This window comes from Helianthus annuus, chromosome 14 (genome assembly GCF_002127325.2).
Source record: "Helianthus annuus cultivar XRQ/B chromosome 14, HanXRQr2.0-SUNRISE, whole genome shotgun sequence".
NCBI lineage: Eukaryota > Viridiplantae > Streptophyta > Magnoliopsida > Asterales > Asteraceae > Helianthus > Helianthus annuus.
In genome coordinates, this window is record NC_035446.2 from 31050745 (window position 1) to 31122833 (window position 72089).

At 37.9% G+C, this 72089-nt stretch overlaps 2 protein-coding genes and 1 pseudogene across 3 annotated transcripts; 2 read left to right on the plus strand and 1 right to left on the minus strand.

Annotated features, from left to right (window-relative positions):
• Nucleotides 1–24140: 24140 nt before the first annotated feature.
• Nucleotides 24141–33236, plus strand: LOC110943510. 2 transcript variants are annotated; one of them, XM_022185260.2, is made up of 12 exons: nucleotides 24141–24402; nucleotides 24479–24557; nucleotides 25689–25776; nucleotides 26080–26229; nucleotides 26652–26783; nucleotides 28370–28493; nucleotides 29622–29660; nucleotides 29746–29820; nucleotides 30078–30137; nucleotides 30948–31012; nucleotides 31278–31368; nucleotides 33104–33236. In XM_022185260.2, exons 1-12 carry the CDS (start codon nucleotides 24313–24315, stop codon nucleotides 33134–33136), a joined length of 1026 nt encoding a protein of 341 aa, XP_022040952.1. In that variant the 5' UTR covers nucleotides 24141–24312; the 3' UTR covers nucleotides 33137–33236. The 2 variants fall into 2 exon arrangements, with proteins under 2 accessions (XP_022040952.1, XP_022040948.1); XM_022185256.2 differs by lacking the exon at nucleotides 33104–33236 and adding an exon at nucleotides 32845–33028.
• Nucleotides 33237–34650: 1414 nt separating this feature from the next.
• LOC110943503 (protein C2-DOMAIN ABA-RELATED 3) lies at nucleotides 34651–39200 on the minus strand. The gene is made up of 3 exons (XM_022185250.2): nucleotides 38860–39200; nucleotides 35591–35686; nucleotides 34651–35150 (listed from the first exon to the last, which is right to left on the minus strand). The coding sequence occupies exons 1-3, from the start codon at nucleotides 38977–38979 to the stop codon at nucleotides 34854–34856; spliced, it is 513 nt and encodes a 170-aa protein (XP_022040942.1). The 5' UTR covers nucleotides 38980–39200; the 3' UTR covers nucleotides 34651–34853.
• An 8343-nt stretch (nucleotides 39201–47543) lies between these two features.
• LOC118486827 lies at nucleotides 47544–47687 on the plus strand (annotated as a pseudogene).
• The last annotated feature ends 24402 nt before the right edge of the window (nucleotides 47688–72089 follow it).

A 72089-nucleotide genomic window follows, 5' to 3' on the forward strand; every position in this document is an offset into this window, starting at 1 on the left:
GTTTCTCCTGGTGGTAAAATTGATTGAGCGGGATTTGCTGGTAACATTCCTGGAGTAACAGGATCATTTGCTCGATTGGATTGAACCTCATTATCGTCTAAGGCCTCTTCTATAATCCCTTATACTATTAAATTGTTTCCGACGTTTGGTCGAGGACCAGGTTGCCGGTGAGATGACGAATTTTCTGCCATGTGCAAAAACAGAAAAATGAAATGAACTGAATCGAAACGAGGTAGAAACTAGAAAACTGAGAAAACGGTGGGCGCCAATGAAGAAACACTAGATAAATGGTCGGAACCGAAATATCTAGGGGGTTTGAATCCGCATAAAAGGGTTAGCTCTCTCTCGGTTGATTCAGTTGCTACCGAACTTCTTCTCCGGTGATTCTGCAAAAAAGAGCACCGTTAGCCTCGCCAAGGGGAGAAGAGGGTTCTCTCCTTGACCCGACTCCGGTGTGAGAATAAGTATTGGTAATGGAGAAGAGATAGTATTTGAGAAGTGAGTGTGATCTGAGTTTATACCTGAACAGTTCTCGTATTTATAACCGGGAGTTTGGGAGGGAAAACCTGTTATTGAAAAGATGACGGAAGATGCTAACGCCGTAGCGGTTATATTTTCTTCCGTTAAGTTCTTTGATCCCCTGTTAAGTTGTCTCGATCCGATGTGAATGCACACGGATCGTGGTTTGATCTATGGCTGGGGAATTGCCACGTGGAAAGTGATTAATTGGAGATCATTCTCCAATTGCATGCTTTCGTTGTGGTTTCAGGGATGCTTGTGGTAATGACACGTGTCCAGACGGTTATAACCATCTGGGTGGTGCACGATCATATTCTTTCTAGAAGATTACTGCTGTAATCTAGTGTGACACCTTACTGTGTGTACACAGATGAATAAATCCCAAGTCTGGGTAAAATGATATCCAAGTTTGGATATTTGGGCGGAAGTATTGATCTCAGGATTTTAATGGAAGAAGGCGCAAGGATTTTATGCTTTCCTTTGAGCGCGCGACTATAATTTGTTGATTACTTTCTCCCTTTTGTAAGACCAATGCGCGGCCGCGCAAGGTTAAAAGGTTGAAAGGCCAGTTTGTGGTATGGTCTCAAATCCTTTTTATGAGGTTTTTGGGACCTTACCCCTTCAGTCATAAAATTTCCCTCAACAACAAGGTGGACGAGAAAGGCTTGAAGATACTATATCTCGCCTCATCTCCGACACTGAAAAGAAAAACTCGGATCGGTTTCAACAATTGGAATCAAATTTTAGAAATCAACAAGCTAGTATACAAAACATTGAAAAACAACTAAGTCAACTAGCTCAAAATTTCTCCGAGAGGCCACAAGGCGCGTTACCAAGTAATACCGAAACAAACCCAAAAGCTCAAGTTCATCTCATAACATTAAGAAACCGTACCGTGGGTCCCGTGGAAGCTCCGCCGCCACCAACTGAGGAAAGCACAACACCGCCCCAACAAGATAAGACTTCTCCTCTATTTCAAGAGCCCACCAAGGCTCCTCCGGTTCCATACCCCGGTAAGTTAATTCGTCAAAAGACCAATGAGCAATTCGCAAAATTCGAAAGTCTACTAAAACAATTGCATGCTAATATTCCTTTCATAGAAGTCCTAACTAAATGCCTAAATACTCAAAATTCATGAGGGACTTCCTCACTCATAAAAGGAAAATTGAATCATTGCAATTAGTTAACCTAGGCGAAGAATGCTCCGCCCTCGTACTCAACAAACTTCCCCAAAAGAAGATTGATCCCGGAAGCTTCACAATTCCTTGCTCAATCGGGGAATCCCCCACTCGTAATGCACTAGCCGACCTTGGGGCTAGCATTAACCTCATGCCCGCATCAATGTTCAAACGACTCGGCCTAGGAAAAACAAGCCCTACCAAGATGAGTATACAACTTGCCGATAGGTCGTTCAAATTCCCGCAAGGTGTCGCTGAAAATATTTTGGTCAAAGTCGACAATTTCGTCTATCCGGCCGACTTTGTTATACTAGATATGGAAGAAGACACCGAAGTCCCCCTAATACTAGGGAGGCCATTTTTAGCCACCGCACAAGCAATGGTAGACATGAATGACGGAACACTCACTTTGAAATATGGGGATAAGGAAGTGAAGTTCGGGGTTGGGAAGAGAATAGAGGACGATGACCTGGTCAATTACATGAAGGTTATTGATTCGAGTTTGGATGATGCTCTCCGACGGTTCAACATGGGATGTAAAACATCCCACTCGGAAGGCATATAACCTCACTTTGGGTCTAGCCAAGGACCCTTATAAACGTGGCGCACCACGGAGGCATTCCGCGGAACTATCCTTAGTTTAGTTTAATCTTTTAGTTTAATTTTAATTTGCAGGAATAAAACACACTCGTGATGGTGAAGGATAGCAAGGGAAACGAGAAACATAGCCCCATGCATGAAAACAGGGCCATCCGACAACAATTTCTTCATTACAGTAAGTTCAGCACGGGTCTTGCCCACCCAACATGTCCCCGTGTTGCACACTCTGCAGAAAATTGCCCATTTCAGGTAACCGAACACGGTCCGTGTTCACTGAACACGCCCCCGTGTCCAGGCTTCTGTTTCTTTTCTTTAATTTTTGTCGCTGGCACCTGAACACGGGGCCATGCCCGGTCCCCACGGGGTCGTGTCCAGGCTGCCAGTAACATAAAATTTTGCTTTAACACCATTTTACACATTCAATCAACCTAAAAACTTATTTTTGGGACACATTGAGGACAATGTGTAATTTAAGTGTGGGGGGGGGGATGCTAAAACCTTGAATCTTGCAAGTCCTAATAACAAGCCTTACACAAAACTCTATTGGAACCGCTAATCACCCCAATTTTTTTCAAAAATTTTCATTTTTTTTACTTGTCTAAGTTTAAGTTGGAAATTCAAGTTCTAACAAGGTTATATTTTTACAAATTTACAACCGATAGCGTCGTGATAAAAAGAACCAACATAAGAAAATTACGAAAAGGCATGACAAACTTAGTTAAAATTTGATTATATATACTTGATCACATAAAAACCCTTTCCCACAAAAGTGAGTTTTGAGCCTTTAACGAGCATACAAATATATATCTTTACACTAAATGCTCATTTTTGGTTTCTTGTGTGAATAGCCACTTGCTTCGTACGACTCTAGAACTTGCCACAACAATACATTCCCGGTCCTTACCAACTTAAACCCGAGTAAGTAAATGATGGAGGCATTAGGACTAACCCTTTTTCTTTCTACACCATTATTTTTCATTTTTTTACCACCTACCCAAAAATCCCCCTAGTTAACCCCTTTGAGCCTAAACCTTTTCATTTCTTAACCCAAAACCATCACCCTTTTTACCCACCTAAACTTTTTTTATTTTTTAACCCTTTCTTTTAGTAACAATGTTCGGTTTTCTTATGACTTATGTTGAAAAAAAAAACTTTATATGTTGATGAAACCAAACAAACAAACAAGTTCATCAAAAATAACTTTGTTTGAAACAAGTGGTTCATCAAAATAAGATAAAAATGTGGAAAATAAAAAGTCTTTCAAAAACCGACGTTTGTTACGCTTTTCGCCCTTTTACTAACCACTAACCCAACCACCCACCTTTAGCCGAAGCCTAACCCTTCACCCAAAAAGTCCTCTTGATATTTACAAAGGTATATAGTTAAAAAGGAGGAGGATTGATTGCTTGGCAAGCTTATGGTAGGAGTAAGTTCCATGCCGCTCTCGAGTGATTCACTAAAAGTACACCTTCGGCCGAGTGTTGAGTGATTCCCCGTGAGGTATGTGAACTTATATATAAATGAAATTTTAAAGAGGTATGTTATGCCCTAAATAATTTACCTTATGAAATGTTTTTAATAAATCATGACGAATAGGATTGTAAATAAATAAAAATAAAACCTAAATAATCTTGGAAATCCCGACACTCTATGACAAGCCCAAAATGCAACATATAAATTATATCAATTGTGGCTTAAAACTAACCCTTTTTAGTACTAATGTTGGAAAAAGTGTGCTTTTGTCTTCCTTTTGTATTTTCAGGATTAAATGAGCTCAAAAGAATAAAAGAAGCAAAAAGACAGCAAAATCTAACATAAATACAAGAAAAAGAACAAAAATGATATGCCCGAACCCCCGACAGCATCTTCCCAAGCAAAACTGAGAAGACAAAAGACGAAACACGCCCCGTGCGTGAGCACGGGGCCGTGCCCAAGTAGCAGCAGAAAAGACAAACCTATAGAAGCTTCTACTGCCCACCACGGGGCCGTGCCCAGCGGATACGGGGGCGTGGTCAACTTCCTGCAGGCGCATTTATTGTAATTGCAAATTACAATTAATGAAAAAAGAGAGTGTCAGATGGACACGGGGTCGTGCCCAGCGGGCACGGGGCCGTGCCCGTGCTTCTGTTCAGCCTATTAATAGGAGTGTTTGGAGCTCTTGCAACTCATCCCTTGGCACACCACCTCTCTCACACTTCACCCACTACCACCATACACCATCATCCACCACCATCATCCACCACCATCATCCATTATCCATCATAGAGTGTGTGAGTCGTCTCGGAATCCAAGATTGATCGTAAGAGTTCTTGACAATCAAAGGCCATGTTTGCATAAGTCTCTTACATCACTTGGTGAAGACAAGTGTTTAGTGTAATACTTTTTATTTTTAATCTTTTGCACTTTTTAATTGGTTTTGTATTAATGACTTTAATTACTAGTTTCTTATGTTGAAGGTGATTCTTCCTTATCGTTTGTCTGTGGTGTCTTGACATTATTTTACTGTCTATATAAAATAAAAGATTTTCACCATTCATATCTCCACGGTCTATATGGAGGTATGTTGGCTACCTGGTCGGGGGTTAAGGGAACGGTTAGTCTTGCCATTGTTCAGTGTATAGATCCTGCAAAGGACCTGGGTCAAATTTAGTAGGACCTCCTTCAATACCCAAAGATATTGGATGGAGGGGGTCCAAACTCTTTGATCCCCTCATAAGTTAAACTACTATTAAAACTTTAACCCAGCTACTTAGGACTGTATCCCTGCTGACTCAGACTACTTAGCTGAGGGTGACGTCGCCTTCAAAAGAGGGGCCTACCACATTATGCATTAATAACTTAATTAATTATCTTTCAATAATCCAACCCTTTAGAATTGTATCCTTGCTGACTCAAACTACTGGGTTAAGGGTAACGTCGCCTTCAAAAGAGGGGCTTACTACAATAACTAAGATAATCTCTTAAACAAGTGCAAAAGTGCGAAAATAATCAAAGGTTACACTGCACACGAGTCAGATCCAAGTGATTCATCTTGTCTATCTGTTTTTACTTTTATTTTATTTTTCAGCATTTTAGTTAGTTTTATTTTCTTTGTTTAAAACCTTTTTCTAACATTTTGATTTGATTAGACGTTGAGGATAAACAGGTACTAAAAGCTCTTGTGTCCTTGGACGACCTCGGTATCTTACCAACACTATACTACGTCCACGATGGGTGCACTTGCCCATATGTGTGTTTAGTGTTAGTAAATATCGTGTTTTATAAATTTAAAACTTGGCTAAAAAGTGTAAAAAGGGCATAAAATATATACCTAAAATATAACACACTTCACGCACATCAGCATGCGTCTGTCGACTTCGTCTTGTATCGAGTCTTGTACTTAGATAGTTTGAACAGGGCACGTAGTTCGAGGTTTAATGTAATTTCGCTTGAAGGTAATTCCGCTTGAAATAGACATGAATGTAATTTCGCACAAAATTAGATTCTGCATGGAATCTATTCTCGTTTGAAAGCATTTCACGCGGAATTAAACGCCTATATATAGGCCTGTTCATGCGATATTAGGGTAAGAGTTCCGGCTTGTGCAACGAAGTGCTGCCGAAGTGTCGTCTCGCTGTAATTTGTCATCAAATCAATCATACAACAGTTTAAAGTGTATATCTTGCTGAATTGCCCTAAGTACGACTGTTTCCGCCTTTCGTACTGAGCAAAAACTCTTTTGATCGACCCGTTTGGGTCCGACAACGATCCTACAAGTGGTATCAGATCTCAGGAGGAAGAGTTCTTACCAATTCAGTTGCAATTTCTGTTTTCTACTCCTTCTTTTTCAAATTGAACTTGATTTCACGGTCAAAATGCCTTGATTTTTACACATTATGTGCGCTTTTGTGTTTTAACAAACCTTAGAAAGTTTCAGAACTAAAATCGGCCTAGAACTAGATCAATTTGACAAATTTCGCATTGAGATGATGACGTCAGCGTAATTCCGCACGAAACTAAGGGGTAATCTCGCTTGAAAGGTAATTCCATTTGAGTGTTCACACGGAATTAGCTAATTCTGCTTCAAAGTTGTATTTCCGCTTGAAAAGTTGATTCCATTTGATAATCTCGCACGGAATTGTAATTCCGTTTGAAAGGAATCTCGTTTGGACTGGTATTCCGTTTGAAAGTCATAATTCCGCTTCAAGTGATCTCGTTTGAAAGTAATTTCGTTTGAATTGACTGTTTTGTGAACTTTGAAATACCAAAACATGGAAGAGGAATTTTATAACGCCTTTGCTACCCCGATTACTGTAACTCAACAGACAATATTGGAAAACGAAATGGGGACTATGCAGAAACCGCCTAAACTCATGAACATTGAGGAGTATAAAGGTTGGGAAGGACGTTTTGAAAACTGGGTTCAAGCAAATTATTTGGATGCTTGAGAATGTGTTGAGACAAAATACATTAGACCGACGAATAACGATGAAGAGGAGATTGCAATTAAAGATATGAGTGCTGATGACAAAAAGAAATACAAAAATGAAAAAATGATGCTAAATCTTCTACAACAAGCTGTGAAAGAAGACATCATGGTCTTATTGCAACATAATGGAAGTGCTTATTCGATTTGGAAAGCTTTAAGATCGAAGTTTTTTGGTAGTCAAGAAATGATCAAGAACAAGAAATCGCTTCTGGAGAAAGAGTTTGATCTATTTCGAGGTTTGAAGAATGAGAGCACAAAGCAGATAATCGAAAGATACTGCAATTTGTTGGTGAACATGAGGAGAGTGAGCATCAACAAAGACAATGAAGAGTTGAAAGAGAAGCTGGCTGATGCGTTGCCACACGAGACTTGGGGCACATATCTCATGATGCTAAGGAATAAGAAAGGGTTTAGTAGTCTGACTCTGAGCAAGTTCATTGAAAAGATTGAGGCTCAAGAGATGGAACAGAGAAAGATCTCAAGAATGAAAGATTTCGATGGTGAACAAGACATTGGACTTTATTACAAAGCATGGTTGAATGACAAAACCACCAACTTATCTCCAAAGGTTGAAACTTCTTTTAATGCAAAGAGTTCATCAGGAAGTTCTTCAAAAGGATCAAGCAACAAGACAAGTTTCTCATCATATCCATCATTTGATCCAAACTTGACAGTAACAAAGAGTGGTAGGAAGCTACAATGCAATCTTGTACTGAATCTTGAGGATGATCAAGATTACACGGAAGAAGTTGCAAAGGGCCACATGTCTTTGTTGGGAACTATTTTAGAATCTTATGGAAGTTTAGTCGCAGGAAAGATCAGGAATCCAATGCTGACAAAAGAGGATTACGATCAGATAGATGCTGAAGAGATGGAATTGATGGATATAAAATGGTGTTTCACGAGCGTGTTGAGGAGAGCTGAGAAATTCAAACAAATCACGGGACGAGATGATTTCCGTGATGCATGTGTTTCTACTTTAGGTTTTGATAAGTCTAAAGTCACTTGTTTTCGTTGCAGGGAAAAAGGACACTTCAAGAGGGAGTGCATAAACCGCACAGCAAGTGGAGCTTAGAAACCGTTTAACAACAACGACTACTATCGGAAAGCAATCTACCATCAAGTTGCTCAATCATCACATCAACAAGAACTGCAGGTGGCTCATGGCAAGAAGATAATCGAGGATTCAAAGAGAGCATGTATGGTGAATCATGATGAAAAGAAATCGGCAACAGGTTTCAGTTGGGACAAATATGTTTCAACTGATGGTAAAGCTTGTTTGATAGATCAGGATGATGAAAAGTTACCTGAGGACTTTAGTTGGGAAGGTTTTAGCTGGGATGATTATGATCCTAACAAAACTTCAAGTCACAAAGCTTTTGTTGCTCGAATTGAAGAAGATAGTTATGATGATAGAGAGTATTATGCAAAGAGAAGGGCACAACATTTGAAAATGATGGCTGAAAGTGACAGTGAAGATGAGAAAGCGAAGAAGAAAAAGAAAAAGGTAAAAACACCGGTCAGCCATGATGATGAAGATGTTCCAGTGGTCAGAAGAAAAGTGAAAGAAGTTCCAGCTTTCAAAGTTGATGAAGAAGCTGATGCTAGAGAAATGAAAGTGAATTGTGAAACCTGTGAAATCATGAAGAAGAAAAACAATGAACTGATTACAACATGAACAGGTTGAAGGAATCTTATGATGTGCTGAACAAAGCCATGAATATGTACAATGATACAAGTGAAGAACAGGCAACAGCAATGAAGAAACTTCAAGGAGCGTTCATGATAAAGCAGAAAATTGTGAACAATTACATCGAGAAGTGTGCTGCTCTAGAACAAAAGCTGGAAACTCAAAGGATTGAGACAGAAAGAGTAAATAAATTGTTGAAAAGTTATTCATGTTCTTCTTATGTCATTGACAGGATTTATCCGACTGTTGAAGGCATTTGAGGATGATGAAGTAACTGAAGAACATAATGTTTCTGAAGAAAAGACTCCTGAAAAGAAGAAAAAAAAGAAGAAGGATACTAAAGTAAAGACATCTGGTAAGAAACAACGTGTCAGTTACAACAAGTGTCCACCTCCGCTGGAAAATGGATATTTGCCCAGAAATCCAAATTCTGAAAGAGTTAAAAAGGAAACAAACTTATAGTGGGAGTCAGAGTCATCAGTTAACCTGCCAGAAAATATTGATGTCACGTTTACATCGTCTGACACTGATCAACAATCTCAATTGATGAAGAAAGTGGTGGATCATGTGTTAGATAACGATGAAACTGAGGAGTCAAAGTCGGAGTCAAAACCAGAGTCAACGTCTGAATCCGACACATCATGTTCAAAAGTCAAACAGGGCAAAAGAGTTTACAACAATGAATTCTTGTTATCAAAATCTAATTTGAATGATGAAACGTTCAAAGTTGCATATACTTTGAATGATTCTGACAAATTATATTCTGATGAGGAATTTCCAATAAGAGGTGCCAAATCTGACATGATCAAAAAGGTTTTCAAACTAACAGAAATTAATATTTCTGAAATAAAAGATGTAAATCTTACTTGTAAACCTAAAAAATACACCTCAAGAGTACAACAAAGAGAAAATAAGAAAAAAGGTTACAGTTCTGGTTCTGGTTATCGAAAGAAACCAAACCCTAACGGTAATTTCAAAAAGAAAGGTTTAGGTTTTGTACCACCGGAAAATCATAAAAATGAAAAATATGTTCGAGATTTTAAATAAAAAATGGTATTTGTTTCAGGGACAAGTGCTGAAGAAGAACAAAAGAGTCCTTTCTGGAAGCAATCAAACAAAGAATTCCTTGCCAAGAAGCAAGAAGAAATGAAGAAGATGGTTTTTCAAAAGAAGAAGGAGACTCGAACCTGTTTCAACTGTGGTAGAATTGGACATCTTGCTGTGAAATGTTCACAATCAATTCAAACCAAACAGGGAGTTTCTAAACTGAAAGAAAAAGTGATTGAGTTTGAACCACCAATTGAAAGAACTAAACTTTTCAAAAATACAAAATTTAAATTTGGTGAATGTTCAAACAAGTTTTACAAGAGAAGATCTAATTCTGACAACTAGATATGGGTTGTTAAGAAATCTGACAAGAATTCCAGCAATGATACTGATTCATCAAAATCAGAGGAGCTAACTTCAGGCGATGAATCTGATCCCACAAAGTCAGAGGAGCCACAGATTGAGGAAAAAGATGAAAAATCAGTGCCGACTGTGAATGATGTGAATTTTCCACCATTTCGGGCTGAAAATTTTAAGAAGAAAATTGGTAAAGTTGAAATTTCAAACCAATTTTATTCTGAGAAAAAGGTTTTTGATGTTGAAAAGGCCTTTAACCCCAAGGTGAAACACATATTTGGAAAAATGGTTGACAGAAAAGTCAAAGGGGTTAAAGAGTTCTATGAGAAGAAGATGGAAATGAAAGAATTGAGGACGCAGCTAGATGATCTGCTAGCCAAAGGTTTTGTTAGACCAAGTTCATCTCCTTGGGGAGCACCGATTCTGTTCTTCAAAAAGAAAGATGGTTCGATGCGTCTATGCATCGATTACCGTGAGCTGAATAAAGTTACAATCAAGAATAGGTATCCTTTGCCAGGATCGACGATCTGTTCGATCAGTTGCAAGGAGCGAGCTACTTTTCCAAAATCGATCTAAGGTCAGGCTACTATCAATTGAAAGTTAAAGACGAAGATGTGCACAAGACCGCATTCAGGACTCGATATGGCCATTTCGAGTTCCTAGTGATGCCTTTTGGGCTCACTAATGCACCTGCCGCATTCATGGATCTCATGAATCGCGTTTGTAAGCCTTATTTGGATAAATTTGTCCTTGTCTTCATCGATGACATCCTCATCTACTCAAAGATTCAAGCTGACCACGAGAAGCATCTTCGATGTATTCTTAAATTGCTTCATCAAGAAAAGCTTTATGCCAAGTTCTCTAAATGCGAATTTTGGCTACGAGAAGTCCAATTCCTTGGACATGTAGTCAGCAAGCGTGGTATCCAAGTGGGTCCCGCTAAAGTTGAAGCCGTCATGAATTGGCAGGAGCCGAAGACACCTATGGAGATTCGCAGTTTCCTAGCTCTAGCAGGATACTACAGACGCTTCATCGAAAATTTTTCAAGAATTGCTGCACCCCTAACTTCCTTAACTAGAAAGAGTATAAAGTTTAATTGGGGCCCTAAGCAGCAAGAAGCTTTTGATATTCTCAAACAAAAGCTGAGCAATGCTCCAGTGTTGACATTGCCGGAAGGAATGGAAGAATTTGTCGTATATTGTGATGCATCGCACACCGGTATGGGTTGTGTGCTTATGCAGAGGGGCAAGGTGATTGCCTATGCTTCACGACAATTAAAAGTGCATGAAAAGAATTACACCACTCATGACTTGGAGTTGGGTGCGGTTGTATTTGCACTAAACCTTTAGAGGCATTACTTGTATGGCATTAAATTTGTGATCTATTCTGATCACAAAAGCCTTCAGCATCTGTTCAATCAGAAAGATCTGAATATGAGGCAGGGACGTTGGATGGAAACTCTGAACGACTATGACTGTGAAATAAGATACCATCCAGGCAAGGCCAACGTAGTCGCAGATGCATTGAGCAGAAAAGAAAGAGTGAAACCAATTAGGATCAATGCCAAGAGCACTGAAATCAAGAACAGTCTGAATGAGAGATTGTTAGCTGCAGAGAGGGAAGCTGTGTTAGAAGCTAACTATCCAAACGAGAGGCTAGGAGTAACTGAAGAGCAGTTATCCTATGGAAAAGACGGAATTCTGAGATTGAATGGAAGGATGTGGGTTCCTGTTTATGGAGGTCTTCGTGACGTTATCCTTCAGGAAGCCCACAGTTCCCGATATTCCGTCCATCCTGGAGCTGATAAAATGTACTAGGACTTGAAGGCAAACTTTTGGTGGATAGGCTTGAAGAAGTCTATAGCCACCTACGTAGCAAAATGCTTGACTTGTGCGCAAGTGAAAGCTGAACATCAAAAGCCGTCAGGCTTGCTACAACAGACTGAACTTCCCGAGTGGAAGTGGGAAATGGTGACGATGGATTTCATCACCAAATTGCCAAAAACAAAGAAAGGAAACGATACAATATGGGTGATAGTTGATAGACTGACTAAGTCAGCACATTTCCTACCCATAAAGGAGACTCATAGCTCCGATATACTAGCCCAGTTGTTTGTAGATAAGATTGTAGCCCTTCATGGCGTGCCTGTATCTATCATCTCTGATAGAGATACCAGATACACATCACACTTTTGGAAAAGTTTCCAACAATCCTTGGGCACGCGTTTGAACTTCAGTACAGCTTACCACCCTCAGACAGATGGACAGAGTGAGCGTACAATCCAAACGTTGGAAGACATGCTTCGTGCATGTGCGATCGACTTAGGTGGTAGTTGGGATAACCACCTACCATTAGTCGAATTCTCCTATAACAACAGCTACCATACAAGCATTAAGGCTGCACCTTTTGAAGCTCTATATGGTAGAAAGTGTAGAACGCCCGTTTGTTGGGCAGAAGTGGGAGATGTCCAGATGACAGGACCTGATAAAATATTTAAAACAACGGACAAGATTGTCCAAATTCGTGATCGATTGAAAGCTGCCCGAGATAGGCAGAAAAGCTACGCAGATTTGAAGCGTAAGCCTTTCAATTTCGAAGTAGGCGACAAGGTTTTGCTTAAGGTATCACCCTGGAGGGGGGTGATGCTATTTGGTAAGAAGGGCAAGCTAAGCTCGAGATATATTGGACCCTTCGAGGTAACCGAACGTGTCGGATCGGTTGCCTACAAATTAAACTTACCAGAGGAGCTCAGTGGTATCCACAATGTGTTTCACATCTGTAACTTGAAGAAGTGTTTCGCTGATGAATCACTGGTTATACCGCATACAGATGTACACATCGATGAGAGCTTAACGTTCGTTGAAAAACCTGTGTCAATCGAGGATCGACAGGTTAAGAAACTTCGCAGGAAGTATATACCGATTGTGAAGGTAAAATGGGATGCCCGTAGAGGTCCCGAGTACACATGCGAGGTAGAATCCACAATGAAAGAAAAGTACCCTCATTTATTCCAGTAAATCTCGAGGTCGAGATTTCTTTTAAAGGGGTGAGGATGTAACACCTCGAAAATTTGTGTCCAATAAATAAACGACACGTGTCACATATGACAAAAAGTATGGTAAACCCGGATTTAATTAAAAGATGTGTGGTAGGATTTTTAGACATGTCGACATGTTAACTTATACCTCTGATCGACTTCTTCATAAATCCCAAGACCCTAGCATGATTAATAAACATCTAGTATACCTTAATCCGATAATAACTAATAATAAAGGATGTCCAAGTTTACTAATTTGGATCCAAAGAAAATGATGCCATTTAAACCTTTGTTCATGAATCTCATCTTTATGCAAGCCAATAATCTTCATGATGGGTTGGCACACCTGATCAAGCATGGGTTAAAAGGGCCTCTGTAGGATCGGTTTTGACGCCATTCGATTGCGTAACGAACGTTCGACGTGCGGAATCCATGAACGTGCGTGACCGAACACACAATAACGTACTAGAAACGTGAATCCATTGCAAGATATGACAAGTTCGGTACAAGAATCACGTGTACAAAGACTTTCTCTCTCTAGACTTTCTCTCTCTAAACTTGGATCACCAAAACACCAAATGAGAGCTAAGTCTTCTAAAAGTCTTCCAAAACCTTTACAACTTATGACATAATCTCCTATTTATATGCCTTGGAATTAATGAGACTTCTCATTAATTACCAAAATGACACCTTGCTAATTTTATCTACTTGTGACATTATGAGCTTGATTTCTTCCGGCTTTTCACCACGACACGAATTGACGAAGGCGATAGACAATAAATGCATCAACAAACTCCCCCTTGGATATTGTCGCAGTCAATTCGTAGTTAAACTCATAGTGGCTTGTCTTTCTTTAACTAAGACTCGAACGAGGATGTAGTCGACAGACAACTGCACCAACAGCCTCATACTGTCATTTTCCAGACTCAAAATCATGCATTGCAAGTTGTCCGTTCAAATCATGAAAGGTTATTTTTTTTTGCTTCTGACAAAGGCTTACGGACCGCAAGGGTCCTGCCTTACGGTTTATAAGGGGCGAAAGGTTAAAATTTTTCTCTGCCAAAGGCTTACGGACCGCAAGGGCCTTGCCTTACGGTCCGTAAGGGGTGCCCAGCGACAGCAGCTTGGCTGTTGGCTGTTGTAAACGGTAAAACAGCTTGGTAAGATATTTTCAGGGACATGGGCGACCCCTAACCCATCATAGACATTAGGAGACACTTGTAAATGATCTGGATCACCCCATAGACCTACTTGTCACCATCTTGGAGGATTTAGAACACTATAAAAGGCCAATGCGTTGCAACCAAGCTCTTCACACCTTCATTCTGCTTTTTGATCATCTCTGAGGCTCTAGCATTCTCTCTAAGCTTCACAAGTCGTGCATAGGACTCTTGTAAGTATGTTTAACCCTTTGTGGTTTAGTTTTTGCTTAGTTATAGCTTAAAAGTCAATCCGTCGTAATTAACGATTGACTTAACGGTTAATCACAAATGATCCAGCGATTAATCGAAATAAAGGTAGTTATATGTTGATAATCATGTGGGCTTTAAACCCTTAAAAGGGCACCCTCTGATTCCCACTCTAACTAGTCCGAATGTCGAGTCAAACTTGCTTAGAAAAAGTCAACAGAATGTTAACTTTCGATTTTATGCATAATCAGTAATGTAGATGGCGTGCAACCTATTTTAACACTCATACAACATGATAATAAGTATTATAAATGGTCTAAGCTTGTTTGATCCGACCATTTGCTGTATTGACCCGGTTCGGAACCGAAAGTCGCAAAACTTTGACTTTTGCTTTGACTTCAGTTCTGACCCGTTATGGTATGATTTAGATATGCCTTAGGACTCTCTTAGGACCAGGTTACATGATGGTATAACCTCTGTGACCGGTTCGTTGTTTGTCCAAGTCTTTCACACATTTCCGTTAAAAGCTCAAAAGTTGACCATACCACCCTTTTTACTTTAAAACAAGAATTTTGGACATGTGAAAGGACAATAACCTTAGTTACTGATATCTAGCATGTCCCTAAAATTTCACGTCAATCCGAGGTCTAGAATAGGAGTTATGCTAAATAGCGCAATTACGGAAACTTTAGTAATTAAACGGCGCAATTAGCATAAAGCCTATCTAAACCCAAATTTCGACACCAAACCTTTTACACACTGATGTAAAATAATATTTTGAGATTTTTAAAGATTTTTAATTATTTTTAACCTGCTCATAACGTGTGGTTATGGCATCGATTCGGTAAAATACCGAATATACCCTTTTCGAACATAACTTGAATTCTACATGGTATTTTGACCCGATTCCAGTTGCTACTGATTTTAAATAATAAATAAAGTATTTTGAACTTTTTAAGCTGTTCGGAAAACTCAGATTTCCTGTAGAACTCGGAAACCTCTTTTATAATCTTTAAAAAGACCGAAATACCCCTACGGGGCGTATATTGGGATTAAACTCGTTACGGGCATTATGGAAGGTATCCTACTGATACCACAACCTCTTTAGAGCATATTAACTTAGGAAACCTGCGTAGGACTCTTACGGTTACCCATTACGCCTTTTGCGCTCACGGTTCGGTTTATGTAAATAGTTTACATAAACTAGCCGAAACGGGTCAAACCTTATCATTTATACCTCAAAATCCAGAAGGTGTTTATATTACCCATATAAAACAATTCTTCAAACTTGTTGGGTCTAAGCCACATTCCATTCCCGGTTTTCGCCTTTCACGCGATTAAACCGTAATTATCCTTTGAAACTGACCGGTCTAAGCTAGGCTAAATTAAAGACCCGTTAGGATTCTAATAGGTTGTTATAAACCTTCGTTCCAGAATAGGAGACCAATAAAAGATACTTGCATTTGTTTATTGAGGTTATTACTTGCTCAGGTAAATACTTTTAACTTATTTTCCGTTATACGGGCTTGGGTTACGGTATCTAAAATACCGCTTGGTCGGGCAATTGACCCCAACTCATTAGTAGTTGGGTATTATCAATGTGACCCGTTTGAAAATTGGTTTTGTTGGTTTTACGCCTTTGGGAGCTTAATGACCATGTCCCGGATATCCTTGGCATCATTTTACGAAATGGCTACGACCTCGACACGCGGGTGTAGGCGTACACCCGACAATGTGTCTATAATTATAAAGGTATAACCGTTGGTTTTCCCGCCACGGCTTTATGCTTTGTGGCGTGTCTATTAACCTTAAACCCGGCACGACCCGGGCGACTGAACGCATAGTAAACATGTAATTCTTTTACAAGATTTAATTGATAAATTATCCCAAGTTATAAAGAGTTTGTGCCTTGTGCATTCAAATCAATTTTTATTAAACCTTTTACAAAAGTGTCGATTGAATGTATTTACTAGTGTAAACTGACGTATTTTCCTCAAAAAGATTAAATGCAGGTTCTGTACGAAATAGGCTGGCCACTCCTTAGCATCGTTAGAGTCTCGCAAGCTTGGGATGCCAATATCTGTTGAACAATATTTTATTTTTATTTTGATCCCCTGTGGATTTATTTCGACTATTCGTGATACTTGGATATTACAACCGATGGTTGAAATATAATCTATCTTTATGCTTCCGCTGTGCATTTAAATATTGTGTGGTTTGACTATATTGTTGCCAACTACGTCACGGTAATCCCCCACCGGGCCCACCGGTGAAACACGTGGAAATCGGGTGTGACAACAGCATGCGAGGGTCCATAAAGTAGCAGCGATTTGTTAGCGTGGTGTCGTGAGTTGTGTGTGTTTTGCAGAGCAAGAAGCGTAAAATCGAAACCATCAGTATCTCAAAACGCTAACAAAATAAATATATAACCACATAAAACACATGAAGTCACACATAAAAATGAAGAATCAGCGGTTGCGGCTCAGAATCGGAACACATAAACACATAAAATCAGCGATTGGAGCGTCTGGGTGCGTGACATCGACTACCCAAAGTGATTCGACTATTTTCAAGGACTTCGAGTACAAGCTTTGGCCTATTAAACTATGCTCTCTCACCGACATACGGTGAATGGCACGCATCCTTTCGGCTATTCACGCAACTCGAGTCATTGGAATCCATCGAGACTTTGGTGGGAGTTTTGTAAAGCTGAAGTAGGGAGTGGAATCTGTCATCAGGATTTGGGTTTCACCCCTAACTCAACGACTTCATTCCTGTTTGTGTGACAGAATCACGAGAGAGATAGGGAGATTTGCGTCGAAGTATGGATTTCACTCTTGATTCAACGCAAATTCTCGTGTTTATAGTAAAAATGTGCGTCGAACAAGCAATTTAATCAAGAGTTTGCGGTTTTCACACCTAATCTCGATCCAATCACTTGTTTGTTTTCGAAAATTGTGCGTGTCGTGTACGCCTTAGGGAAGGTGTTACTGTGTTAGTGCGTTTCCAGTCTTAGTAAAGACCGGCGTTGCACGAAGCTGTAGTATGCGGTGTTCACGCAAAGATGAGTTTGAGGAAGCATAACATAAATAGGCTTGTGCAGAACCCCTATCGGGTTCGCACAAGGCGGTCTGTTGGTACTTAGACTATAGACTAGGTCATTTCTAAGACATCGACCCAGACTAGGTCCAGTCTTGCCTAATTCCCTATAGTTATGGCTCTGATACCAATCTGTCACACCCCAACCGATGGCAGAAACATCGGGGTGAGGCACTGAGTGAAACAGATTGTCCAAGAGATTCCATAACAACTATAATTACCAAATATTCAATCGTTACGTCCCATACCATAACATATAAAGTAACACAGTTATTACAGACAAATTGTTCTAAAAGACAGATAAAAACTGTTTCGAAAACTCATAAATTATTTCGTGGGTTTCTAGACCACCTAAGCTTGATTCCATGACATCCACCAAATAGAAGCATCCTAAACACCTGTCACATATGTTAAAATAGGACAATACACATTGTGTAAAGGTGAGCATACAAGTTTAATAGTATAATAGTAGCGAAAGCGATTTACGCATAACCAGCATGTAACACGTTGAAATGTGAAGCTAGCAGGTTATCGACAATGAAATATGCACAGACATGACTGCGAGTTGTAGAATGCGCAACACATATTACCACCGTGACACGTGAGAAATACACTTAACAACCCCTGTCCACGACAGGTGCTGAGTCCAAACTATAGTACTATCGTTGCTAAGGTGTCAGGCAACAATCATTGTGTAAACATAACGTACAAGCATTCATCAAATAACACGTATAACATGCAGAGCAGTTAGCGTATAGAAAGTGTTTGCGTTGTGTGATAGATGTGATTTGATATAAGTAACGTATGTAACCCCCAAAAGTGCGTTAAGCAAAAAAAGGGATCGAGTATACTCACAGATCGTGTTTAATGAATAATCACAACCTTGGATTGAAGGGAGCGCTGGAGAGTTAGCCTGATTACAGAACGATAGTATAAGCGATGAACAGTGCGTGAAATAGCGTGTCAGTGGAATAAGTGACGAAGGGTGATCCGATCGGATGACCATACGGTCGGAGGGTCATTCGTTTGGGAAGGATGTGTTTGTGTATGAACTTTGAAGTTTTCGTTGTAGCATTTTAAAAAATAGGAAGTATCTCTATTTGTCCAGGCATCCGGTCGGATGGTCATCCGGACGGATGGCCATTCGATCGGATGGTGATTCGTTTGAATGGAACTTACAAAGATTCCAGCCCCCTGGTGGGATAGTCATTCGATCGGATGGTCGTCCAATCGGATAACTATTCGTTTGGAACTGATATTCTTCAAAGTTTTGGAAAATGTTTAAGTGTTGAAAATCACAAGTCACCTGGTCGGATCGTCGTTCGATCGGATGTTGATCCGATCGGACGGCGATTCGTTCGGGTAACCTGTTTGTTTTGAGGACGTGTAAACTCCTTTAAGTTTAGAAAGTTTTGCGATTGAACCGAGACGGTATGACAACGCGTCGAACAACGGAAACCCCATCAGGTCCCACTCATCTGGTCGGACGGGAACCACCCCGTTCGATCCGAATCAGCTGTTCATGGCGGTGTTTCATGTTCAACCCGTGAATCGGTTATCTCTCTGATAGTAATCCGTTTTCAGACCGACACTTCACTAGAGAATGAGTAGAAGGCCTGAACGAGCTCAGATTCTATCGGTTTTAAGTGAAAAGTTGAGAATGTTTGAGGAAATTTTGTAACACTTTGTTTATGCTTAAATTTGGTAAAACTTGTATGAAAATCATGTAGAAATCTTTTAGATTCAGACCATTCTTGCTGGAATGAAGTCATTCTCCGAAGTTCATACAGACCCGTGATGACGTCATCATTGAACAGCCCGAAATCAGGTGATTTCATGGTTAAAAGTCGTAACACCCCGAAAATGGGTTTGGCAATCAAACCACGTTAGCAATAAAAGACGGATAAAGTACCGTTAGCGGTAAAATTTACCCGGTAAATATTAGGATTTAAATAAATAAACCTAATATTAGATAAAAAGTGAACAAATCATTTTGAGGAAATTAAAGTGGATAAAAGGCCCGAGTTAACGGGACTTAAAATAGACCTAGTTATAAACTTCCCCAAACCCACTAAGTTCACTAGGAATGTTTAACCTAGTTAATAAGAAGAAATATGGGTTTAAGATAAGTAGGTTGTAACCTACTTAATAATTAACCAAACATGAGGGACCAAGTTAGATACTTGGGAAAAGCTTATTAATAAAACAAAAAAAAAACACACACACACACACACATGTGTGTACGTATGAACGACCAGGAGACAAGCTCCATGGGAGCTAACCCTAAACTCAACAAAACCTTCAAATTGGAAGATCAATCGAAGGCCAAATTCGGAATTCAATACATAGAAACGATCACCAAGTCAAGGGATCGTAAGGTATGTCGAATTTCTAACATTTATGAAGTTGTGAAAATTAGTTAACTTTGCATGATGCGATCTATGCATGAATCGTAGAGGCTATGGCCGAATTAATGAAGTATGATTTGAAGTAAAATTGCTATGATTTGAATAATTTGAGGATTTACCACACTTAAACAAGTGGGTATTGATTATGTAGTGAAGATGATGATAAGTTTGTGTTTAAAATCATCATAGTTGATAGTAGAAACAAGGTACTTGAACAAATTACATGATTAGGTATTTGTTCATACATGATTGAAATGGGTTTTTATGATATGATGTTGTTAGTGTTAAACTTGCGATTAGAATCATCATGTTAGTTAGTAAAGACAAGGTACTTGAACAAATTAGGTGTTTGAGTACGTGAATCATAATTACCATGAATTGGGTTTAGTATAAAAAGGATGGAAATTATGATAAATTCATGTTAAAAATGATGTTTGATATCATCATGTGTTAAGAAAGATTAATGTTGTGTTAATTCAAGGGATTATGGTTATAAAACTTGGTTAATAAAGCGGATAAACGGTAGCCTAAGAATGATGCTACCGGGTAATTGACCAAGTAATAAAACAAGTAGCTGAATTACATTGTGTACCTACTTTCGTCAATAGGCACTTTGACTTTTAAAAAGTCAAAATGACGAAAGATATGATCAAATGATAAATTCGACATAAAACCCGTAGGATGGAATAGTCGTAAATGATTATGACTAATCTAACCATCTTGCGAATTATGATGATAGTTTGACACTTGACGAGCTAGGTGAAAGCTTGGGAAGAAAATGGGTCAAACGAATCAAGAATGAAGAAAAAGCATGATCCGGGTGCAAGGTAAGTATATCTTACACTACTCTTGAATTATAGAATATTCTCTCATCGTATTAACTACGAATAAGATAAGTTAACAATCGTGATATAATGTTCCGACGTGTAGTCGTACGGAACAAGATAAGCGAAGATGATAATAAACCCTGTTTAATGGTTAAAAAGGACTAATATGGTTACTTAGTCAAGCAATGACTAATAAATAAAGAATTCTTGATGGATACCTTATATGGTAAACCAAAACAAACGATAAGGGTAAAACGGTAATTTTGGTCATACGTTGACCGTAACCGTTAGTTTTTGAAAGACACTTATGATGTAAGCCATAATAGGCCAAAAGTGTTAAGAAATGAATTATAAGTAAAATGACCGCACGGTGTAAACCAGAGCGAGTCATATAGATGAGATGGTAATAAATGTCATCTCACCAATACAATCGGTCACCTAGACCAAACGGGTCAAAAGGTCAAGATACCACCTTTTGACAATATCGACTAATGACTACCGTCGAGTTATATGATTTCAGGAGTAAATATCGAATGGATATTAGCATCGCCATGACTTAGCGGAAATTAAAGCAAGATATTAAACGGGTCAATATATTGATCCGAGCTAGGTATGTGTAATAGAATAAACACTCAATTAGAACGTATGGTTCAATGGGTGTTAAACGAAGTCTAAGATAGACAATGGGTTAATTTAATGAGTAAACCGAATGTATTAAATGATGGTCGTCGTGTTTTGGAAAGCACAATGACTTTTCAAACAAGATCATAACTAGAACGAAGGATTATGGGTCAAACATGCTTTCAAAAGACTTCATCGTAAATGAAAGGAAAAAAGGGACCAAAACGCCCTTGCAAGCTAAATTGAGCTAACGACCTTTAAAGGTTGTTTGGAAACGAGTTTTATCATAAAATGAATACTTAGAATAAGTATAAGAAGCAAAAGATGTAAATCTTTGGTCGAATGACTCTATATGAGCCTTTACCGTAAAAAACAATCCGAGGAGTAAGACTCGGATTATATAGATCACCACATTAAATCCACCATAGATATAGTTGTGGTGGAAGATCATTTGATAAGAAATGTGGAAATATGAATCTAGAAACGAATGAAAGCAATCCGTGCTTAAAATATGCTTAAACACCCTTAACGGGTCAAAATAAGCATATGAGCGAAAATGGGTTTAAGAAGGTATATAAACCCGTGATTGGAACCTAATATGTTAGACAATAATGAATTTAATAGGTCATGAGAAATAGGGGTCAAACAAACTGGTTTGTTTAATAAATACATGAACGGGTCAAAAATTTAGTGATTTTATTTTAAGCCGAAAGCTTAAAAGTCTAAAATTTTGTTAATCCGGATGTCAGATTTTAACTCCATGTGATGGAGAATTAAATTACGATCACGTAGGAAAAAGAATCGTGTAAATCGGACCAATAATGAAAGAGTTATGCTCGTTTTTGTAAAATCAAGTTTGGCTGGGAATATGCAGCACCAGCATCACACATTCTATCAAATTAAGTCCGTGGCGTCGCGCCACGGCAAAAGACTTTTGCCGTCACGCGCGACGATGGGTTGAAATATTGAAATTTTTGATTCTTTTATTTATTTCGATTATTTGACCCAATTACCTTGTTGTACTTGTTATTTAACTATCAAAACTGACTTCAAATTTGGTTTTGATCATAGGTGAATGTCAAGAGTCCCGGATGAAGATCAAGCGACAAGCAAGAACCGAACACACGTTAAATGAAGCTTTCGCGTCAAATCTTGATTTGTGTTGTTATAAGTGAATTATGTAAACACTTATAAATTTGTTTTTGAAATGTTGTAAACATTTGGGAATGTTGGTATAACAAGTTTTTGCAAAGTCACATTTTAGCATTAAAATGTGTACTTTATTATTAAAATCTTGATTTATAAGACGGGTGTTACAAAAGTTGTGATTTGTGGGTGAAATCAATGAGAAAGTGTGTGTAGATCAAGGAAGTACAAGGTTTGAGATGAAAACTTACAAGAATCGCGAGGAATCGAGAGAAAAATGGCCTGAGAGTGCGTGGGTCGGAGGAGAGCTGTCACATCATGAACAGTGATGTGACAGGTGAGGTATTTATAGGTGGTGAGAAGAAGAGGCGGTGTGGAGTGGTTCGGTCGGAGGGCCTTTCGATCGGATGGTCATCCAGTCGGATGTCCATTCGATCGAATGGTCCTTCGATCAGAGGGCTTTTGTGAGTTGGTTTTCCGACTTTTATTTCGTACGTTGCGCGTTGTGTTGCGTTGCGTTTAAGAGAGTGTCGAATAAGCGATGCGATAGTTTTAAATAATAGTTACACAAATAACATAACTAACATACAACAACATAAATAACCTTGCGTTTCCAGTTCGCCATGAGTTGCGTTGCGATAGAGTTGCGATTGCGTTTGCGAGTAACACCTTTAACATAACATTAGCACACACAAGTAAAGCACATAATTACACACACACGTAAAATAATATCCATAACTGCGATTCGAGTTGCGATGCGATAGCGATGAGATATCGTTAAGCAGATTAGCGTTTAATTGCGTTTATCGCATTGTTACTTCATCCATTACAAATCGTAAACAAATATAGTGTAACTAACATACATCGATTATCGGGGTCAAAGAGTACAAGTACTAATCAAACAAGAAATGATAGATCTAATTAGCAATCTTTTCTTACTTTGACTTTGACTTCAAAAAGTCGGGTTGTTACATGTTTTTCCATAAAACATAACATATCATTCAAAAATCAAATTTTTCACGAAAATATACTTTTAGATAATTCAAAGGCATATTTTATACAAAAACGTATATTTATCCTTTTAAAGGCGTATTCTTCCCCAAAAACAATATATATAACAGTAAAAGAGGGGTTCTTGTGACACTCACTAAAACACATTTATTCAAAGACATGTTTTATATTGAAACATTTAATTATCCCTTTTAAAGACGTGTTATTCTCTCAAAACAATATATAAAACAATAAAAGATGGGTCTTGTGACACTCACTAAAACACATTTATTCAAAGACACGTTTCATACTAAATTATTTAATTATCCTTTTAAAGACGTGTTCTTCCCCCAAAACATTATATAAAACAATAAAAGAGGGGTTCTTGTGAACCGTTCAGACATCTGCTCGCGAAACAAACAGTCTGAACCATTGAGTGTTGAACCAGTAAGAGGGCTAAACCATTAAGAGCCCCATTAGTAGCTAAACAAACATCCCCTAACTACTAAAAACCTTTCGGAATCTTTGAAAAATTGGGTCTCGGGCGACGGTACGGGTTGACCGGCCCTGCCACCATCTCTGGTTTCGAGGAAAACCCGTCACCCAGTTGAGATCAAAGTCAAACTTGAGACTTGTGACCTTTAGCTCCAGTTGAATGGTTGTAAAAATCCGGACTAGACGCTGATTAATCTTGATTAATTCCAATTAATCACTAATTCTCACCTCACCGCCGAGTAGTGATTACTCCAACACTCCATACCTCATTCGCATTTAAACAAGACTTGATTTGAGTTTTCCAGTTTTGACGTTTGCCACAAGAAGTACTAAAAGTGCAACTAAAATCACAAATCACTGAGAAAGAGAGCTCCCTATTTATATCGATAATTTGTAGGGGGGAGATATTCTCTCTAAAATCATGTCTATTTCAGCGACATCAACAACCTTCAATCCACTCTCCTCACTCTACACCCTTTCCCCAATCACCACCAATCTCCCCCATTCTTCAGTAACTGCTCCCCTGATTTCTGTTTTGTATCGACAGTTTTGATTCATATACTTAATGGGTTTTGTTGTTATTGCAGGTATCCACACCCCCTTTGCGCTATAATGGTGCTCGTCTTCTTGGTTTTGTTCCTCGTGCTGTTTCGTCACAAGACCAAGGTATCATTAAATTAGGCGATTGTAATGTTGTTTATGTGGGAGTTGGAGGTTGTTGATTGGTGGTTTAGTGGATATTGTTGTGTGTAAGTTTGTTTCTAGTGGTTCATACAGAGTCTGAATGGTTAAGACATCTAATCTGAATTGGTACATTTACCTCTTAACGGTTAAGCATTATACAGATGCTTAATGGTTCAGCACTTAATGGTTCAGACCTCTTACTGGTTCAGCACTTAACCATTCAGATGTTGCCAAGCAGCCCCTTAGACTTGTAACATGTTGAATTTGAAGTGGATATAGTGTAGTTTTTTTTTTATGATTGTTAGGGTGTGGACATCTGTTGTAGATTGAAATGTTTTGATGCTACTTATAGAAAGTTTGATCGGATAATTCATAGAGTAACAAAAATGAATATGCAAGTTCTGTTACGAAAACCAGTACCGAAATTAAACCAGTGTTTCAACTGGCGATTGACGGTTAGCAGTTAGGCTTTTGAGAAGTTAGGAAGTTACATTAGTAAGAAAACTATTAGAAACTCTATCAACAGTAACTCAGTTATTGCTGATGTCCAAGTTACTAGTGACACTTGCATTAGTAGTTAGGGGCTGTTTTTTAGGCTCTTAACGGGGCCCTTAATGGTTTAGAGCTCTTACTGGTTCAACACTTAATGGTTCAGATTGTTTGTTTCACAAGCAGATGTCTGAATGGTTCAGACATTTGCCTCGGAACGCTTAAGTATTATATTGCCTCTTAATGGTTCAAACCTCTTACTGGTTCGCACTTAACCATCCAGAAGTTGCCAAACAGCCCCTAACTTACCACTTACAACTAAGTTGTTGCTGGCCACCGTCACCACTGATTGTAAGTGGCAACTTACTACAGTACTGATAATCACGCGACCCCGCCAGGGGCTCTGCCCTTTGGACCCTGCTTGGGTGCTGCCGAACGAGCATCTACACCACACCTCCTAACTTGAATCAATGTTTATTTAAATTTCTTATTTGGTCACTAGTAATCCAGTTATATAATTGTTATCTTGATTTTTTTCTCTTTATATCAGTAAAATGCAGTAATTAGTTGTTTGTACATGAAGCAAATGATATGAGATATTTGGGTTATTGGTTTAATTTACAGGTGTTTTCGATTCTGAATTACATTCTGTACTTCAGTTGGCTACAGGCTCTGAATTGTATGAGGTGGAAAGAATTCTTTTTGGCACCAGGTGTAATCTATTCACCCTTGTCTGTAAGGCAGATAGATTAGAAATTATTTGTGGATATATGTTTATGTTACGATCTGATTTACATTTAGTTATTACTTTTTTGATCGACATCTCCGTACACTAAAACCTCAATAAATGAATGCCTAAAAAGTATCTGTGTAGTGAGGTAGTTATATATCGATAATGGTAACAATTTGGGACCAATGAAGTTTCTCATTTAGCGAATTTATTTATTTATCGAGGTTATGCTGTATATCGTGCTAAAAGTTCCTAATATTGAAATTTAAATCCTGTTCAATCCAGTTACTTTAGTCCATTGTTGAAGTCCATAGCAAAACCTTCCAATGTCGATTATGTGATGATCGAGGAAGACCCGGAAGAGAGAGAGGAGTTTATAAGCATTTTGGAAGCTAGATTCTTCTTCCTTGCAGCCGATGCTCGATCCTCACTGAGGTTAAAAATATGTCACTATTCATGTCTAGTTACCGACAACTCTAAAAGTAGGGAACACAATATAAATATACTTCAACCATGCATTTGGGGTGTTTGGATGTGTGTTTTAACTTATAAGTTGGTTTTTGTGACTTGAAGAACCAGAATCCGATAATCTAATTTTTTTTTTTTTTTTTGAATCCAACTGCTATTTTCATTCCAATCATCAGGGCAAATTACATAAGGATAGCAGGTAGACGAGCAACAAACTACGCTGCCATCCCTTTCTGAATAGAAAACCCTAATCTACTAATCTAATATGATTGCAAATTCAAATTGCAATAATTAGTTTGAAAACATATCCAAACGGCCCCATATCATGACTGCTAATAAAAATTGTCCACCAAACACATCATTTGATTGGATTCATAAAATTTTATCAGGGGTTGGCGGCCAACTTACAGGAATGTTTTGCTTGGTGTGAGAAAAGAATTAAAAATACCCTGTTCAACAAAACTATCAACCGAAGATTTGGAAATAGAGATTTTCCTTCATTTGTTGCAGGAGTACTCAAGGTAAAATATATTAAAAGTATTTAGTTTCTTCATTGTTTCCAAGAGTAAGTTTCATACTTCAAAAGAGTTTAGGATTAGACATGACAATGTAGCACATTGGTGACATGATATGTACAAAAGGAACAAAAAGTCATCTTTTTTACTTTGCTTGCAATTCATAGTTAAAGTTATTTTTAATTTGTTATTGGAATGGTAAATTATAAATACAGGGTTAAGTTATTCTACAAGACTCCTAATTTTAAGAAGTGTAAGAAGGATTTATAGAGTGACAAGTGTCCAATAACCTAAAACCTAAACCCACTACATCACCACCCAAAACCTAAACACCCACCACCACCCAAAAACCTAACCCCCCCCCCCCCCAAAAAAAAAAAAAAAAAAAACCTAAAAAAATCCTAAACACCCACCACCACCCAAAAACCTAAAACCCCCCACCCCCCTCTCGACAAAAAAAAAAAAAAATTGGGGTGGGTGATGGGGGGCTTTAGGTTTTTGGGTGGTGGTGGGTGTTTAGGTTTTTTTTTGTGTAGTGGGTTTTTTTTAGAAGCCTTTGTACCCTTCCTACAATTAGGACCCTTTGTATTTGATCCTAATCCTATAAATACAAGTTTTCTTTTGATATAAGGGGCTAATTGCTAAGTGTTGATTGATTGAAAGTACTAATTGCATTATGTGCAGAAAGACTGAATATTTACCCCTTTTCTAGTTAGGAGTCCACTTTGACCTTACTTGTAGTTATAAGACAGTAAAACAATCCATTATCAATTTGTGTTTTTACATTCCTTCCTTTAAAAAGGCGCGTTGAAGGTGCGAAGTGCTTAGGAAAAAGCATATCAAAACTAGGGTGTGTAGGAGGTTTATATGTAAAAACAACCTATTGGATGAAGAAACTATGAAAGGCTTGCTTGATAAATACAGATTAGGGTAAAAAAGGCACGTCTCATGTAGTTGTGGGTCAAAATTGGTCAAAACTAGGGTGTGTAGGAATATGAAAAAACAACCTATGGGACATAGACGCACGCCTCATGTACGTGATCCTCGTGCCTTGCGCCTTGGCTTTTGGTACCAAAACACCTTGGAGTGTCGCACACTTTTTTTAAACCAAGTTTCTTAAATATTGGAGCCCATTGTTGCATTAGTAAGCATAATTTCACATTTTAAAGGGGAATAAGATATGATTAGTTGCTCACACAGTTCAACTAAAACACTGGATGGCTTTATGCTCACCAAATTTTCTGCATACCAACTGCTTTACTTTTACTATTACTGAAGTTATATTACAGTTTGAACTTTTAACCAAAATACTTTAATAAAAGTTAAGGAGAATAAGTGGTTTGGCTAAAATGTTGAAATGATGCTTGCTCTCATGCAATCCCAAATTGAAAAAGTTTGTATAGGGAAATTTTAACGATGTATCGGGTGACTTCTGAAAATTGTAAAAAAAACTAACCCATCCTTACAGAGAATTACCTGTTTTGACTCGTTACCCAACCCATCCCATCCACACATGTTGCCACCTCTAGCTGGCATGTAAGCATGACTTTTTTTAAAATTACCAATATTTCATTCTTAGTAAATGTTTACAGCGAAGGTTCTGGAAGCTTGAAACGTGGGTCTGATAGTCTGGAAGTTGGATTAAGTCCGTGGAAGGTACAAGCATTTGCTGCTTTAGGACGTGGGGCAGAAGAGTTCATTACAATGGTTCTAAAGGTTTTTCTTACTTCTCAACTGTGATTCTTTTCACTCTTCTCTTTCTGTCACATTTTTCGTTCACCGACCTTTGTTTTTTTGTTTTTGGGCATCTGTAAAATGTTTTCGTTAATTACTTTAGAAGGTCATCGATTTGAGGTTCAAATATACATTTATTTAAAAAATTTAGGTACAGTTTCAAACTCAAGGAATATTTCACAGGCCACTTTAAGAAAGAATACTATGAACTGTTTCGACCAGGCCCAAAATATATCATGAGCTTTAGATGATTGGTTTTGGATGTATATGTTCTTATAATTTATTTTGAGATGACTAATAGGAGGTAAGGCTGTAGGGGTGTTCAGGAGTCGAGCAATTAACAAGCCACTTACACATGCACACACACATCCATGCATGCATACACACATATGAGTTCCTTGAGTTAAAAAATAAGTTCATTGCAAAAAGTATTGAATGACTTAACAAGCGTTGAGCCCGAATCATGGTAAAATATCTGAGCCGTTGCCCTAGCTCAAAGACTATCATAAAATTCAAGCTTGAACCGAGCTCTAGCCGAGCAATTTTCAAACGAGGTGAGTCCCCTGCTACCCGGCTCGGCTCATTAACACCCATAGTTGTCAATAGCGGCTATAGTGACCGCTATAGCGCGCTATGTAGCGAAGCGACCAAGTGTCGCTATTTGGGTCATAGCGACCAATAGCATGAATAGCGACAGTTAAGGTTTTTTTTTTTTTTTTTTTTTTGATGTAAATAGCAATTAGATATAGCTATAAAATAGTTGGATTTATAGGTTTTTGTTAATACATGTAAAATAGCATATATACCAAGGTATTTTGATATAATACACATATAGAAATTTTCAAAATTTATCACTATATATAAAATAGCGGTCGCTATCTGTCGCTATTTGCTATGTAGCATATAGGTCCCTTGTCGCTATTCGCTATTAACAACTATGTTAACACCCCTAGCTTAGTGAGGTAGTGCACCCTCGGGCCACCATGCGTGGCTCCAGCTTTTATTTCTTAATTTTGTGCATATTGAATCTTACATCACGTAGTATAAAATCTGTTTGACCAGAAAGAATGATCAGTTCGGATGTTTATTTGTTTTACCTTTGTGTTCTAGGGTGGAGGGATGTTCACAGTGGGAAGACTATACAATTTGGTAAGATATTACTCGTAAATAAATTTTCATTACGAGTTCCCATCTGAATAAAATCATAATATCAAATATACCCATTTTCAAATAGATATCAAGTAAGTTATCGGGGAAGGTGTTCTTAGAAGCAGCCAACTATCAAATAAAGAAGGAAGTTCTCAAGGAGGTAAACATTTGACTCGATGGCAAGGTGTAATTTGTTTCTTCAACATGAAATTATTTGGGATAACTTCATATATCCCCCTTAAAACTTGCATAATATCATATTTATCGAACAAAAAAAAAATCATAATATCAAATATACCCATTTTCAAATTTATGACATTTGTACCCTTGTGTTTTTGTTTGTTACAAAATTCTATAGTGCTTGATTTTTTTCTGCTAACGTATGTATCATATTCTAATGTTGTATGTTTTCTTAAGGGTGGACGCCTGGCAGCTATTAACTTGGAGTCAAGAGCAGCCTTACTTGCAGCAAAACAAGTGAGTAAATACGATAAGTTATTTTTGTGTTGAAATATATTTAAATCGACACATTTTGCCCCTTCACATTTTTCTAAAACACATCTCATATTGCTAGTATATGTCAATGATATTGTTATTATTGGTTTTCCCTTTGTTTTGGAAACTTTTGGGTTGGCGATGAGTGACTTTGTGTATTACCAACATCGACGTGGTAAAAAGTTAATAATATTAACCGATTTATAGGTAAAGTTAGGTTATATTTTGTCTCGAACAGGTCAAATGGGTTAAGATTTAGCTAAAATGGAAACAGGTCAAACATGATAAAAGTTGGATAATAATTGTAACAAAATAGTTTCTCTAAGCATATATAACACATTAGCTATTTAGTAAAATCAAAAGAAAATTAGGAAATAGAGTTTATAGTCAGCCCAAATCGACCTGATTGTTTTGCATTACACTAAAAGTTATGGTTTTAATCCATATGCGTTTAACCCGTTACCCAACCCGCCTGCTTCACCTGTTTTGCTACCTTTACTTATTAATCAACTTTCAAACCGATCTCTAAGGAGACAATTTTGCAATTCCATCCAGAAACATGAAAAAACATTAATTTATCTAAACATGATTCAAAATATGATAGGGAGTGCGGGGTGCTATGGTTGCTTGTTTATTATCTATACTGTGTGTCATTTGATATTAATTTCTTTTATATTATTTATTTTCTTTAAATAGAGTTGGATGCACATACGGCAACTCTTCTTTATGATCATGATTTATCAAGCTACAAGAAATATTTACTCATAATCTTCTTATGATGATGCTAAACAGGGGCTAAAGGGCGCTGCATCTAGATATCTTGGCGTTCGGAGCATAATGGTGTTACTTGGTCCAATGTATGCACATATCTCCATTACGCTAATAGTTATATTTTTTTTAAATATTTGTTTACACGAATTATAACCTATACTTCATTCTTATAGTTTCTAACTTGAACTATGAACACAAGCCTTAAATGGGCTAAAGACGATTCATTTTTTTTTTGTGTGTGTGTGTGTGGTGGTGGTTTGGGGGGGGGGGGGGGGTAGGTATTATGCATGTGCAAACTCAAAAGTTTTAGCAAAAAAAAAGGCTAAACCATGGTGAGCTACATGTGTACAGGCTATGGGGAACGTTTCTGGCGGACCTTGTTATTCAAATGCTTGGAACTGATTATGCAAGAATCTTGCGTGCAATTTATGCATTCGCACAGGTACCTAATCTTCTCTCACAAACAATATTTTCTGTTCCAGATTACCAAGTTTAAAAGTAGTCATTTTGACCGAATTCCTCTAATTTGCGCGTTAAATTTACCATGAATAGACTGATCTTTGGATGAAAGGGGAAATGCAATAAATAACTATATACTTCATTTCTTATTTGGTCACTTGATTTTGAAAACTGGTTTACTAAAGTCATTCTACCTTTCAAAATTGATTATCTTGTGCGAATGATTATATAACCGTCTCAGAAAGTTTAATGTTTTTTATAAAGGTTTCAAAAGTTGGATGGTTTTTGTAATATTTTTTTAAAAATCAAATGACGATATTAGAAACAGTATGGAAGTGCATTGTTACATTTTGCAATCTGTAGATGATTAGGGCTGCAAACCAACCGAACGGTGTTTGTTTGTTAAGAAATATATGTGTTCACGAACTGTTCATGAACACTTACCGAACAAGATTTTATGTTTGTGTTCGTTTGTTTGTTAAGCAAATGAACTTGTTCGTGTTCGTTTGTGTTTGTTTGTTAATTCTAGGCAACGAAGGAAAACGAACGTTGATGTACACAAATGGGTACAAACTAATGTTCATGAACACAAATGGAAGCGAACAAACGCAAACATAATATATAATACACCGACACTTAGTAAGTATTTTATTTGTCGGAATTTTGAAGTATATAAATAAAATATAAAAACTAAAAACACTAATGAACTATCGAACACAAACGAACACGTTACCGACTGTTCACGAACATAAATGAACGAACGTGGCCTCTGTTCATGTTTGTTCGTTTAACTAAACAAACAAAGGTTCTTGTTCGTGTTTGTTTGTTTAATAAACGAACAAACAAAAACGAACTTCCCGCCGAACAGTTCATGAACTGTTCGCCGAACGTTTGGTTCATTTGCAGCCCTAGATGATGGCAAAAACCTGTCAAGACCGACAAGACGTAAATCAAAAGAGGCAAATCGGCCAGTTCGACATTTATACAGTTTGGAACTGCCAAACTGGCCATGTAAACCGGACTGACCATATACCTTTATTATGTATTCTTTTCATATTTGGATTATGCAGCTAATCCTGTGCACAACATTAATTAACCATCTTTATCATTTTTAAAAATTTTATACAAACTAGATTTTGAATTAAAAAACAGTTAAAACCACCCCAAAAGCCAAACTGAACTGTTTTGGACGGTCCAGCTGACCAACCAACTCGGAGGTTTGGTTTGCTTTGAAACCGCAGTTAGCGGTTCAACCCAGAATTTTCCCATAAAAAACAGCCAAACCGACTGTGAACACCTCTGATTTGAATGCTGCAGACTTATTAGATTACAGGATATTTGAATTCATAAATATGGTTAATTATTCCAACCTTTATGGGCTTAAAATGAATAATTAATTTGATTTAACACTAAAAAAACGTTATTTCTTTTGAATTTATACACTGTTTTCATGTCTCAGATTAGAATCTCACGAACATACAGGCTACCGTCTGATAGCAGCTGAGAATACTAACTTTGTTTAATGGTTGTTTTGTGTACATACATATATGTAGTTTGAGATGCAGACGGCTTACACGCAAAAACATGTATCGACTATTTAGCTTATAATTTGTCGTTATCAAGATCCAGAATCTACTTTTTTTTTTTTTTTTTTTTTTTTTTTTTTTAATTTGTGAATTACAGATCAATGGCTGTTGAATTCAAAATCATTTATGCAGGATCAATCAACACACCTTGAACAGGGGTTTTGATGAAAGCTTCAATCTTCTTGTGGTTTTGAACTTCAACATTGGTAGAAAACTGTGTCATATGAGAGTCTTTAGGAATAGAATACTAGTGGTGGTTAACATGTAAAGAAAATTCTTATATAAAATCGAGTAAATGGGTATTAGTTTTGATATTAAGAACCAAAACATAATCATATAACATTGCGCATGGTTAGTGGTGCGTACGATGGCATTGGTGGTTGTCATAGGAGGGCAGATTGTTGGGAAATGAAGGGAGTGGCTATGACATTGTCGCATGTGGTGTGTTTGTTACTTGGAGTGACAAAAGGCGAAGGAGGATTATCAAAGAAGATGATGTGGCGAGGAATGGATTGGGAGAGAAGGGATAGAGTTGTGTCGAATATAAAGAGATGATAATATGACAATGTGTCTCCCTTGTTCCTATCTTCGGGGTGATTTTCTTTCTTTCTATGTGAGGAGGATAATCAAAGAGGATGATGTGGGGAGGGATGGATGGGGAGAGAAGGGAATATGGAGAGGATGGTTATACAATAATAATGTGTCTCCCTTCTTCCTACCTTCCGGGTACTTTTTGTTCTATATGACGATGAACATGGGCCCATCGTCTTGCGTACGGACTTGGAGCCAAGAACTAGTGCCACAATGGGTGGTCCGTGGTCTCCTGCTCGTGACTTGCCACATCGGTGTCCTTGCCTCAAAAACATCCACATTGTGCATGGTTTAAGAGCTTTTGCGATGCAACATTATTAACCCATTGTTCAATTCTGAAAGTTCCCATAAATTTCTATTTTAACTCTTTAAATATTTTTAGCTATGTTTTATAATAGACTTTTGTTTACTTAGTCCAAAAAAATCCTTATTCATTTTACGTTTTATGTATTATCAGATATCGGTTTTAGTTATTTAACTTAATTTTTAAAAACGTACTTGGTGACTCCACCATTGACCATCATCAACGACCCTCACCACATCCTAGATCACGGTTAGTGTTACACCTACAAATCAAACAAGAGTGACCGATTAGAGCTTGCACACACCTTTCCTCACTCCCAAAAAAATATTCACTCGATTTCTAAATATTGACATGCCACTTGTTATCCTTTCGTGTGTCACTCGGGTGTTGCTAAGTTTAGCCTTATCTGAAACGCATACATGAGCGTCCTCAATAGGTTTTCTCCCACCACCAGTGTGCAACCATCAATCAACTTTGGATAGTAATTTTATCATGCCAAACTACCAGACGCTTGAATACCATTTGTTACGAATTCATCATGCAAGCGTTGTGTGGCATCCTTCATTCCGCGAACATTCTATGAGTCATTGGTTTCGTCCTACCTTGCAATCACTGTGGAATTGCGCTAACTGGGGTACACACAAATGCTAACACTTGTCGGCTTGTAGCACACATTTTCCTTTATCGCTCCCAAAAGATGTGCAATTCTAGGGCACACCTTTCCTTGAGCGTTCAAGTACAGTTTAAGTAGTCTCGATCTCCAAACATTTTTGGGATTTGCCGATGAGAAAGGTAGGGAGACAACTAAGGTCGTGTCTCAAAAGGAGTACAAAAACCAATAAGGAACAAGAAAGCAACATCCACGAGTATGCAATGTTATCACTGTGATGGACCCGCAATTGTCCAAACAAACCGTGCTTGCAAGAAATCAGGACCTTAAATACGTTCGACCATAGACAAACAATAAAACTCATAACACAACACATTCTAAATGTGATGGGCACCCGGAATGTCAATCCAATGCAACTCGATTTCAATTTCACCAGATTCAACATTCCGCAATCTAAGAAGCATGTTTTGAACGATCTGACCATCTTTCCACATCACACAACTTTCTTCAGAGAGGCAGTTTGATCTCGACGGCTCAATCCGCTTTATAATAGTGCCATCTGGAACCGTTTCAGTATCTAGATGCATCTTAAGTGCCTCCAGAAATGGTTGGATGTCAAAATCTGCATCCCCCATTTCATCGTCCCTGGTAAACGTGTCATGATCAAACACCAACTGCAACATATATATATCAAGAAATGGTAAATGAGTCAGGTTGGGTCAATAAGGTAATTTTTGACAGTTTTAACGAGTTGGGATGGGTTGACATGGACCGAACTTTGTCCAAAATTTTCAATTTATTTAAAAACAAATTAGTGTTAATTATGACAAAAAGTATCATATAATTTAAACAATAATCTATTTTTTCTAATAATATAATTTAGGACGTTTTAAGTATTAACTTTGACCCGTATCTTTCTAATCAATATTCTGACTTTGCCTGTTTGACCACTTATAGATAAAACATAACTTCGATCGACCTATTTATAAGATTTATTATTATTTTTATCTTAAAGAAGTGCTAGGTTTGTCAATATCATTTTGAACAAATGTTATGAACAATTTAAGATGTAAACATTAATAAAAGGTTTTATTTTCGAGTGTCGGATACTTACCAATTCAATTGGAAGATCGGGATCTTCGATGGAAAGAGTCAAGTCTTGATCCCACACTGGGTTGAGGTCTCCATAGATAATGTGAGTCTTCAGCCTCTACATCAAATAAACCAAAAAAAGTATAAAGATAGTAAAAATAAACTAACAAACATACATACATACATACAGGCAAGTTCTAATCACTTTCATTACTTAAGCCAAACAAAATGCCAAAAATCATTACAAATCTTGTTTTTTTTTTCTTTTTGAATGGCAAAGAAACGTTTTATACACCTATGTCTAGTGAAATTCAAAACCACAAGTTGTGTGACCTATCACTAGCATAGTTGTCGATAGCTAATAGCTACAAATAGCGACAAGACACCTATAGGCTACGTAGCGAATAGCGACAAATAGCGACGGCTACCGATTACACTAGAAAAAGAATTTTGAAAATTTTTATATGCATATTACATCAAAATACCCTTGTATATATGCTATTTTACATGTATATTTAACAAAAACCTATAAATCCAGCTATTTTATAGCTCTATCTAATTGCTATTTACATAAAAAAAAACAAGCGCTAACTTCGCTATTTATCGCTATGACCCATATAGCGACACTACGTCGCATGGCTACATAGCGTGCTATAGCGGTCGCTATAGCCGCTGTTAACAACTATAATCACTAGGTCAAAGGCCTATTGGTATCACAAGCTATTTTAAAAGGAAACTATTATGCTAAAAGATAAAGACTGCCAACTAAAGGTCTAAAACATGCTTAATTCTTGTAAGACCAAAATCAATTATGATAACGATAAGCAGATGTAACATCCATGCCCTCACACCAACCAATATTATCCACTTTATTCACAAAGAGCTCACGGATTTGTTTCTTATCACTAAGTGGAAACTTCCTAGAGGTGACCCATCCAGGGTTACTCCACCCTTGGTCTTAATAAGCACGAGGTGCTTCGCTCGAGACATTCAAGTCCTGGTAGCCGAAACATGAGGCTCAAGGCGAGAGCTTTACACACGTGAAGTGTTGCTCTATGTACAACCAAATAAGCTTTATACACAGCTAGAAGTGCCGTCTCTCTCATCCTTATTACATATCAATATTTTGATCAAGTAAACCAAATATAACTCTTCATCCCTTTCGTTATTTTTTTACATATGAGCCTCCTACCCTAATTTTGACCAATTTTGATCCACATGTGCATGGGGCGTCACCTCAACGTGCGCTTCTTAAAACCAAGGCTCCCCCCAAACACAATTAGTTGCGTAGTTCTCTTCCCTTCCACAACTCACTCAATGCACTGAAAACGCGTAGTATTTGAGACAAAACATTCCTTAGAGCACCGCCATCGGAGGTGTTTGAGATTAATCAAATGCCCACGTTGATAACTAATTTGGACAACCCCCATTTAACCACTCATTTATTAATTTCCGAACGACATTTCATCCGGGTCTTCAAACGCAACAAACGATGGATTTTGGACCCCACTCACATCTCTCTGTCTCTCTCTCTCTCACACACACACACACACACACACATATATATATATATATATATATATATAGGACAAAGATCCGTTAGGAACCACCCCTTATTGCGAGAACCGCGAGAACCAGTGTGAACACAAACAGTAATTCCTAAAAAAATCTAAAAAACACCCAAAAATTTTTTTTTATTTTTTTACTATTTTTTTTGAAAAAATCGCTATATTTTGTTAATAAAAAAAATAAAAAAAAATTTAAAAAAAAAAAAAAAATTTCGAGTAACAGTTATCCATGCACATGTGCATATGTGTCGTTTCTTTGTCAAATTCTGTAATTCATTACAAATAATAGTCAATTGCACTTTCATTTACACTACTACGTGTAATACACTATCTTTTACATTACCAATGTTAGAAATGCACATGTGCATCTATATGTATCAACAGGAAATAAGGTGTTTTGGTACACTACTTTCTCTTTCATCTATCATTCCATCCATAATACACAAGCATGCACATGTGCATTTCTGTCATTTCTTTGACAAATTCCGTAATTCATTACATATATTAGACAATTGCACTTTCATTTACACTACCATATGTAATACACTACTTTTTACATTACCAATATTAGAAATGCACATGTGCATTATATGTATCAACATGAAATAAGGTGTTTTGGTACACCACTTTGAATACACTTTCCCTTTCATCTATCATACCATCCATAATACACTACCATTACCTCCTACCATCCATAATACAATACCATTACCCCCTACCATCCATAATACAATACCATTAACAATATTTTCACTTTATTACATGTATGTAAACACCATTTATACCATCCAATCAACATATTACATAAAAAATTGACAACTATAACCAAACCATCAACCACTAGATATAACTAACCAAAAAACATGTATATGGGTCTACTTCTCCATTCAAAATCACAAACTTTTTGTATCAAAACACGTTATATCATGGTTATACCTAATTATGCACATGTGCATTTTGAATATTGGTAATGTAAAAAGTAGTGTATTACTAATGGTATTGTAAATTAAAGTGCAATTGTCTATTCCTGATAATGTATTACCGAATTTGTTGAAGTAATGATACATATGCACATGTGCATATGTAACTGTTACTCAAAAAAAAAAGTTTTTTTTTTTTTTTTTTTTTTTTTTTTTTTTTTTTTTTTATGGAACGAAATATAGCGATTTTTTGTTAAAAAATATTAAAAAAAATAAAAAAAAGTTTTTGAGTGCTTTTTTGATTTTTTTTTAGTCTCGCGGTTCTCGCAATAAGGGTGGTTCTCGCATGAACCTTACCCTATATATATATATATATATATATATATATATATATATATATATATATATATATATATAATATGTCAATAATAGAATGATGTTTGGAAAAGGATGTGGTGTTGGATATAGAATGGATGTTTGAAAATTAGTCTCACATGACAACTAACTAACGTGGTATATAAAATTGTCTAGCGTTGTGGATGCTCTTTTGACCTTCATGTAAAAATGCAGGATTTGGCCAAGTATATAACAGTACCATGTCAAATAGTTGAACCCTAATTTGATCATAACACACAATGGTTTAAAAGAATATATATATAATTATACACCAAATCTTTCAACTACAAAAATGGAGTGACTGACTCACAATGGCACACACACATCACTACTCCAATTGGCATCTAGGGCTTTAAAATCAATTCACATTTCTCCATCAGATAATGAAATTGAAAATGAGGGATTACCTGTTCGCCCATTTTGAAAACGCAATAGGGATCGCTGGATCGAAAATCACGAATGACAAGATTTATGCCTCTTTTAACCTTGATTTTAAGAAGACCTAACAAATTGTCCAAAGTGTCCATTTCACGACAGCCCAAAACCTGTAATTCAAATCGATCTCTCCTAAAAACCAACCGCCCATACGATTACAAGAAGAAATCAAAATATCTTTCTTTCTTTGTTAATCAAATGGAATGAAATGTAGGGTTTATATTTTCTGGAATTCGGGTATACTTTGGGGATTGGGTGGATATGCATTTTGCCTCCGATTTGCCTGTCGTTGGTTCAATCTTTGGGTTTCATTTGAGCAATCGTTAATTAGTTAAACAATTACATAAATTATCTTCAAGTTCTCATTATTACAAATAAGACCCCTAGACTCTTATGTACATAACAATACTCTTTCATTATTAAGGATCCTTGACCTCACGCTCAAACTCTCTATGTAATTGTAATTAGCTTTCTCCCAAATGTCTGCATGTCCACTTCAAAAGGGGCGTTTAGTTCTTTGCTTGCCAGCAAACTTTTTCGTATGGTTTCCGAAGAAACACGGAACTAATTTTAGGGTTAATTAGTTTGGTTTATATTTCAATCATGAGGGTTAATCTCCTTAATCTTTCCTGAGCTCCAATGTGATCCGTTCTTCCTGCAAAACAGCAACACCGTTAGCTCGTTAAAAGGGGAATATGGGTTTCCCTCTTAACCAGACTCCGGCGTGAGAATAAGTAACTGCTTTGAGGAAATAAGTGTGTGTTAAGAGTGAGAGTCGAGAGAATAAGATCCTTTAACCTGTGCATGAAGGTCTCTATTTATAGCCGGAGAGTTGTAAGAGCAGATGGGTTGATGGGCCTTGGGCCAGAAGGCGACAACAAGGAATATCCTCCTTGTCTCACTGGTGTCGACCGTTAATGTTTTCTAGAAGCTATTCGGTGCTGGCGCACCTTGATTGGAGCCACGTGTCCGAGTTGTCGGCCTTGTTGTCCTTCTGCCATCAGCAGGTAAATGGAGATCATGGGGCAGTTGTCGCCGCCCCGTGATTGGTGCCACGTAGGCGTCGTTGTGTACTCTCTTTCCTCTGCACGTCAGACGATCGTGGAGCACGATAGAGCACAACCTGGTGGACGTTGATTGGCCCATTCTTCTGCCACTTGTACCTTTTGTACTCTCTGAAGTGGCACTGCGCCGTAACTCCTGCGCGACCCTTGTTATGCACGTAACTAGCCTGCGCCAGGTTGTAGGAGATGAAGGCTCTTATTCAGAACACTAAGTGTGAAACTAATGTTATCTCTTGCTTGGACCTCGCGCAAGGGCTCAGCTTTGCTTAAGCAGCCCGCGCGAGGTCTATAGAATGATCAGTTTAACTGAGTAAGGAGTATGGTCCAGCGCGCTGTGACAACTGTCAAAAATCCAGGTATCTGTACAATTAAATAATCTTGATTAGTGCCTAATGACTGTGCTGAAATTACAATTAACTGCATTCTGATTACTGCCATACACAAACATGTGCATCATACATTGTTAAATGTCATACCAATATTGCATGAAAGCTATATTTCCTCAAATGATGCATTGAGTACAGTTAGCACAGTTATCTGATAAATCAGGAATGTGCTGACAGAGTTCAGTACATAAACAGACAGTGTTTTGAGACCCAGTATGGGCCAAAGACTAAGTACTACACTAGTATAGAGTGTAGGAAAGTAAGGACCCCAAAACTGCTTTTCTAAGGGATAGTTTAAGTGCCGGAAAGTGCCACAAAAGTGTCACTAAAGGGTACATAAAGCACACTACACTGGAAGCATTGTTTTAACATTTCCAAGCTAGTTATGATCCCCGAACCTCATAACACCTCCTAAAAATATCTACTAACTAAATCACACAACTAACACTTGAATTTAAACTAGTATGTAACTAAATGGTTAGAAGCTAAGCTAGAACCCCCCTACCTGTGGAATCGGCCAACATGGCCCCCACAAAAAGATTTTCTTTGAATTAAAAATTGGATCATGTTGGCTCTTTAATGACATAATATCCATTGGAAAACACTTGAACTTGGTTATAAGAAGAGTATGGGAGATCAAGACCCTCATAACTTACACACTCAAAAACACACTCTATCTCTCCCTCTCTTCTCCCCTCTCGGCCGAACACCCACACCTCCACCATCATCCATCCAATCTCATATATTACAAGCTCATACAAAGATGTTAGAGATCCTACAAGGAAGCTTGGTGGCTTTGGAACTTCAAGGACCTCTCTTATTTGCTTTTATACACTCATTTTCTTCACTTGATTCATCCCTAGCCTTGAGCTAGTGGTAAGATCCTTGTACACTCCATTTTACTTCTATTTTAGTAGGTTAAAAGATGTTACAAGTAACTAATCTTGAAGAACACTAAAGATCATGAGAAGTAAAGATGAACATAAGCTTAAAATGTGAAGTAATCTTGATCGGTATAAGTTGTTATGCTTGTTGATCTTTGATTGTTTGTAGAGATGATGTTAATCATCATAAGGTCTTTTTAAAACATGATTAAAAACATAATTTAGCAAGATGTGAAAGTAGAAAATGTTGTAGGCTGATGGAACATCCACACTTAAAGCATGAACTTGAAGGAAAATAATGTTTTCTTGAAAAACCATGATTAAAGTAAGTTGTTGATCATATGGATCTAAATATTGATAAATGGTATTTCAAAGAAACCAAGTTAAAAAATAAGTTTTGTTAAAACTTGGTTCTTACATGAACAAACACTATTTTTGGTGGTTAAACAAGTGTAGAAACACTTGTGTAACAAGAAAATTTCATAAAGAAACATTTTTTGTAAAACATGATTACAAGTTGTAAACATCTAAGTCTTTCAAGAATGACTTTCTTAAATAAACAACCACACTTTAGAGGATAACTAAACTCACTAAACACACTACCAAGTTACTACAAATTTTCATAACTTTCAAGTTCATGAACTGGTAGATTAAGCATGATTCTGGCAAAATTAGTAAGTATAAGTTGTTTAGAGTTGATTGTAAATTGATTGTGATGATTTTACAAAAGAAAATGATATGCTTGAAAGCATGGGAACCTCCATTTTTAGGAGAATCTGTGGCAAAATTTTCATGAGGTATTAACACTTAGAAAAATATTTTAAACAAATATTTACAAAGTGTATTTTAACCTTGAGTTTTCCATATAAACTTTTCCATAACTTTTGTTACAAAAATATAAGTGTTGGAGGTTGGTTTTTATAAACAAAAGTGGCTAAATATATATTTAGAATATATATATACAATGAAGACACACATGTGTGATTATTTGTATACTTTGTGTATTAGTTATATTATTTTAGGACTTGAAATAATGTAACACATCAAAACACCAAGAATTATAATTCAAAATATTACCAAAATTTCAAGGAATAAATATACAAGTTACACACAAAATATTGGCGAAAGCGAACAAGAAATGTAACTTATAAAATATTCCGGAAAATATGCAAACAAATATTTTGGTAAATAATATTTTGGATACAAAGGAGTGAAAATGTGATTTTCACAATTACTTCAAGAGTATATCATATCTTGACAATGTTAAAATATAGTATTTTTTTGACAAATATAAAAATATATATTCTCCTTGGAAATATTCGAAGATATATTATTTTTGGGAAAAATAAATATTTTCTTGAGTAAACTTGAAATACATTTTTTTTGGATAAAAAAATAAGTTTATAAATGTTTTCTAAGTTAGACTTGAAAATATATTATTTTGGAACTACAAATATTTTTGCCAAAAGAAAAATTATAAATAATTTTTCTAAATGATAATCCTAAAAATATATATATTTTAGAAATATATACTGGATATTTATTAAAGATAATATTCCGGAATGATTAATGAGAAATTAAGTATGAGGATACTTAATAAATACAATAAGGATACGTATTCTCGTACGTATAAATAACGCACCGGAATAAGACCCCAAAATATGGCAAAAATACACATGTATAAGATACCCCCATCATTGGGAAGGAAATACAAGTATAAATACTTGAGAAGTATTGTTACAAAAATATTGTTTAACAATTATTCCAAAATTTATAAATATAATTTAAGTTAAAATATTAATTATTTTGACAATAATTATATAACTTGGAATAATACCAGAAGCGTAAAAGAAACGTAACTCAGAAACGCTAATTCTAAGCCAAGGCATAACCCGTTCGTCTAATAGACATTAGTACGTTGTAGGTAGTCGTGTTCACCGGAGAAGTACGAGTTACGATTGTTGAAGACGCAAGACCCCTTTTTCTTTAACTGTTTTCAGTTTTATAACTTCGGGGGTGAAGTACATGTTACAATTGTTTACAAACGTTATTATTGGGTATGGTTAGCTAAGGAAGGGTACACTTAGATCATGTGAGTGGTGGGCATAACGCTTAAGGCCATCAATCCTCGTAGTAGGACCGAGGGACATGAGTGATAGATCTATTTGGGTGTAGCGAGCCCCGCCCATGTTGGACCAGGGTTTGGCCCATGGGTAGACTATGTCTTACAGCCGGAAGCCTGGCGCAAAATCTGCTAGGTTTGAGCTCCCTGCATCACGTCACACATATCAATGGCCTTGCAACCCATTGGTGATCTGTTTTTCCTTATTGCTTTCATACCGGGATTTATAAACTTACATACATACTTACAGTGATTTCAAAGGTTTATACATACACACAAATAAACACACGAACGCGCTCAACTTTTGTTGATGTTTTCAAAATACATGTATTTCAGGGAATTAGTAAGTGGATCTGGCGGGCATTGGAAGTTTCATGCTACGTTGTGAATAAAGATGTCATCCATGGTTTTGAGGTTTGGGTTGGGTGTCTTATTCCTGGACGAGACACGTCTTCCAAATCTTGGTCTTATTTAATATCTTTTGATGAGTCCTTAGTGAACTCCTAAACAATTCGTATGGGTTGTAAACTTGAATTTGAAGTTTATGTTTAAACAATGATGTTGTGATGCTTTCAAGCTTATTTAATGGATGACAAATCTATGGTTTTATCATATAGTTGTTATTATGATTGAATGCAATGATATTAAGAAAGTCACACCAATCACGCTTCCGCAAGAGTCAGGGTGTGACATGCGCGACCTGAATGATCTGCGCGACTTTTTGGGTGTTGGTGCATACATCTGTCGACTTCGTCTTGTATCGAGTCTTGTACTAGATTGTTAGATCAGGGCTCGTTGTACGAGAAAATAGGGTTTAGAAGTGTTTGGAGGTGATTTCGCTTGAAGGAAGTAATTTCGCTTGAAATGGCATTTGTCACTTTCAAGCGGAATCAACAAACTTCTTATTCCGCTTGAAGTGTACAATGTCATGTTCAAGCGGAATCTCATGGCTATAAATAGTATTCCAAGCGAAATCATATGTAACACTTTGTGATTTGGATACCGAGGTGCTGCCGGTTTATCCTGTGATTGTAATCAGTGTTATATCAATCAGAAAGTGGTTTAAAGTGATTTGCAAGCTGTTTCGAAGTCTATTTCTCTGTTTCCGCCTTTGAAATAGATTAAAACTCCTCTGAACGACTCGTGCGGGTCTGAAAACGATCCTACAAGTGGTATCAGAGCTTAGGAGGAAGAGTTCTTACTGTTTAGCCCGTTTTCGCTGGAAAATTCTGATTTCTACACCTTCTTTTCAAAATTGAACAAGTTTTCACGGTTAAAATCGTACAAATTTCTCACATAACATGCGCAACAGTGTTTTAACTAATCCTGGAAAGATTTGGATCTAAAATTAATCTAAAACAGGTAAAATAAGTTAATTCCGCTTGAAATTCAGATCGAACTTGTGACGTCAGCAGCACTTCAAGCGAAATCAGCACTTGATTCCGCTTGAAATCTTTATTTCGCTTGAAATATCATCTGATTCCGCTTGAAAACGTAATCTCACTTGAAATTACACTTGATTCCGCTTCAAGTTGTTATTTCACTTGAGTGATCTCGGTTGAAAAGTAATTTCGCTTGAAACATTTCAAGCGAAATCAGTTATTTCGCTTCAGAGTGTAATTTCGCTTGAAAAAGTGTTATTTCGCTTGAAGTGGGTTTGAGTTTTGAAAATTAATCTCGTTTGAAACTGATCATTTGTGTGAAATTTGCCGAGATTGTTTTGGAAATATGGAAAAAATTTTTGATGAAAAAGAAAATGATTATCTTGAAAGTTTAAATAGTTGGTATATGAGAAATTTGGATAGTGATTATAGAAATGTAAATGTGGATATTTGGGTTAAAAGTTTTGAACATTTTATGTGTCAAAAAGATGAAACGTTGGATGAGTTGGAAAGACGATTTAAAATTTTAATAGACAATTTGAGGAAAATGATATTAGAATATCAAATGATGAACAGATATCGAAATTGGCAGATGCATTACCTGCTAAATGGGATGAATTCTTGTTTGAACTAAAAAAGAAGGATTTTTGTTAGGATCGGAGGCTCTCATGATTGTGTTTGTTTGTATGATCTTGACAGATCAATGAATATGTAACAATGTAAAGTGCAGTGGAAATGGATACAAACTGTATAAACACAATCAAGGAAGAAAATAGTTTGATAAACAAGTGCTTTTCATTGAGTCGAATGATTGAAAATACAAAGCAAATGATTACAGCATGTTTACAGAAACTAAGCTCCCCCTCAGCCAGATACCCCAAGGTTGGTTGCACAAGATGAAAGGATTGGACTGGAGAAGAAGAATCTACTCAGTCAATCAAATGTAACAGTACAGGGTACTGTTACATTTATAGGCAGTCCAAACCACTGAAGCATCTTGGCTGACGTCACGATGATAGTGACATCTAACGACCTAACAACCAATAAACATTGTTCTATACAAACTACTGATATGCAACATCTGATAATCAATATAATACAAACTTGAGATAACTACTGCTTCACGTTCCACTGTTGTAGCCTGAGCACTGATGTTGAACTTCAGTGCTTTCTTCAAAGGTGATCAGTCTTTGAGTGGGCAGTGCTTGAGTCTTCAGCAGTACTTAGAAAACAGCAGTAGATAGAGCAACAGTGTTTGTCTTCAGCAGTCTTTTAGAGTATCATCAGTGTTTAGTTCATCAGTTGTTGTAGTGAGCAGCACTTAAGATTCATCAGCTGTCAGAATACCACTGTCAAGGGGAAAGCAAAGAGTAAACTGCTGCTTATTGATAGTCCATTGATGTGATCCGGTTTTGGCTTTACATTATCTGTTCCTCTGTTAGGGTTCAATCCCAACAATCTCCCCCTGGAACAGATAATGCCAAAACCCTTCATTATTCAGGACCTTTATTACTCATCAAGAGTGCCTTAGCTTGATCCTTGAATTCAGCTTCAAATTTCTTGGCACTCTGGTCATCTTCATCCCTACACAGTGAAGTTCAAGGAGATCCTGCAAATCTTCAACACTTAGGCCAAGTGCTTCTTTCCTTGATATGTACTTCACTTCGCCATTGGCTTTGACCAGGGTCAATACGTGGGTCTTTTGATCAGACATCCACTTTAGTATTTTTAAGCCAAGTGGGTTTCTTGGGAGAGACTTATTTTCAGATGAGTTAAGGGAAGATGGCCTTGAAAACACATGCAGACTTTCAGACATTCTTTTGAAAGCTTCTTCAATGACTTTGTCTGCTGCAGCTATGTCTTCTGCAGTTTCTTGTTCAATAAGTTCTTGTCTTTCAATTTCTGTCTTGTCTTTTGCAGTGTTTAGAGATGCAGGTTTGTTCAGTACCTTCATAAAAAGGTTTTGAAGCTTTGATGAGCTGTCTTCTTTCAGACCCATTTTTAAGATGGTGTCCTTGAGATACTCTGCTTCCTTTTCTTTGACCTCTTCTTCAGTCAGCTGTTTACCTTCATCTTGATTTGACCCAAGAGTAGGATTGTCTGCTGATTTTATCATTGTTTTGAGGTTTTCAATTTTCTGTTCAAGCTTCTGTCGGAAAGAAGAAGAAAAATAGTATAGGGGCTAGTGTGTAATATGGTGTTCTATATAAACACCATCTTTGTGTAACCCTATTCTTGTACAAACATTTTATCAATACAATTCTCAATACAATTCAAACCCTAAATCATTCTCTATACCAAACAACATGGTATCAGAGCAGTGTTTCTGATTCTCAAACACTCTGCTCATCATCTACAACCAAACCCGACAACAAAATCAAACTCGAAAAATACCGGAAATCAGTTCCGGCGAATCGATCACAATTCCGGCGAATCAGTTCCTCTTCTTCGCTTCAAACCCCCCCAAAAAAAAGAAAGAAAAACCCTACCGTCACCGTTGCCGCCGCCGCTAGTCTCCTGTAAAAAGGGTTTCCGTCGGATCCAACGGGCAGCAACGACTAAACCACCAACCCTACCGTTGGTCTCTGCCGTCGGTTGTTTGTTTCCCGTTTATTAATCGTTCCGTCGTTTCTTATCTTTCTCGTTTAAAAGGGACGGTGCTACTGGTCTTTGATAAATAATATATGGAAAATTGTTTGGAGAGGTGATATTCGTTGGAAAAAAGTGTTTCCACCAACCGACATTGATTGGTTGTTAGTACCTTTACAAAACAAAAACCCCACCAACATTTTTAATAAATACGCTAGGTATTTGATAATTACCTTTCTTGGCTTTTTGGCTAAGATCAAGTGTAGTATCCTTTTTTCAACAATTACGCTGCATAAATCTGCTTAACCCAAATCTTGAACGCGAGTTCAAGTTACCGGTGTATTTAATAAATACGCCGGTAAGATAACTTCACTCCTAGCGACGGTATTCCAAACGAAAATCTTGAACGCGAGTTCAAGTATCCAGCGTATTTTGATAAATTCGCTGGGTCAGTTGCTTGCTTAATAGCAGTACCTAGACAACGTATCTCTTACTTTCGGCGTAGTTAATTGTTTATCAAGTACGCTCGGTTGGTAAGTGTCTGGTATTGTTATTGTAAACAAAGTTCAAAAAATAAAAAAAAAGGTCAAAAAATCAAAAGAGGAAAAAATGAAATCAATCATGGAAAAAACAGTTCTTGGATATTCGAGATTCTGGTGCCACTGACACCATGACGTTTGAACCGTTAGACATACGGTCAATGTCCAATCCTCAAAAAACTCAAATCCACCCCGCAAACAACGGAACAATGCAAGTGAAAGGAGGAGGAACAATTGAAATTTCACCAACTATGAAATTATCAAATTGTCTTTATGTTCCATCATTATCGCACAAACTGCTCTCAATTAGCCATATTACCAAAGAGCTAAATTGCACGGTACTAATGCATCCTACTTTCTGCCTTCTACAGGATATCAGGACGGGTGTGATTATTGGACGTGGTACTGAGCGCCAAGGATTGTACTACGTGGATGAAGTGGCTCAACAGGGTACTGTGATGTTGGCACATGGAACCGAAAATCGGGAAGCCTGGCTATGGCATAGATGTTTGGGACACCCATCTATTGGTTATTCGCACCTTTTGTTTCCAAAACTCTTTCCTTCAAATGGGAAAATAGATTGTGAAATCTGTTTTCGTGCTAAAAGCCATCGACAACTATTCAAACCTAGCAATACGAAAGTTGCTTCACCCTTTTCACTAATTCATTCTGATGTGTGGGGTCCTGCTCCTGTGATGGGGGGGGGGGCAGGGTCTTCGGTATTTTCTACTATTCGTGGATGATTGCACTCGCATGACATGGGTATATTTTTTAAAAACCAAAGCCGAAGTTTACGAGAAATTCATCACGTTTTATGCTATGATTCACACTCAATTCCAAACCCAAATCCAAATCCTTCGATCCGACAATGGGGGGGAATTTGTCAATAGATCCATGAAACAATTCTTTAAAACCAAAGGATTAATTCATCAAACCTCTTGTTCTCATACCCCCGAACAAAATGGTGTTTCCGAACGGAAAAACCGTATTATTCTTGAAATGACTCGAGCCCTTTTAATTGAATCTCAGGTACCTAAATCTTTCTGGCCGGAGGCAGTTGCAACCTCTGTGTATCTCCTAAATCGGCTTCCCACAAAAGCTCTTAAATTTAAGACTCCCTTAGATTGTCTGTCTAAGTCTGTCAGTATTCCCCATCCTCTTACACTTGAACCTCGAATCTTTGGGTGTACAGCATTTGTCCACATACCCAAAACCAACCGAAACAAGCTCGGCCCATGTGCTGAGAAATGTGTATTTGTCGGCTATGGGATCGATCAAATAGGTTACCGGTGTTATAATCCAAAAACTCATCAAATGTTCACCACAATGAATGTTGACTTTCTTGAAACAAAATACTTTTATGACACCCAACTCAGTGGTCAGGGGGAGAATGAAAGTATAGACACTCTGAGTTGGCTAACCCAACTTCCCCCATCTGAAGAAGTAACAATAGAAAATCATCACAGTACTGCGAGTCCTTACAACACAGCCACACAATCTGCGGAGCACAGTACCACTGAAGAAAATCCATCCAACGTGATACCTGAGGTAAGAAATACTGAGGATCCTGCAGTTTATAATCATGAGACAACAGGGGAACACCTAGAACCAACAACAACGGAACCTACTCCACATGTTGAACAAGATGTGGAACAGGTTGAACCAGATTTGGAAGAGGTTAAACTAGTCGTTGAAAATGTGGAACCACTTGCAGCAGAGACAACCGGAAGATACCCTCTCCCTCCTAGAACTAATAGAGGGGTCCCTCCAAAACGGTACTCGCCAGAGAGGGAAACCAGAAATTCAAGGTATCCTGTGGCTAATATGATTAATGGGAACTTATCGAACAGTGCGAAAGCTTTTGTCACCTCACTTTACTCCGAACAAATACCTGGTTCTGTAAAGGAAGCGCAAAGTAAGAAGAACTGGAAAGAAGCAATGGAAACGGAGATGCACGCTCTTATGAAAAACAATACGTGGGAGAAGTGCATTCTCCCAAAAGGAAAGAAAACAGTTGGATGCCGGTGGGTGTATTCAATTAAATATAAACCAGATGGTTCCATTGGAAGATACAAAGCTCGACTTGTAGCCAAAGGGTACACTCAGACGTATGGGATCGATTACTCTGAGACTTTTTCTCCGGTTGCAAAAATGGATACCATCAGAGTCCTCTTCTCCGTGGCAGCCAATAAGGAGTGGCCTCTCCATCAGTTTGATGTTACAAATGCATTTCTCAATGGAGACCTAGCAGAAGAAGTCTACATGGAAGCACCTCCAGGTTTTTCAGGGGGTTTTAAAGATGGGGAAGTTTGTCGGTTGAAAAAAATCTCTATACGGGCTAAAACAGTCTCCTCGGGCATGGTTTGGTGTTGGTGCAGTCATCTGTCGACTAAGTCTAATGTCGAGTCTCGATCTCGTTGCGGATCCGATCGGGCATGACATCACTGGTGACATCACCTAGGTGACATCACAAGTGATGTCATCATTCAAATATGATAATATTGGCCGTTTAATGTCAATATCAAGTAAAGACAAAAGAATGTTGGCCCAATTATGTGTTGCCTCTTTATTGTCCAATGAGGTTCATCCTAATGAGGGTCCAATGAGATCAATTCAAAAGTTCAATCATATAGAGGTTAGATGATGGTGGTTCGCTAATAAAGTCAACTTTGTGGAACCGCTTTTTTGGATAATGTTGGATTCACTTTTTCGTCAATAGGTGGAACCGCCTTTACGGCATGATAGTTGGAACCGCTTTTATGTCACTGTCATTACGAGCGGTTCCTAACTACTATATATAGGTTGCTTTGTCAATTCATTTGTAACGTTGTTCGAAACTGATACCGAGGTGCTGCCGGTATTTCCTCTTACTGTAATTGCTGTTATATCAATATAAAAGAGGATTAAAGTGTAATACAAGCTGTGTATACGTCCGTTTCTTTGTTTCCGCCGCTGAAACGGATTTGAGCTCTTCCGAACGACTCGTTTAGGTCGGAATCCGATCCTACAATTGGTATCAGAGCCAAGGAGGAGGAGATCTCGCATATTCAGCTCGTTTCTCATCATTTTTCTGCTTCTACACTTTTCTTTTTCGAAAAACGCAACTTTTTACGGTCAAAATCGCTCCAAATTCTCACAATATGTGCGGAATCATGATTTAACAAAACCTGGAAATTTTCAGACCTTAATTCGGCTTAAATTTGATTAAAATTGAATTTTTGCTTAAAAGCGGTTCGTGTTTGCTGACATCACTTCTGGAACCGCTCGAAAATACTGTCTGGAACCGCTCGAAAATACATGTTAGGATCGCTCTTTTGGTAAAATATCCAGGATCGCTCCAAATTTTCTCTTAGGATCGCTCAAAATTGTACTGCATGGCTCGCTCATAAAGTCAATCATTGAACCGCCTTTGTGAAAACATATGAACCGCTGATAAGACTTCTTATGAATCGCTCATAAAGTCATCACAGTGAATCGCTTATATGTCAGATGACAGGACGGCTCAAAGTGATTGGGGACCGTTTATTGATCATTTACGTGGACCGTTTATGTGACAAGTGTGGATCGCTCAAACAGTTCAATTTTGGTCCGCCTATATGACCTGCTTTTGAGACATTGTCTGGATCGCCTTTATTGCACCGTCCAAAATTGCACATGATAGCAAATAGTCCACCGCCTTTTTGTCTTTAGTGAAGGCACAAATCCAAACACTTTCACCGTCCCATATTGCATGATTCACCGCCCCATTTATTTTCTTTTGCCTAATCAAAGCTATTCACCGCCCAATCCACTTATTCTTGTCACCCATTTCCTATAATTGTTCCACCGCCCATTACCTAAGCTTGACCCAATAAGAGCTTTTGATAACCGCCCAAAAATTGATAAAAGCCCATCATTGATTGTTGTCGGCCACTCAGTGTCAAGTATTAAAAAAAAGTATTATTTGTTGATTGCTGTTAGGTCACCGCCCACAAAGACATCGGCCCTATAAACTCTTGTTATCACCGTTCCACTTGTTACATGTATTAATTGTGCCGTCCACATTCATATAATTGTTTAGTGAATGGATTAGAAGTTGGTCAAATCATTTGGTTTGAATGTGAATGGATTTTTAATTGGCAAAATTGTAAGTGTGAAGTTTTTTTTTAATCAGTAACTAGTTAGTTGGTCAAATCAATTTTTGTATCATATATTGCTTGACAGTTTTGATAATTCTTTTGAGACAGTTTGTTTGAAAGTGTTACTTATTTGTATAAGGTGTTTTGGAAATCCAAGTTGTGTTGTGAATCAGGTGTGTTCTGTCGGCTTAAAAACGTGTTCCAATTCGTCAAGTGTGTTTTGGTAGCGTGAAATCGTGTGGAAGGTCACATTTGCTTGAACGTCAATTCTAGTTCGTACGGTTTGGAGTTCAAAAGTCTCAAAAGGCTCAGTTCATTTGAAAGTTTGTCAGTTTGTACGAAAAAGTGTCAAGTCATCTGTATTTGATCCGAGTTATCGCTGTTCGCTCTGTGTGTCAACTCTCAATCCGTACAGAATTGATTATCAGTTCGAGTACCAGTTCGTTGTTGTTAATTGATAAGTTTTAAACTGATCGTGTGTTGTTTGTTTGTGTTACATCAGGTATTGCCCGAAGTATTATTTGATTCTTGAAGCATGGATTCGGAGTTTTACAACGCGTTCGCTACAACTCCTGCTAGTCCGACCGACATTGCTAAGAACATGACAATGGAGAATGAAACCAGAACGATGCAAAAACCCCCGAAATTGATGGGGATTGAAGATTATCACGGATGGAAGAAACGTTTCGAGAATTGGGTGCAGGCGAATCATCTAAAAGCCTGGGAAAGCATCGAAACTGAATATGAGAGGCCAAAGAATTCAGTGGGTCTTGATAAAATCATTTCAGAGCTTACTGATCAAGAGAAAGAGAGTTATAAAGGAGAGAAAATGATGATCAACTTGTTACAGCAAGCAGTAAAGGAAGATATATTTGTGTTGCTTCAACATGATGACAGTGCGTATTCTATCTGGGAAGCTCTTAAGAAGAAGTTTGAGGGTAGTACTGAGATGTTACAGAGTAAAGCAGCTTTACTAAAGAAAGAGTTTGAATTGTTTACTTGCATGCCTGGTGAAACAACAAAGACTCTTATTGAAAGATACTGTCATCTCGTACGCACTATGACATTATTAAAGATTACAAAAACTCCAGCTGAATGGGTTGAAAAGCTTGCTGATGCGTTACCGCAAAAGGAATGGGGCACATATCTGATGATATTGAAGAATTCCGGACAGTTTAGCAGGCTATCGATTGCACAGTTTATAGAGAAGTTGGAGGCACAGGATCTAGAGCAGCAGAAAATAGCCAGAATGAACAGTTCTACTCATCAGCAGGATATCAAATTGTACTATAAAGGAAATGTTCAAACTGCTGAAGCCAGTCCAAAGATACAAACCGCTTTTAGTGCTGGAAATCAATCTGAACCAAGCAGTCAAGGATCTGTAAACACTAGTGGGTTTTCAACGGTGAATCCTCCAAGTGCTCAAAATACATCAGTCGGAAATGGGCATCTGTTACAATGCAATGTGGCTCTACATCTTCAAAACGGACAGAATTATTCTGAAGAAGTTGTAAAGAGTCATATGGGATTGCTGGTCACTGCATTGGAAGCTTATGAAGGGTTGATTGCCGGAAGAATTGGCAATCCAATGCTGACAAAAGAAGACTATGACCAGATTGATGCAGAGGAGCTAGAATTGATGGACATCAAGTGGGCCTTGGCGAGTGTTTTGAGGAGAGCTGAAAAGTTTAGATTGGTTACAGGGAGAAATGATTTCTTGGATGCAAACCTTTCTAACTTAGGATTTGATAAATCTAAAGTTGTTTGCTTTCGTTGCAGGGAGAAAGGCCACTTTAAAAGAGAGTGCAAGAATCAGCAGCCAAGAGGAGAAAAGGAATCGTCTGGGAAAGATGATTATTATAGGAAGACCATTTATCAGCAAATCACTCATCAACCGCATCAACAAAGAGAACCTCAAACGGCACATGGAAGAATGATCGAGGATGCAAACAAGAAAGCTTATTTTGGTATTGCTGATCAAGATGATGAGAAAATGGCTGAAGGATTTAGCTGGGACAAATATATCCCAGCTGATTCAAATGTTAAAGCGTTCATTGCACACATTATTCAAAAGCCAGAAATGCTGAAGGAATGGATGGAAGTGTTATCTGATGAAGAGAAGAGTGAAGATGAAAGATCTGTATCTTCTGAAAATAGTTCATCAGAAACAAGGAGTGATAGTGATGAAGAGATTGAACAGATTAATATTGGCAAAGCTCACTTATCTTCTGATAGTTTTGAATTTTATTTTGCAGAAAAACTGAAGAGACTGAAAGAGAAGAAAGCTGCAAAGGAGATAAAAGAAGTCAAAGTGATTGAGAAGATTGTGGAGGTTGAAAAAAGAGTTGAAGTCGAGAAGATCGTTGAAGTCACAAAACCCTGTCTTAAATGTTTAGAGTCGTGTAAACAATGTATAGAGAAAGACGAGAGGTTTAGCGAGCTAGAAAAGCTGAAAGAACAGTTGTTGTTTGATGTAAAAAACTTGAAAAAGTCGTATGATGTTCTGAATAGGCATGTGAATGGTCTGGAGAAGACTAACTTTGAAAGAGAGAAAGCTTTGAAGATGCTAAATGCAACAATGATGACAAAGCAAAAAGAGATCAACATGTACATAGAAGAATGTGCAAAGTTGAAGAAAGAGTTGGAGAATGAAGCAGCAGAGAATGAAAGAATCAGAAGATTGCTGCAAAGTTACAAAGGTTGTGACTACGTAATGGATAGAATTTATCCAACAGTTGAAGGTTTTGAGGCGTTTAAAGATGAACAACCAAAGAAAAAGAAAGATATTGGTACAAGCTCAGAAGAGGAGAAGAAGTGCTCATTCTGGAAACAATCTAACCAAGAGTTTCTAACCGAGAAGAGAAAGAATGGAGCTTACGTGAAGAAAGAAACCAGAACCTGTTTCCGATGCAATGAAGCCGGTCACATTGCATGGAACTGTCCAAAAGCGACGAATACAAAACAGGGAGTTTCAGGAAAATTGAAACAAGTTGTAGTTGATAAAACTGAACCACCAACTGAACAATTTAAAATTTTCAAAAATTCAACATTTGAAGTTGGTGAATGTTCGAAGAGATTTTACAGGCGAAGTGTGAAACTTGACAACCAAAAATGGGTTGTTAAGAAATCTGAGGTAAAATCTGGCGATGAATCTGATTCCACAAAATCAGAGGAACCACAGTTTGATGAGAGTGATCAAAACTCAGTTCCTTCAATGGATGACGAGAACTTTCCACCATTGAGGACTGAAAATTTTAAGAGAAAAGTTGGAAAGACTGAAATCTCAAATCAGGATTTTTCTGAAAAAGATAATTTTGATGTTGAGAAGGCTTTTAATGGGAATGTAAAGAAAATTTTCGGTAAAATGGTTGATAGGAAGGTGAAAGGGGTAAAAGACTTCTACGCTACAAAGAAAGCAACTTACACCCCAACAAAATCTGAATTGAAAACACCCAAGGCTGGTCAGGCTTGGGTGGACATTTTCTTCGTTTGAAAAACCTGACTATGCCGGAGATCCCAAGTTTGTAATCGTGGATCAGGAATCGGCATCTTTCATGTTAATTAGGATGATTGGAAAGTGTTTGTAATTGTTAAAATTTTACAGGATTAGAGGACTACGCCGGAGCTTCCAGATTGGTAAGTGCGAAGCAAGAATCGGCATCCTGATTGGTAAAATGGTGATGTAGACGTAACATTCCTACAAGTGGTATTGTGTGCTTTTACAAGTGGTTATTTTTACAATTGGTTTAGAGATTGCTTGATTGCAAATGGTAAATCAGGGACATTAAGTTGTACTTGATTTACTACATATGGGTAAAAGATAGACAAGATGATGAACCACATCCCCGTACTTAAAAATGATAAACCTACAAGTGGTTTTTATCAACACAAACTTATTTTCCGGAAAAATCATTTCGATTGAAACAAACTTAAGTGTTTTGAAATCCAAATGAGAAAATGGTTTGTTGATAGGGGGAGTTCTGATTGTTTATGCCAAAGTGAATGGCGAATTGATGCGATTTGATATCGGTTGTCATGTTTCTGTACAGTTTGTTTTCAATTTTCGTTAATGTGTTTGCATTTTAGGGGGAGTAGAAAATTTCAGAAAATCCAAAAACATTAGAAAATTTGAAAAAGACAAAAACATGATAAAATCCAAAAATGAGTTTGTTGTGAAAAAGAGGAAATGATAGTACATCAGCGGACTATCACAACATGCTAAAGAATTGGAAAGATTAATAGTGTTAAACAATCTTACTGTGGATGTGTCAGTAGGTTTTTGCACATTTAGTAGATTGTGACGAGATATAAACCTAAAATTCAAACTTGCTTGTTCTGTGGGTTAACACAAACTTGGATATATAGGTAACCCCTGAAATCCTGTTTGAAAGGTCCCTTATTCTGAGATACTAGGTCTTTATGCTCAGTGATATCTGGGGTATTATCCCGGAACTTCTGCTGTATGGAAGTACTGACCTAGTCCCCGGATAATACTTTCTGCAAATGCTTGAAAAAGCGCCGCCCTCAGCAAATCGATGAAACAATAAAATTGATAGTCATTGCTGTTGTAAAAAAGATCCTCTAAAGGGGACCCACCAAAAGTCGAGCCGTCATCTCTCTGCTGAACGGAAGTTCTGACCTGAGCTCTCATGGTTTCGCACCTAACCCCTTACAGATATCAGCTGTGGTATACTCACCTGTAAGACTGAATATTGGGATCTGGATACGGGAGTATATTCAAGTAGTGGGACACACGGATAAGTTTAAGTTCTTAAGACATTAATATCGTATCTCGAATCGATTAAAATTTGTGTTGAAAATTTAAGTGGACAAACATACTGACAATCTAGGTAAATTGTTTAAAACTGAGAATGTTTAAAGCTTAACGGTGTTGGTGATTTGTCTCAAAACTGATATGATCCTCTTGCACGAATTCACAAAAATATTGTTTGTAAATATTTCATTTCTGCATTTCAGTTTCTCTTAAAAAAAAAATTCAAAAATATTTTTGGTGTGTTTTAGCATAAATTTTTGAAAATTCAAAAAGATTTTCGACAACTGATGTTGAATAGCTGATTTTCAAAATTCCGAGTGCTAAACATGATGAGCAATACTTGAGGGGGAGTGTTTGTATGAAATTAATTGTTTTCATAATCTAACCTTTTCAAGTGGTTCATTACAATTTGTGTCTGTTTTGAATGAGAATCTGGATTGGTGCAAGTTCATATGTTTGATAAATATATGTGAAAGAAATTTACTCTGAGGTAGAGTTTATGCAGGAAAGCCAGACGTCGATCCTGAAGATGTTGCTGAAGATCAAAGGAATGCCAGCAAATCGAGAGGGGGAGTCTGAAGATAGAGAGAGAGAAGTCCAAAGACTGATAAAGGCTGAAGTAGTTGAAGACTCGACATTTAAGACTCCTCAACATCTGAGGGGGAGTCTGTTGGTGCAGTCATCTGTCGACTAAGTCTAATGTCGAGTCTCGATCTCGTTGCGGATCCGATCGGGCATGACATCACTGGTGACATCACCTAGGTGACATCACAAGTGATGTCATCATTCAAATATGATAATATTGGCCGTTTAATGTCAATATCAAGTAAAGACAAAAGAATGTTGGCCCAATTATGTGTTGCCTCTTTATTGTCCAATGAGGTTCATCCTAATGAGGGTCCAATGAGATCAATTCAAAAGTTCAATCATATAGAGGTTAGATGATGGTGGTTCGCTGATAAAGTCAACTTTGTGGAACCGCTTTTTTGGATAATGTTGGATTCACTTTTTCGTCAATAGGTGGAACCGCCTTTACGGCATGATAGTTGGAACCGCTTTTATGTCACTGTCATTACGAGCGGTTCCTAACTACTATATATAGGTTGCTTTGTCAATTCATTTGTAACGTTGTTCGAAACTGATACCGAGGTGCTGCCGGTATTTCCTCTTACTGTAATTGCTGTTATATCAATATAAAAGAGGATTAAAGTGTAATACAAGCTGTGTATACGTCGGTTTCTTTGTTTCCGCCGCTGAAACGGATTTGAGCTCTTCCGAACGACTCGTTTAGGTCGGAATCCGATCCTACATTTGGAAAGTTCACCTTGGCCATGAAAGAATACGGGTATTACCAAAGTAACGCTGATCATACTCTGTTCCTCAAGAGAAGAAACGGCCTCGTAACTTGCCTGATTATATATGTAGACGACATGATTATTACCAGAAATGATGTAGAAGAAATAGCACAGCTGAAAAAGAATTTGTTTTCAAAGTTCGAAATGAAAGACCTTGGGAATCTCAAGTATTTCCTCGGAATAGAAGTTCTCAGGTCTAAACGGGGGATTTTCATCTGCCAAAAGAAGTATGTCCTTGATCTCCTAGCAGAAACTGGGTTGATTGATTGTAAACCAGCAGATACGCCAATGATGGTGAACCACAATCTTCATATGGAACTTAATGGAGAGCTTGCAGACAAAGAAAGGTATCAACGTCTCGTGGGCAAAGTTAATCTATCTCTCTCACACTCGTCCTGATATAGCTTATGCTGTTGGAGTGGTAAGTCAGTTTATGCACCAACCACAAGTTGCCCACATGGAAGCTGCTCAGAGAATTCTAAGGTATCTAAAGGGTACCGCAGGCCATGGAGTGTTGTTTAAAGCAAATGAACATTTAAATGTTGAGCTCCCGTATATATCAACAAAAGATCAACTCGCAGATATTCTCACAAAAGCAGTTAACGGAAACGCTTTTAGTAGCTGTTTGAGCAAGTTAAGTATTGGTGACCCCACTACTCAACTTGAGGGGGAGTGTCGGAAAGAAGAAGAAAAATAGTATAGGGGCTAGTGTGTAATATGGTGTTCTATATAAACACCATCTTTGTGTAACCCTATTCTTGTACAAACATTTTATCAATACAATTCTCAATACAATTCAAACCCTAAATCATTCTCTATACCAAACAACAGCTTCATCATTTGTTCTCTTTTCTTTGAAGCATCTAAAACAGTTTTCTTTCTTTTCTTTAGCCTCTCATAGGCTTCATCAGTCTGCTGCCTAGACCATTTTGATATGGCTTCAGCAGTGTCCATCTTTGCATCCACCAGCTCCCTTTTCTTTCCTTTGTATTCAGCAGTGAGGTCAGCAATGAGTTTTTCGTATTTGCTCCAGTTTGGAGCATTCTTCCTTTTTGAAGGATCATTCTTTATTCTTTGAATCCTTTCTGCCTCATGCTTTAAAGCTACTAATGGCCATTCTTTAAACTGTTGTTCTTTAGCAGGATAGAATTTCTCATTCATGATGAAGACTAGAAGTTGTTCTCTTAACTTCTTCTTTTGATCAGCCTTTTCTTTGTTTAACTCTTGTGCAAATTCTTCTATCTGCTTTACCTTTGAAAGATAGAACTCCAGTCTTTTAGTAATGCCTTCTTCGCTTAGACTTTCTTTTTCACTGTCAACCTTAGCTTTTACTTTAGCTTGCCTTGCCTTTATTTTGAGGTAATCATCCATATCCTCTGGTGGCATGTAGCCTATGAGTGAGGAGAATCTTCTTTTAGAAGGATCTTCTTTAGTATAGAATTGCCTCATCTCATTTTTGAGAGCTTCAATTTCCAGTGGATACTTTGCAGCATTAGGATCATGTATTTCCTCATTGGCAGGTATTGGCTTTCTTTTTCTACTAAGGAGCTTTGGTTGTGATATAGGAAAGGTGATAGCAGTGGTGGATGATTGACTAACAGCTGCTGAAACAACTGGTGTCTCAACTGCTGTTGTCATTACAACTGCTGATATGTCACCAGATGTCTTCTGCTTTTGAGCAGGGGTTATGGTGGCAGTTGTTTGAGTGGTGGTTTTTTGAGTGGTGATCAGTGGTTGACTAACAGTAGTTGAAACAACTGGTGTTTCAACCGCTGTTGCCATTACAACAGATGTTGTAACATCTGTTGTCTTCTGCTTTTTGGCAGGAGGTGATGATGGTTTGGCACTTTTTGTTTTTGTTGGTGATGGTGGTTTTTGTTAGTAGACACATGTGGTGATGGAACAGTAGTTGTGGTGGTGTGTGTTGGAGGTGTTTGTGTTGATGACATGGCAGCTGTTTGGCTACAGACAGCAGTTTTTGTAACTGCTGATGTATCAGCTGTTTGGTTTGAAGTTTTGGATTTTTCTTTTTCAGGTTCAATATACATCCCATCTTCTATTCCTTTCTTCCTTAATTTGATTTTCTCCCCCTTTTTGGCATTATCTGCCAGGGGTGTATCCATGAAGAAAATGGTAGATGAAGCTTTTTCACTATGGGCAGTCTTTTGTATGCTAACCTTTATAGCTTTGATGTCTGCTTGAGTGTCTCTGAACCTTGATTCCACCTTGTTGGTCAGCATTTGTACTTGAATAGCATGCTTTTGAGCAGCCATATGTTGATGTTTTTCAAGCATGGGTTGAAAAATATTCCAAAGCTCATTTGCAGCAAATGCTTGTGGAGCATATGCTTGAGCAGGAGGAACAGTTGATTGGGCTTTCTGAGCTTTTAACAGCTGCTGCACCATATCTTTTATCTCGGCAACTGAAGATTCTAGGTTTTCAACTCTGGCCGTCAATTCATTATATTTTGAATCATCACCCGAATTAACAGGATCATCTGAATCCCCACCAGCAGTGGTTATACCAATGTGTGACTTAGGAACAGAGTCCCAAAAATCATCCATTGGTGCCCCTTGTTCTTGGTACTGGGGACTTCTTTCTTCAGCACTCGATACACCTTTGATGGAACCGGTGGTTAAGATTAACTCACTGGTGGTGACCGATGTTGCCATGGAAGAAATTTCCTTCAAGGGAGTCTTATTAATGTAACAACTGTCCAACTGAAGATCTGTTGATCCATCAGTTGTAGTTGCTGCTCCACTTGAACTACCACCGAGAGTTACTTGTAACTCAGGGGGTGTAACCTCCTCAGCTGTTGCTGGGATAGCAGAGGTATGAACATCAGACCCAGTCACTTGTGGAGGTATACTCTCAGTAATGGGTGATAGAGAGGAACTGGTTTGTGTCTGTGCCATAACAACTGCGTGCAACAGGGGTATTATTGATTGTGGCAATATGATTGGTGAGGGTATGGGTGTTGAAAGAGACATGTCCTTGGGATCAGGACTATGGAAGATAGATCCGAGTGGATCCAGAGCTTCATAATTTGGGGTCCCTGTGCTTACAACCTGATCCTTTTGTGAGGATGCAGGAGGAGTTTTAGGCTGGGGTTGAGATCTTTCTTCCAACTGTTGTGAGGAAGTAGCAGCAGTGGTTATTGGTGACTTTTGTGCTGTCACTGGCATTGACTCTGGGATCTCATCTTCCAGAGTTGCCTTTGGTGTGGGTTTGGTGGGTTTTCTGGATGTTTTTCTTTTTGTCTTTTTGGTGGTAGGTGTGGGTTTCAAAGCAGTGGGTGTGCTGCTTTGATCACCTGGAGCAGTGGGCTCAACAGAGGTTGCCTGAGGATCAGTGGCAGTTTCTAAAACCTGCTCAGGCACCTTTGCTTTTAATTTTATTGGTGCCATCATTCTTGAAAATGTTTCAATAGTTAAACAGTTTATTTTGAAAGAGACACCTTGTTTGGGCAAATCTGCATCTTTATCTATAAATTTTTGTTCAAAATAGTAGCTTAGAAATCTTGGAAAGAGCAGAAATGCCTTATTATCAACGTTTTTTACCAAATCATCAAAAATTTCATAGGAGTAATTATAGTTTTTATCGTTTAAAATTGCATACCCCAGGCATTGGATTTTTGTTGGTATTTCATTAAAAGACGTTGTTTTATTAGAAACACACATTAGTAGTGTGTGAAATAAAAATCTGGGTGCAGAAGGGAAATAACCCTTTTGTAGGGTATCCCTATTCGGTTGTTCTGCATAGCCCCTGTTCATGAAATCCTTTTGCAACTCGTCTTTAGTAAATGAGGTTTTTCCTTTCAAATCATCGAGTTTAAAGATTTCAGAGATGGATTTTGGAGAGATTTGTACCTTCTTACCCTGTATCAAGGAGTTGATGGCTGTGATGATGTCTCCTTGTTTTTCAAGGTTAGCATTTTTCCAGAACTCTCTCTGGGTATCCAAGTAAATAGGAGCATCTGCTGTTATCAAAGTTTTGTACTTTGACGCAGATAAAATGTCAATGATGGAGTCGAAGGTGTGGTTATCGGTAGGTTTTGTGAGTATACCCACACAGTTGTGTGGAGATTTGTAGCGAATCTTCGTGGTTTCAGCGGCCATTTGAGTGGCATCTGCTGTTGTGGAGGAAGATGATGGTTTTGATTTTGTTTTCGATTTTGGTTTCTTCATTTTTGATGAAGAAGATCGAAGAAGGTTTTTGGGGTTATGAGAGGGAAACTGCTATGAGAAGAGAACTTTGGAATTCAATTCGACAGTAAAACCCTGTTTTGGTGTTAGGGCAGGGTTTTATTTAGGAAAAAGGTGAATGCTGATGTGGGAGCGGTTATAATGATCTGACGGCTAAAAACTGACCACGTGCCAACCCCTGATGTAATGGTAAATAATGGAGGACAGTTGTTCTGACAACTACTGGTGGAACAATCATCAGTAGTTACAACAGTAATGAAATGAAATAGTGGATGTATCAGTGGATGTAACAATGATTTTAAACATCAGTGTTTTTGGAGAAGCAGAGGTTGACTCTTAACAGTGGACAGGCTTTAGAGAACAGATGTTGAGGCACAACAGCATTTCAGGTACAACAGTGGTAGCAAATGGAATGAAGACTTTTATTGCAACAACTGATAGTGCAGCAGTATTTAAACTTTTGACAAATAATGTTAGCATCTGCTTGTACAGATGTAGAATTTGATTTTGTCTTATCCAACATCTGCTGAGCACCAGAGATGCTATTCTTAACAAAATACATTTTAGATGTACATTATCAAGATTAAATTGTCAGCAGTTGTCTACAGAAATTTTGTTCAAGGTTTTGCCAAATGTCCATTATTCGAGACAGTGGTTTAGCATCCCAGATGATGAAATCATTTCTACTAGAGCTGCTCATTTTGTGTCTAATTACTTGAACTAGAACATGAGTATCATAGTAGTTCGAAAATAATTTGCAATCAATTTATGATCTGTGATAATCAAACTTGAGCTTAACATGACCTTGATATATGTGCCATTTCCTTTTGTCCAGATTTAGGATAGTAATTTTACACAAAAACAAGTAAATTACATCCTAACCAGAGATGAACTTTTACTATAAAAAATGAGTAAAAGTACAAAATATATTTTATAAAAAGTAATATATATCTGGTTTTATTAAGAAGAAAAACGCCTTAGAAAAATAAAGGAAGTTTTGAAAATCAACAAAAGGATCTGACAGCTTTACAAATGTGTTTGATAGAAGGGTAAATAACCGTGTTTTAACATGTGTAAATATAAGGTTTTAAGTGTTTATCATCATAAAACATGGTTACTTTGAGTGTGTTTCTATTTGTAGGTACCCAAAGCTTAACGAATGGATATTGAAGCTAAACGGGAGGTTTTCGGGAAGATTTATGAAGGTTAGAAGCTTACACACAAGTTGGGAGTTGAAAAATGCAAAAAATGGTGAGAAACCAGTACTTGGCGCAAGAAGAAACCAGTTTGGCGCAACCTGGTGTCAGTTTGGGCGCAATGCAGATGCTAGTCAGTCAGGGGCGCAACCTTGTGCCAGGGGGAGGGGGGGCGCAACCTTGCGCTGACAGCAGATAGTCATGCGAAAATTCAGGATTTCACTTTATTTTAAGATATCTTCAACCCCAAAACGAGATATTCACTAACCCTAGCCGTTTTCCACTTCCCAAGGACGAATTTTGGAGTTCCCAACCTCAATTTTCATCAATCTTTCATGCAATCAAACATCCAAGACAACCAAGAAGATCAAATCATGACTATGAGTGGCTAGATTCTTTTGTGACCACCTCCGGGTGGATGGTTCATGTATGTGAAACTCAAACCTTGTTTATTTAGTTCTTTGGATTGTTTTTCATAACTTGAAGAATACTTGTGGTTTAGTTTTGTTTAAAAGAATTGTGTGTGTTGCAATTATTCATCTTTTACCATTCGCATTCGGTTTTCTTGCATCGTGAGTAGTTTGGTTATTGGGTGGGTTCTTGGCACTTATGATTTGGTAATTAAATTGCATAGGTTATTATTAAAAACTTGTCTTTGATTATCAATCAAACTAAACTGTTAACAAGACCTTTTGGTATCTATCTAATTAAACAGGTTTGGGTGAATCATTGAACCGGAAATCCGGAGGGGGTTGATTTTCTTTAAAATTGATAACTTTCTTAATTATTCTCAATCAAAAATCTCAAAACGCAATCAAAGCAATAGTTTTTCTTAGTTCTAGTTAATCTAGGTTTCTACAATCAACACTAACCACATATTCCCTGTGGAGACGACCCTACTTACCCTTGCTAGTAAAGGTACTTAGGACCAAATTTTAAACTTGTTTTTGACCGAACTTTCGACATCGATCAAAATGGCGCCGCTGCCGGGGAATTGGTGCGCTTAGTGTTAGTAGTTGTTTTTATTAAAAAATTCAAAAAACCTAAAAATTAGAAAAACCAAAAAAAAAAAAGACCAAAAATATTTCTTTTTGTTTGTCTTTTATTTGTTTGTTCCGTATTACGCTTGGTTTCTTGTTTGTCTGTGTGCAAGTGATTCTCGTGTTGCATGCATACCAGATTTTCAAAGAAATCCTCACTGCTCTTATTTAATCCAGAAATTGAGAAGACTGCTCGACAGAATCTCGTTCTTCTCCGTTCAGCAGTGAAAACTAAAGCTCAGTCATCAACAGTTGCTCAAGATCTTGAACAAGCAGCTCACGAAATGGCTGATCAAGAGCCACAAAACAAAGCCCAAAACGATCCAATCCCTCCCATTCCAGATCCACCAATCCCTCAAAACCAAAACCAAAATCAAAATCAAAACCAGAACCAAAACCAGCCTAATAACCAAAACCAGAATCAACCACCACCACAACCATTTCCACAATTCAACCTAGGCCCACAAAACCAACCTGGAAATCTAAATCTCCGACATGGGGAAATTATTCGTCTTAACCAACCACAACATCAACACGGGTATGATGTGGATCCCAACCAAAGAGAAGGCAGTGTTCACACGTGGGAATCCGGTTGGGAAGATGATGATTATCAAAACCAGTACGATGGGAGATATGTTGATTACAGATACGACGAAGGGTATAACGTGAATCAAGGACATCTGGTACAACAACAGGTCAACCAAAGAAATCACATCCAGAGGCCGATTCCACAAAATCAAGTTCAACATGGAGTCCCGCAGTTTAATGCGGGAAGAGCTAATAATCGGTTTAGGGGTGAGCAGATACAGTTCATGGATGGTGTCCCACAAGTCATTCAAGGGGCACCAATTCAAGGCGTTGAAGGCCACTGTCGACCTGTTATAGTACCCAAGTCATCAGCTATAGTTACACCGGTGGGGAATAATAATCGACCCTTCGAGGTGAGGCCTCAATACTTAGGCCATTTGCCGGAATTCTACAGAAAAAGAACCGAAGAGCCATACTTGCACATTGCAAGTTTTGATTCAATATGCCAAACTCTAGGAGGTTCGGGTTTCACAAAGGATGAGGTGAAGTTGATGTTGTTTCAATTTACCCTGAAAGACAAGGCACGCCAATGGTTCGCAACATTACCTCCTGGGAGTATTTACACTTGGCAAGAGATGCAGCAAGTGTTTTTGGAGGAGTACTAAACCATGAATAGAACCAGTGAAGCTCGGGATGCAATCAGAGCATTCCAGCAACATTCAAGGGAAGCGTTCCATGAGGCATTCACAAGATTTAAGGAGTTGCTTAGGAAATGCCCACATCATGAAATTCAGACATGGGAATTAATTAAGGCGTTTTATGATGGGCTACTTCCTGACGATGAAAGAGATCTCGTCGCCATCAGTAATGGTACGTTTCTCACAAACACCGAGGCTGCAGATTGCGCATACATGGAGAGACAAAGTGCCACTTCAAAGAGACAGGCACAATCTAGCAGGAGGGCAAGATCGAGTTAAGGGAAGTCGGTTGATTATGAAGCTGAGGAACGGGTCGAGAAGCTGAGGCATCAAAACTTGTTGCTTGAGCGTCAGTTAGCTCAAATGAACCTTGGAAAAGGGGGTGAAGTTAAAACCGCCAATACGTTTGCGGTGTGTACTGAGTGTGGAGAGTTAGGGCATCAAGTTGGAGAATGTGCTGTGTTGGGTGGTCAGACCGATGAAGTGAATCAAATCTATGGTGAACGAAAGCAATATGATATGAAATCGAATACATATCATCCAGGTTTGCGAAACCACCCCAATTTTAGTTATGGTAATTCTGCTAATCAGTTGAACCCCAATTTTCAGGTACCTAACCAAGGAGGTCAACAGTATCAGAATCGGCAAGGAAATTACTCGGAAGGACGTTACTAGAATCGGGGTCAATACAATCAAGGGCCTCAAGCCAACAACCAACAGCAAAATCAAAGCAATTATCAAGGGAGTTGGAGGAATCAAGGCAACCAGCAAGGTAATTCTTCAGGTGGTGGTGGCGACTCGAGTGATTCGAAGCTAGATGCAATCATGTCATTTATGAAGGATATTCAGAAGGATAATGAGGTTAGAGACAAAACTTCGGAAGTAATGCAGAAACAGTTGGGCCAGCTAGCAGAAGATCTAGCTCAGCTGAGAAGAGACCCAGGTAAGTTGCCAAGCACTACCACAGTTAATCCAACACATCAGTCATCTAGCTTAAAGAATGGAAGAAATGTGCACATCAATGCGGTAAGTGTTCGTCCAACTTTTGACACTGGTAGCGTTGAGGTAGCTCCACCATCACAAGTTGTTGAGGAGGTGGTGGAGTATGTTAATACTGAATCGGATTCTCAACATGATCGGGACCCACCAAGGGATGAAAGGTGGGAAAGCTTTAAACAAGCTAAAATTAATCTACCCTTACTTGATGTGATTAAAGAGAGTCCCGATCATGTGGAGTGTTTAAAAGAGTTAAGTACCCAAAAATGACTTCACAAGTTTCCTAAAAAACTTGATTTGACTACAAACGTGAATGCCGTTTTATTGGGTACCCTTCCCCCCAAACTCCAAGATCCAGGAGCACCCATTATTTCCATACAAGTGGGTGAATTTAAAATAAAAAGGGCACTGTTGGATCTTGGAGCGTGTGTTAGTATTCTACCAGGGAGTCTGTATGACCAATATAATTTTGGTCCGCTACAAAAAGTCAACACCACCGTGGTGTTGGCTGATCAGACTCCTATGTGTCCGAGGGGGATTGTAAGGGACGTAATTGTGAAAATAGAAGAGTGTTACTACCCAGTTGACTTCTTAGTTCTTGATTGTGCCACAAGTTCAAAGAACACGCACCCTCCAGTCATTCTCGGTAGACCATTCTTAGCGGCTGCTCATGCAATCATAAACTGCGTTGATGGAACGGTAAGTATGAGGTTTGGTGATCGCGAATTGCGGTTAAATATGTTTTCGGATGCGAATAATCCTCCCATTTCAGGTGAACGCTCAAAAGCTGAAAATGGTGATGAAAATGTCTCTCCTGCAAAGGAGAGTCAAACCAAACAGGAGTGTTTGTTGGTTGACAGGTTTGAAGGGGTAGGATGCGAAGCGGTAAGGAAAAAGGAAAGTGTGGTGCATGAGGAGTTTAAAACGGACAAGGGGAATCGACGAGGGAAGAAGAAGAAAAAGAAACCGCCAGAATGTGATAATGAAAAATGAAGGTTAAAGTTATTCGGTCCAAGGTGGAAGACAGTGGACGACTTATCGGAGCATTGGCGAGGTACATACTTAGAGGCCTTGGGACGCAAGCATCCCACTCGACCACCATAAGGGCATATCAGGTACGGTCTGGCTGAAGACCTATAAACTTAGCGCTCTCGGGAGGCCGCCCGAGGATGTAGAGTAGTGTAAATTTGTTTTGTTTTTGCGTGAGAACTTTTGCAGGTAATCAGGTTATTAATCTCTACGGATGTAATGGTCCAAGTGTGGGGATGTTCGGTGAAGTCCCAATACATTCTAGTTGAAATTGCAGAAATTGCACGAATTAGAGTTCAGTCAAAACTGTCCATACTCAATCTCCATTTGGACGGGGATGATCTGCACACTAATTGTAGAGATTGACCCAAGGACTTGTGGACACGGCCGCGAATGAAACGCTATACGGTCGTGGTGGAACATGACGCATGAGGATTCTACGCTTTAAACCAGGGGAGTCTGTTCCACTTTTATTATTGCATTTTTATTCGTGTTTTTGGTGGTGTTAAACTTTATGTGTTAGGGAATGTGTTAATTTATTTGTTTTAGGAATGGTCGCTCATGATGTTTGTTAGTTGGTATTCCCGGGTTCTGTTTTTAAAACATTATACATTGGGGACAATGTCGCCCAAGTGTGGGGATATGGCAACCCGGGAAGGCAAAGGCTTTGGACAGAGTTTGAAAGAGGTTGAAAAATGATTGAAAACGATGAAACCTAAAAAAATTGAAAATTTTGAAAATTTTAAAGAATTTCATCGCCTTAAGTGAACTAAATGGATATGAAAACCGAATGTTTCAATCACTAATGGGTTCCTTGCCGGTAGTAAACTAACATAGTCCCTTGTCATGGTCGTTCCTTTAAGTTTCATGAGAGTAGGTCCGACAAGTGTTTTTTGGATAAAAGAATTGAAAAGAGATGTCTATTTAAGGGTAACATGTTTTAGATTGCATATGCTACGTGTCGGCAACCTTTTTACCCTTCTTTGGTGAGAATTTTGAGCCTGTAGAATGATAGAATGATTTACATAATGACTTCATTTGTTGAGAGCAGGCCATATGTTATTCTGTGTTAGAACTTGTATGATTTGATGCATGCTGAGATTGTGGTTTGACATGTGCACTTAAATAATAAAGGCATTAGGATATCACTTACACCATTATGTTTGTTTTATGTTTACCTAACCATTACCCTTAGTAGCCCTGTTGAGCCTATACACCGTTCATTTGTCCACCTAATATGAATTGTTTGATACCGATCGTGAACGACAAGTTATGAATAATTGAAAAAAGAAAAAAAAAAGAAAACAAAGAAAAAAAAAAGAAAGTTTTGTGAACATTGTGTATGTTTTTGGGTAGAAACCAACCCAAAAGTTTGTTATGTGCAAATAAAGTTGTCACGATTTGGTCGTTTATTGTTCGCCACATAAAAATTTATAAATATAAGCCAAATATCTTCCTACCCTTAGCCTAAGCCCAAAATCGAAAGTCCTTTTGATATGTGCCGTGCTATATGATATAATGGAGGTATGATTGTTATACAAGCCTATGATTACATGAATTCATGTTTGGTTTTGAGTGATATAAATGCTAGCACATTACACGCAAGTTCAGATATTAAACCGAGAGGAGAGTTTATTGTGAGAGGCGTGTAGCATGTGTTGTAATCCTAAGCATGTTAGTTTTGAATAGACAAGTCTTAGGTTTTATAAATTGCATCACTTGCTTGTCGGACTATCAATCTCGATTGTGTTAGTCTATGGGATGGGTATGACTTAGGACTTAAACGGTTGCATCGGTATAGGGGTTTAGAGGTATTGTTACGATGGTGAGTAATTCCATAACGGTTTGCTTGAGGGCAAGCAAAGGTGAAGTGTGGGGATGTGATAGAAGGGTAAATAACCGTGTTTTAACATGTGTAAATATAAGGTTTTAAGTGTTTATCATCATAAAACATGGTTACTTTGAGTGTGTTTCTATTTGTAGGTACCCAAAGCTTAACGGATGGATATTGAAGCTAAACGGGAGGTTTTCGAGAAGATTTATGAAGGTTAGAAGCTTACACACAAGTTGGGAGTTGAAAATGTGAAAAATGGTGAGAAACCAGTACTTGGCGCAAGAAGAAACCAGTTTGGCGCAACCTGGTGTCAGTTTGGGCACAATACAGATGCTAGTCAGTCAGGGGCGCAACCTTGTGCCAGGGGGGGGGGGGGGCGCAACCTTGCGCTGACAGCAGATAGTCATGCGAAAATTCAGGATTTCACTTTATTTTAAGATATCTTCAACCCCAAAACGAGATATTCACTAACCCTAGTCGTTTTCCATTTCCCAAGGACGAATTTTGGAGTTCCCAACCTCAATTTTCATCAATATTTCATGCAATCAAACATCCAAGACAACCAAGATCAAATCATGACTATGAGTGGCTAGATTCTTTTGTGACCACCTCCGGGTGGATGGTTCATGTATGTGAAACTCAAACCTTGTTTATTTAGTTCTTTGGATTGTTTTTCATAACTTGAAGAATACTTGTGGTTTAGTTTTGTTTAAAAGAATTGTGAGTGTTGCAATTATTCATCTTTTACCATTTGCATTCGGTTTTCTTGCATCGTGAGTAGTTTGGTTATTGGGTGGGTTCTTGGCACTTATGATTTGGTAATTAAATTGCATAGGTTATTATTAAAAACTTGTCTTTGATTATCAATCAAACTAAACTGTTAACAAGACCTTTTGGTATCTATCTAATTAAACAGGTTTGGGTGAATCATTGAACCGGAAATCCGGAGGGGGTTGCTTTTCTTTAATATTGATAACTTTCTTAATTATTCTCAATCAAAAATCTCAAAATGCAATCAAAGCAATAGTTTTTCTTAGTTCTAGTTAATCTAGGTTTCTACAATCAACACTAACCACATATTCCCTGTGGAGACGACCCTACTTACCCTTGCTAGTAAAGGTACTTAGGACCAAATTTTAAACTTGTTTTTGACCGACCTTTCGACATCGATCAGTGTTCATGGTCATATCATTCTCAAGTTATTTTGACCATTGTTTGGGGTCATTTTCTTGTCAATTGATTGTAAATTCCTTTTTTAAGGACAATCACTGGAGATGCCATAGTTACCTGAACAATTCCTGGATTGATGAAAGCACTCAGTTGCATGATGACCACTGTTTACCCCAATTTTGACCTCAGAAGTGTTTTGTGCTTATACTCTTTTTCCTTTTGGATTCAAAGATTTTTGAGATAACCACACTTTGAGATTTATTTATTTTTCCCTTTTTGCCCTTCCCATTCATGAATGTGGAAATACTCACTGAGATGGAAACTTAATCCAGAATCATTTTGAAGTAATGTTTTGAGAGATCTGACCACATTTGTGCATGTTTTATTACCAGATCTCACATTACATATGATTTGGACTGTTTTGAAACATTATTTTCTTAATGTGTTTTGACAAAGTTGTTTTGGTCCTATTGAGGATTCTCAACCTGCCTTTGAACACATAAGAATTTTGACTAAAGTTTTAATTCCCTCTTTCTTTGTTAGCTGAACACTAGTGTTTAGATGAACATAGGTTTAGCTGAACAGAGGTGCATACTTTAGTGTAAAATGTAAAAAACATCGCAAATTTCATAACAACAGTTGAAATCAATTTTGAAAATATCAAACGATCCCATAATTTAACAGATATTTTTCAGATCTGAAAACTATGAGTGACTTGTGCATGATATCACTTGTTGTGTGAAATTTGTGTGTCATATGACATCTTGGTTGTTTTACAGAGTTTCTGATTAACCATTTTGATCATGATTCACTTGTTACTCTGTTTTTCAACTGAATACAACCAACCACAGTATCAATGAATTGTGAGCTGAACTGTTATGTCAAATTGATTGTTAGATCAAATTTGACTGTCCAAGCTCTGATACCAATTGTTAGGATCCGAGGCTCTCATGATTGTGTGTGTTTGTATGATCTTGACAGATCAATGAATATGTAACAATGTAAAGTGCAGCGGAAATGGATACAAACTGTATAAACACAATCAAGGAAGAAAATAGTTTGATAAACAAGTGCTTTTCATTGAGTCGAATGATTGAAAATACAAAGCAAATGATTACAGCATGTTTACAGAAACTAAGCTCCCCCTCAGCCAGATACCCCAAGGTTGGTTGCACAAGATGAAAGGATTGGACTGGAGAAGAAGAATCTACTCAGTCAATCAAATGTAACAGTACAGGGTACTGTTACATTTATAGGCAGTCCAAACCACTGAAGCATCTTGGCTGACATCAC

What these genes read in the sequence shown, in the direction of transcription:
- LOC110943503 (XM_022185250.2), bottom strand. Translation starts at nt 38,979, where the DNA reads ATGGACACTTTGGACAATTTGTTAGGTCTTCTTAAAATCAAGGTTAAA. An exon ending in TTTTCAAAATGGGCGAACAG is followed by an intron (nt 35,687 to 38,859) that starts GTAATCCCTCAT and finishes TATTTGATGTAG; the next exon opens with AGGCTGAAGACTCACATTAT. An exon ending in CCGATCTTCCAATTGAATTG is followed by an intron (nt 35,151 to 35,590) that starts GTAAGTATCCGA and finishes TATATGTTGCAG; the next exon opens with TTGGTGTTTGATCATGACAC.
- LOC110943510 (XM_022185256.2), top strand. Translation starts at nt 24,313, where the DNA reads ATGTCTATTTCAGCGACATCAACAACCTTCAATCCACTCTCCTCACTC. An exon ending in TGTTTCGTCACAAGACCAAG is followed by an intron (nt 24,558 to 25,688) that starts GTATCATTAAAT and finishes TTTAATTTACAG; the next exon opens with GTGTTTTCGATTCTGAATTA. An exon ending in CCTTACTTGCAGCAAAACAA is followed by an intron (nt 30,138 to 30,947) that starts GTGAGTAAATAC and finishes GATGCTAAACAG; the next exon opens with GGGCTAAAGGGCGCTGCATC.